This window comes from Plasmodium brasilianum (assembly GCF_023973825.1).
Source record: "Plasmodium brasilianum strain Bolivian I chromosome Unknown PB_00_02, whole genome shotgun sequence".
Taxonomy (NCBI): domain Eukaryota; phylum Apicomplexa; class Aconoidasida; order Haemosporida; family Plasmodiidae; genus Plasmodium; species Plasmodium brasilianum.
In genome coordinates this window covers 269,240-330,426 of record NW_027122950.1, presented here as the reverse complement: position 1 = coordinate 330,426, position 61,187 = coordinate 269,240, and the positions used below count along the sequence as shown (strand labels likewise).

The window sequence follows — 61,187 nt, the reverse complement described above, 5'->3', positions numbered from 1 at the left end:
TACTACTACATATATGTAGTAGCATAATTCATTTATTGTGTAAATATATATTAAGGACAAAGATATATTTTTTATAAAAAACATAATATATTTGTATATTACTGCTTAATTGAGTAAATTCATAAATAATTTAAAAAAATATGATTTATTTTTAAAAGAAAAGACTAAAATATTGTTTAGAAATCATAATTATAGAAAGAACAAAAAACTTGTATTTATATTTAAATGTTTAAGAGGAATATGTTAGAAAAAGAATTTATTTTTCTTAAATAATACCATAATACATATATTTTTGTTTTTAAACATTTTAAAAAAAGAATAGCCTATACTTTATATGGAAATATCTTATGTGATATAAAACGTTAAATACTCAAATCATTGTAACATAAAAAGGTAGGTAAGGATGTTGAATATAAGTTAAGGTAAAAGTATAAATAATGTAAAACTTTGAAAATATAATGATATTAATTTTTGTAATATTTTAACATTTTCTAATGCTGTTTATTATTACCTTTTATAAATAATTTATTTCAAAGATAACTACAATATAACGATATATTTCAGATTATTACAATAATATTTTGTGTGTATAACTTTTTCATAATTATCGCTGTTTGGGTTACACATATAGAATGCAAATATTTTGGTATAATATATTTTTTGTTTATAATTTTTTTAATAAATATTTATTTGTGTTTATGTTTACGTTCATTTATTTTAGTACACCTTTAATTTTTACACCTGACATAACATATCTTTAAAGGAATATATAAAAAATAATATATACCTTCTAACATTAATAGAAAAATTACTAAAACATACATTTTAGTAAATTATTTTGTCTTATACTATTTTTTGTGTGAAAATTATTCATTGTACATATTATACTTAATTGCAAATTCATTTCATTTGGAATATTCATTAATTAATATAATTGCATGCAATATTTCTATAAATATTTTATCTTTAACAACATTTGTTCTTTATCCTTTTTCTATCATATTAGTATTTCTTCTAAATATATATATAATAAATAAAAAATTAAAATATAATGTACTCGAATATAGAAATTTTTCATTGAGAAATGATTGAATAAATCAAAATTAAAAATTGTAATTTTTAAAAATAATAGAACAAATATAATGAATGAATTATTGTTTGCTGTATAGTGTCTATATCTTTATAGATTAGGTAGTATAGATTAAATTCATCATTTTAAAAGAATTATACACCATAAAATATTGTTATTAAGGAGAAACTAATTCCCCTACTATAATTGTAATAATACACAAAGTTTTTTTTTTATTATGTTATTATTATTTTTATAGTGTTATAATAATTAATGTTCTATAAAATATATCTAGATTTTCCTAAATACAATATTTACAAATTTAGAACTATTATTATGATAATAACCTTAATATTATTAATTATTACGTTAATATATTGAAGGATATATTATATATGTACTGCACATTCTATGTAGTAGTAAACTCAATATTTAAATACAATATAAAAACACTTATTTCTTATTTTATTCCGAAAATAATTAATAAAAGCATTACCTAATTAATACACTACATTAAATTAAATATATATTTAATTATATACGAACAAATTCTAGTTAATATATTTTTATGAAGTTTATTTTTATTTTAATATAACATTATAAGTTATACAATATATTTCTAAAGTTATGTTACTATTTATATGTAGTATAATTAATTATAATTATATATATTTTATCATGTTTTTATGAGAGAATTATAAAAAAAAAAATTTCATAAATATAGAACTGTTTGTTATTGGAAGTACATTATATTTTTGTTAATATTTTCCTTAATATAATATTGCATTAAAGATATATATAATGGGACACAAAATTAATATAATAATATTTATTAAAATTGCTGAGATTATCATTCTAACATGGATAAGCAATTTTAGTAATTATGTGGTAAAACAATATCATATAAGTATAATATTTATTATTTATAATTTTTTTGTTTTATATTAATCATTACAATATTTTACTATTAGTTTATTTATTCTTATTAAATCTAATTATTTACTTTGTATTTTTACTGTATATCTGGCAAATATTTGGACGGAAACTGTAAGTATGATAGAATAATAGATACAAAACGTTATAGGTTATTAGAAATATATAAACATGACAAAGATTCAAATAATGTGTGTTTAAAAGAAAGATTACCAAATATTGAAATTGACAAGCAGAAAGACATATCTCATAATGAAAAAGTAACGAAAAGAAAAAATAAACATATAAAAGTTTATTAAATAAGTCGCAGTATTTTACAGAAAATGCAGATAATAATAATGGAATTTTTGATGGAAAACACTTCCATTTTGAAAAAAAATGGATTAAAAAAATAAATTATGATGATTTTCTTGATAAGAAGAGGAGAATTTGTAATAAATTATTAAAAAAAATAAAATTTAGGAGTTATGGATTGGCAGCTTTTATATTTTTTCTTTTTATGTTGATCGGAACAGAATTGCCAATATTATGTGGATTAGGGTATATGAAAGAAAAAATAGAAATTACATTTAGTTCGCAAAATTTGCGTGATACCGTGAAATCTATTGTAGACACTCTTTGTCCAGAAAAATATTCATATCTAATAATGTTCTCACTAATTATCTTTATATTATCTGTCACAATTATAATAGCTCTTCCTAAGATCTTAAGAAATAATGAAAAATACAATAAAATTAAGTTGATGAGAGAATAACATGAACAACAAGGAATTTGTATTTTCATATAAATTAATGATTAATTAGAATTATTATATGTAATATGTTTATTGTTATATACTTTATAGTCATACCTATTATTGATATAATTTTGTAAATATACATGTGTATAAGATTTTATTTTTATACGAACATTAATAAATTACGTTTTTCGGTTTTTTGTATATTTACAAAATTATATCAATAATAGGTATGACTATAAAGTATATAACAATAAACATATTACATATAATAATTCTAATTAATCATTAATTTATATGAAAATACAAATTCCTTGTTGTTCATGTTATTCTCTCATCAACTTAATTTTATTGTATTTTTCATTATTTCTTAAGATCTTAGGAAGAGCTATTATAATTGTGACAGATAATATAAAGATAATTAGTGAGAACATTATTAGATATGAATATTTTTCTGGACAAAGAGTGTCTACAATAGATTTCACGGTATCACGCAAATTTTGCGAACTAAATGTAATTTCTATTTTTTCTTTCATATACCCTAATCCACATAATATTGGCAATTCTGTTCCGATCAACATAAAAAGAAAAAATATAAAAGCTGCCAATCCATAACTCCTAAATTTTATTTTTTTTAATAATTTATTACAAATTCTCCTCTTCTTATCAAGAAAATCATCATAATTTATTTTTTTAATCCATTTTTTTTCAAAATGGAAGTGTTTTCCATCAAAAATTCCATTATTATTATCTGCATTTTCTGTAAAATACTGCGACTTATTTAATAAACTTTTATATGTTTATTTTTTCTTTTCGTTACTTTTTCATTATGAGATATGTCTTTCTGCTTGTCAATTTCAATATTTGGTAATCTTTCTTTTAAACACACATTATTTGAATCTTTGTCATGTTTATATATTTCTAATAACCTATAACGTTTTGTATCTATTATTCTATCATACTTACAGTTTCCGTCCAAATATTTGCCAGATATACAGTAAAAATACAAAGTAAATAATTAGATTTAATAAGAATAAATAAACTAATAGTAAAATATTGTAATGATTAATATAAAACAAAAAAATTATAAATAATAAATATTATACTTATATGATATTGTTTTACCACATAATTACTAAAATTGCTTATCCATGTTAGAATGATAATCTCAGCAATTTTAATAAATATTATTATATTAATTTTGTGTCCCATTATATATATCTTTAATGCAATATTATATTAAGGAAAATATTAACAAAAATATAATGTACTTCCAATAACAAACAGTTCTATATTTATGAAATTTTTTTTTTTATAATTCTCTCATAAAAACATGATAAAATATATATAATTATAATTAATTATACTACATATAAATAGTAACATAACTTTAGAAATATATTGTATAACTTATAATGTTATATTAAAATAAAAATAAACTTCATAAAAATATATTAACTAGAATTTGTTCGTATATAATTAAATATATATTTAATTTAATGTAGTGTATTAATTAGGTAATGCTTTTATTAATTATTTTCGGAATAAAATAAGAAATAAGTGTTTTTATATTGTATTTAAATATTGAGTTTACTACTACATAGAATGTGCAGTACATATATAATATATCCTTCAATATATTAACGTAATAATTAATAATATTAAGGTTATTATCATAATAATAGTTCTAAATTTGTAAATATTGTATTTAGGAAAATCTAGATATATTTTATAGAACATTAATTATTATAACACTATAAAAATAATAATAACATAATAAAAAAAAAACTTTGTGTATTATTACAATTATAGTAGGGGAATTAGTTTCTCCTTAATAACAATATTTTATGGTGTATAATTCTTTTAAAATGATGAATTTAATCTATACTACCTAATCTATAAAGATATAGACACTATACAGCAAACAATAATTCATTCATTATATTTGTTCTATTATTTTTAAAAATTACAATTTTTAATTTTGATTTATTCAATCATTTCTCAATGAAAAATTTCTATATTCGAGTACATTATATTTTAATTTTTTATTTATTATATATATATTTAGAAGAAATACTAATATGATAGAAAAAGGATAAAGAACAAATGTTGTTAAAGATAAAATATTTATAGAAATATTGCATGCAATTATATTAATTAATGAATATTCCAAATGAAATGAATTTGCAATTAAGTATAATATGTACAATGAATAATTTTCACACAAAAAATAGTATAAGACAAAATAATTTACTAAAATGTATGTTTTAGTAATTTTTCTATTAATGTTAGAAGGTATATATTATTTTTTATATATTCCTTTAAAGATATGTTATGTCAGGTGTAAAAATTAAAGGTGTACTAAAATAAATGAACGTAAACATAAACACAAATAAATATTTATTAAAAAAATTATAAACAAAAAATATATTATACCAAAATATTTGCATTCTATATGTGTAACCCAAACAGCGATAATTATGAAAAAGTTATACACACAAAATATTATTGTAATAATCTGAAATATATCGTTATATTGTAGTTATCTTTGAAATAAATTATTTATAAAAGGTAATAATAAACAGCATTAGAAAATGTTAAAATATTACAAAAATTAATATCATTATATTTTCAAAGTTTTACATTATTTATACTTTTACCTTAACTTATATTCAACATCCTTACCTACCTTTTTATGTTACAATGATTTGAGTATTTAACGTTTTATATCACATAAGATATTTCCATATAAAGTATAGGCTATTCTTTTTTTAAAATGTTTAAAAACAAAAATATATGTATTATGGTATTATTTAAGAAAAATAAATTCTTTTTCTAACATATTCCTCTTAAACATTTAAATATAAATACAAGTTTTTTGTTCTTTCTATAATTATGATTTCTAAACAATATTTTAGTCTTTTCTTTTAAAAATAAATCATATTTTTTTAAATTATTTATGAATTTACTCAATTAAGCAGTAATATACAAATATATTATGTTTTTTATAAAAAATATATCTTTGTCCTTAATATATATTTACACAATAAATGAATTATGCTACTACATATATGTAGTAGTATAAATATAATATTATATCATCATTCACCTCTAGATCCAATATTCTTTCTTTTAATCCTATCTTATGAATTTATTATGTATACTAATATATTTTATTTTGTAGCTCGTAATGTGTTCAACACTTATGCAATTAGACTAATTCATTTTTTTCCTTTAGTATTATTGTCTAAAATGTAATAAAAATATTTTTACTTTTACAAAGGAAATTTTAATAGATTTTTTCCTTTTTTTTTTAAACAGTAATTTATTAATATTTCTAATATAAAATTATTATACTTATTTAATAAAAACTTTTACAATAAAATATTGAAATTTTTTTAATAAAGCTAAAATAAAACATATCTAATCAAAAAAAAAAAACAATATAATATGCATATTAATTATCAATAAAAAAATAATGCTTCTTTTAATATCGTTTTATCTAAAAATTTACATTACAAATATAAATGTATTAGTATTTGTCAATATAATTTAAATATATTTTTTTTTATACACCTTTAAAATAATAATAACTCTTCAAATGATATATATTTAGACATAAAAAAAGAGGAAATAAATATAAAATATTACTTGCAAATTATTAGATGAATGCAGAACAAATATATATTTATCCATGACACCTAAATATAATTCACTTTTTTAGTGACGTATTGATATATTTAAAATTTTACTATTATGAAAGGAAAAAAAAATAAAAATAATTCATATTATTTATTAATATATAAGTACTTTTAATTCATTAATATAATCATTTTATATCGTAAAAAATAAAAATTAAAAAATAATATCTTGAAATATGTATAAATATTCAATATAATATATATTTAAGTAATTTTATAAAATTAAGAGCAATTATAAGAAATGAAAAGTGTTCAGCCCTACATTAACAGGTCATATGTATAAATCCTAAGTTAATTGATTATAAACAAAAAAATATTTAATAAAAATAATAATTTAATATATATCTATATTTTCTCTTTAAACCATTAAAAAAAAAAAATAAATGTTTGTTAAAAGGACGTTTAAATAAATAAGTTCTATTACACATTATTAATAAACGTATTTATATAATAATTATTAAACATTTCCTTATATAATATATATGTATCAATACAACAATATGCATTCGCATTTAATAATTATATGAAAAATGTAATACATCTTTTTTTAATATAAACCTAATTAAACATTTATTTAAATGTATCAACAAATAACCATTTTAGATTAGAAAGAGATCAAATAAAAAGAAATCTTATTATAGTTAAAATATAAATCACCACAAAATGTTGATAAAATTGTAAAAATTGTCTTTTTATATAGTAATAATAACGTACAAAAACATATACGAATTTACTGGAATACATTAATTTACCCGAAGCCATTAATTATATTAAAGCTCAAACTATAATTTAAACTACAAATATAAATATACTAAAATATTCTAATTCACAAAAAAACTATGATAGTATTTTTTTAACTTGTTCATAAAAAATTCCCTTATCTGTATGTTCATATATAAGAATTAAGCAATTATTGATATGTTTATTATATATATTTATATATATTGTAATTATTAGTTCACATTGATTATTTTATTACAGAAAAAATTATGTAACTTATTATTAATTTTATCTTTGTCTGAACTTTATTCTTTCATATTTTTTAACTTTTTTATGATAATAAACAGCCCTTGATATACATGTTATACCTAATATTAAAAACGGTAAGCCATATATTAGGATTCTAAATAATCTTAATAATACATGCAATTCACTGATAGCTGTTCCAGGCGTTTCTCCAATGGATCTCCAAAACCCTTGCACTACATCTTTCAGAGACTTATATACTGCATTCAACCACCCATTTTCTTCTCCCCATTGTTTCAAAATGTTCGAAAATCCTATTGTACCCCACAACCCTTTATCTTCATCTAAAAAACTCCATGATAAATCTACTATGAGCAGTACTGATAACAAAAAGAATATTAATAACGGTAAAACAAATGGTAGTACGCATTTTTTACGTATTATTTTTCTGTAAAACTTATTACTAATTATCTTGTTGTTTTTAAGAAAATCCATAAAGTCCATTTCTTTGAATATTTTTTTTTCAAAGTGGGAATAATTTTTTGTTTCAAACATACAATTGTTTTTTTTCATATATGATTTACAGTTTCCTCTAAATTCTAATGGAGTTCCATTTGAATGTTTTCTTTTTCCAGTGTACCCTTCCATGTTATTAGTTATATCTTTTTTTTTCTTCATTCCATTATTTGTCATTTCCTCTTTTAAAACTAAGGCATTTGAATATTTATCCTGTTTATATTTTGCTAGTAATCGATAATTTCTGGTTTCTGATTTTCTATCAAGTTCGAAGTGCTCATTCATAGACTTGCTAAACGGCCTCTAAAATACAAGAGAAATGCAAATATTTACCATTTATTAGAACCTAAAATCTAATAAATAAAAAAAACTATTAATAAATATAGAACACTAAAAATAAAAACAATACAAATATCCTTAAATAATATTATCATACTACATCACTGTTAATATGACAGATCCTTGTTAAAAAGATAAACACAACAATTTTAATAAGTACTATTATCTTAATTTTTCGTTGCAAGATATACATTATTATTATTTATTTTATATATTAAAGAAAAAAAACAATAATATTATAATATATTTGCAAATATAAAGTATGCTGTATTTGTTGAAAAAGCTTTTTTTTAATGCTACGTGAATACTTAATCAAATATATATAACTATAATGAATATTACGTTTACAAAAAGAAATAATCGAGACATTGTTATACAAAATTTTTATGTTAAAGTTATTAAAAATAAAAATAAATGTATATTTATATAAAATAACTTGAATACATTCACAATAATTCAGAATATATTATTTAATTATAGAACTTGACACATCGATTAAATAATTTTTTATTTAATCCTTTTCACTATAAATTAAAAAGAAAAATATATGTTCCGTTAATATTTATAATTATTGAGCTTATATAGAATATATAGTAGGATATAATGTATATATAATACATTTCTCTAGATATTACAATAATAAATATGAGTTTTAAGAATGTTATCCTATTAATAAGTCGAATTTTATAAACATTATATTTTAGAAGAGCGTGTTATTATTATTAAAAATATTAATAATATAATTAAAAAAATTGTTGTAATAAATGAAGAAACAACATTATACGTTATATCTATTACAACATATTATTTAGTTACTACCTAATCTCTAACAGTATTTTATAGAATATAAGGTATACAAAAAAATAAAATTAATTATACTCTATCTAATCTACGAAGAAATAAATATTTTAACGTAAAATAATGACTCATTTTTTTATTGTTTTATAACAATATATGAAAATTATTGTTTTTTATTAAGTTTAAATTAAATAATTTTTTGGAAATAAAGTATTCTTAAATTTTTGAAATAATTTTTTTTTTTTTTTTTAAACATAAATATTTAAAAGTAATACAATAAAATAAAACAAAGATATATGAAAGAGTTTATTAAAATTTTTTTCATCAGGTTGTTGTATTTTTTTATATATCTTTATCTATGTTTTATACCAAAATATCTAAATTCAATTATATATCACCGGAAAATAGTAATACATAAGCTATCTTATATCGTAGGTAATACATTTATAAATATACATATCTATAATAACCAAAAAACTTCTAATATTAACGTTTGGGTAGTATTTGAATTTACATAATAGTACTTTTAAAAAAATTATGGTTATATCATGTGAAATACTCAAATATAAATTTCACAAAAAATCATATATACTATCCTTATATAACTAAGCTTTTTATTCAAAATATATCTTAATATTTTAATTAAAATATATTGCAGCTTATAGTTTTAATAAAAGCATAATTATTTTTTTATTAACTAGAACATATATATAACTTCGATTTTCTTTTACCAAATGTTATATTATTAAAAAGTATATTAAAAATATCTAATAAATTTCCTGGTTATTGATGAAAAATTCTTATGTTCTTGTACATATTCAAGAACCTACGTATTCTGCTGTAAAAAAATGTATAGAAAAAAAAATTGCAGAGTACTACAAATATATCAACAATTATCTATATATAACAATATTGAGAAAAAAATTTATTTACCATAAAATTTATTTACATGTTGTTTAATGATTAATTAAATTTTATTATATCTATATAATTTACTTTTATAAAATACTTACTGTTTATAACACATCAAAAAAAAAAATATTTCTATGAAATGCACAAACACCTGATTAATATTCGTTCAAAAAAAATTCTCTAACTACTATCATAAACAAAAAAATACAATATCTTTTTATTAAGAAATTTTTTTATTATAGTTCAAAGTATTCATAGAATCGAAACATTCATTAAATATATTTTTATATTCAATAAGATTTGAAACACACCACTTATAATAATTTATTTCCAAAGAATATTTGTTATTATTTCTATAAAATATGCATACTGACAAAAAAAAATAAAGAGGGCCTTAATTATATTAAATGAAAAATAACAATGCACATTTAAATTAAAATTATTTTATAATAAATTTCTACATAATTTATTCTTTAAATAGTCATTTATAACCATAATAAAACTAAAAAAAATCTAATATTGTTATAAACATAAATTGTCTAATTAACAAAGAGGATTTGTATTAATTGCAATTTTGTATAACAAATTAAATGAGTTCATATATTTTATAATAAAAATTTACATAAGTATTTACATTCACATAGTTTTCTCAAAAATAGCTCTTACATTTGTTACGAATATTTAGCTATACGTATTTAGTATTACAATAAAAGAAAAAATACATATATATATATATAATAATTGAAAATCATAAATTAACCTATAAGAATATAGTATATTATTAAAACAAAAATATATCTATACGAACTGTAATAAATATTTAATATATCTTTTTATACTTTTCCGAGTAAATACATACGTGTATATTATATGTGATGTATAATATAACTTATATTCATGTAAGACGGAATTTCTGTACGAAAATAATATCATTAAAATAATGCAGAATATTAGTTGTTATACGAAAAATATGATTTCTTTAATCGATGTATTCATTACAACTAGACTTTATATTCATTTCCTCGATTATCAATTACATATTTTAATAATTTTATTAGGATATAAGTAACTGTAGATATAATTATTATAGATGATGATAATCCAAGTATACGTCCATTACGCTACATAAATAACAATAACATATTTTCAGTTATAAACCTAGAATCGTTACAGGCCGAAATAATATATACAAATTAAGTTAATAAAATGGATAATAGAAATACCATTAAAAAAAAAATTTATATAGATAAAACGAATATCAAAGATGTACTAGTGCATGATGAATGATTTAGAACTTTTTTCTGGGTAGATTTTGTACATCTTTTTTTTTTATATATAGGACTAAATTCTCTATATAATATTTTTTCAAAGAAATAATCTACCTCCGCAAAATGGATTGCATATAATTAATTTGAATTACTTAATAAAACGTTTGGGTGATATTCTTGTATTATCATTATTCATAGATTCTTATTTTCTATCAAATTTTGATTCATATTTATAGTCCTCATTTCATGAATCATAATATGCATTTAAAATAATATATATTTTATTTCTGAATTGTTTTACTACTTCGCATCCTCTGACAATACAATATCAGTTTACGAATATATTCCTCTATGTACATTATTAATATTGCCTAAAGATTTATTACACAGCAATAAACTATTATATTTTAGTTATTTACGATATAATGTACTTATTTACTTATTATGATGCTATTATTATTATTATTATTATTATATATATATATATATATATATAATATGAAGCAACTAAGAATATTAAACTAACTTTCTTGAGTGATATTATTATACCACATTATAGTAATTAGTATATCATCAACTATATAAAAGAAATATAGAAGTTTTAACTAAAATAAAAATCTTAATTTTTCGATTAATGTTCCAATTATATAATTTTATATTTCCTTTATGATAGTAATAAATTCAACAAATTTTCATAAGTACTAATAAAAATATTCTGTCATTTAAGTTATAGATTTTTTTTTTTTCATATCAAAAAAGTAATTAAATTCAAAAATTAAGTACAAAAATAATCTTTATAAAAGAGAAGATTATCTTAAAATTGTTTTAATAAATATTTGGAATAATAATATTTGTAGAAAAAGTAACATTTATTGCAATTAGATTTTGTGTAGTAAACATATATCAAAAGCTAAAAACAAATAATAATAAATAAATAAAATACTTCATATAAATCCAAAATAAAACTCTTTGATTATAATCTTTTTTTTTTTTCTGTTAATTTTCATCTTACCTAATAAAAAATCATTATTCAAAGATTTTGTTCTAATACATTTAAACAATATGGCACTTTACCAAAATTTTGGAATGTAATCTTCGAAATGAAAAAATAAATATAATATTAATTAAGATAAAACATATAACCTTACTGAATAAAAAAAAACAACTTGAAATAAAAAAAAATAATGTACGCAAATAATACTAGTAAAATGTTAAAAATTAAAATGTTTACTTTCAATAATCAAATTTTAATTTAATTGTTATTGTTTTCAATTTATCATATATTATTTATTATTGAAACTTTTATAAAATAAGGTATAATAACCACTCAAATATTATTGTTTTAATATACATTTTTATAACTATATTATTAGAATTATTGATTTAAAATATAAATGTACATCATCCGCATAAATTACAGCAAGATTGAAGTTATTATAATAAATAAAATTTTCATATATCTTATATAATATAAATATATAACTATGTATATGTAAAATAATAATATTTTTTATCAACTAAGCATTTAATAATTATGTTATATCAAATTATATCAAAATATAATACTATAATATATAATATAAATGTAATTATAATATATTATAATTTTGTTACTTCTGTATATATTTCCTCTCTTTTTTAATTAATAATTTTTATAAAAAATATTTTAAAAAATAATTACAAGATAGTAGATAATCTCTAAAAACATTTTACAGTATATTTTTTAACAATACACCTAAATATAACTGTTCTAAGAATATTTTCTGAATATATTCTAATACATATTTTATTTTTAGAATTTTTTCTCGTATTATATCCTCATTAAAGCAATATTTTATCAATATATATTATGTATATAAATATATAATTGTTTTTCGAAATGAAATTTTGTATGGTAAATTATAATATTAACACAATTATTTCCGTAACGCGCTCATTAAATACTTATTTATTTGTTTTATTTGAATAATATTAATTAATGCTATTTTAATTATAGCTTTTACGAAAATATTTTTTTTAATTATAACATTTTTATTGTACTTCATTAAGTACTACATTTATATTTATTTTAAAAATAAATCTAAAGAATTGTTATATCGACAAAATAGAAAATAGTTGAGTATAGTTCCAAGTTATTCGTGTACTTATTTTTTTTTGAAAAATATTAAATATATCTAGTAAAATATTATATAATCTTTTACAACTTCAAAAATATCTATTATAAAACAAAATACTAAAATGATCATCTTTTTTATTAGAGCCTTTATTTTTTCCTGTCTAATATGGATATTCAAATATTCTGACGAGGTATCATAGTTATTATACTTAATTTTTTTCCTTTTTCTTTTTTATTTTATGTTTTTACATGAGAGGAATATTTTATTCATATAATATATAAATATACATTTTTTAAATATTTAATATGAACTTATATTTTTAGTTAAATATCTGCGATAAAACTCGGAACAAGGAATTGAACAGAAATAACATATTAAATATTAAATATAGCAGATTGTTAAGCAGTGAAATAAGAGCATCGCTGGAAGATAAACATAAATGTTTAAAAGAAAAAATATATGATTTAAAAGGAAAAAGTACTGCATCATTTGAAAAAAAACCACATGCGTTAAAGCTAAATAACCTTTTTCAAGAAGAAGATAATGAATCAATATACGATGATACGTATCAAGAAGAATTGAATTATTTTATGCCACGTAAAAAACCTCAAAAACTTGGAGCTTCTAACGTTAAGCATAATTTAAAAGAAAAATCTCCTACATTAAAGCATTATAATAATATTCAGAACAAAAAAAACCTACCCAAATTTTTAAAAAAATTCAACCCAGAGAATGATTCAACTTTACGCCATATTTACTCATGTAATAAATATAATTCTCTTAATTATGAGGATAAAATTAAGGATAATAAATATTATAAGCAAAAATATTCAAAAAAATTAAAAATTTTTGTCCTCCTTTCTTATTTAATATCACCGATATCCGGTGGAATAATTTTAGGCTTAATTTTTTTCCTTGCTGGTGTACCTCCTCCCAAACAATTATAATGTATGTTAATGTTTTATAATATAGTCCAATATACAATGGTATTCCTAATAATATTTTTTTAATATTATGTTCTTACTCTTTGGATAATTCGATTTTTTTAAGATATTATACATAAAATTATCTGATAAATTAATCTAAGTATAGTAAAAATTGAGAAAAAAGTGTTCATTATGAAAATTTAATTTTATAAATTTATTATAGTTATCTTAAAGTGAACAATATTTTATATGTTCAATTGTAAAAAAATATATTCCGCCAATAAATTTATATAATATATAGATTATATATATTTTTATATTTCATCTTAAAAGAGTGTCGTCATATAATTTTATATGTCAAGTAATAATATAAGTAAATTATTTGTACTTTAACATTTAGTTTAAAATATTAAAGTTTCAAAATTTAAGTAAAAATATACTTGCTAGCAATATATATTATATATATATATGTTATATAATACGTTCACTTTACTCCAATAAATACAAAAAAAGACATATTTATTTTTAATATAAATCTAATTATATATTTATCTCAGTGTATATACAACTAATAATTTTAGAATAGAATAATATAAAAAATGTAATACAAGCATTTTTCATTTAATATATAAATTATTGAAGGACATCCATGAAATTATATTAATTCTTATATTATTTACTAATTTTATATCCTCCATATATATTCTATATAAGAGTCTATTTTAATGGAAAAATATACGTTTAACCAACAATATTTAATTATTCTGACACTATTTATAATACATAATGAGAATATTTTAAACTTTCAGTTTCACAAAAAGGTTAACAACGTAATTTCTCACATTTTCTTTGAAAATGATACAATATACACATGTACATCTATAAAATTATTTCATTTATAGCTATGATTACAGAGAATATATATCTAATATTATTATAGTTGTTACTGCATATTAATAATTTTATTACAGAAAAATGTACATTATTATTAATTTTGTACATCCATTAACTTAAATCTTTTATATTTTTCATTATTTATTAAGATCATAGGAATAGTTGTTATAATTATGATAACTAATATAATGATAAGAACTCCAAAAAATATTGAATAAACGTAGTCTTGTACTGGAGTAGGATTCCAAGAAAAAGGAGTTAGTAGCCCTAGAAGTTGCTTCTGTAGAAATTTCAAAATCTCCAATCCTTGTAGTATAGGGAATCCTATTCCAAACAAAAAAAAAAAAAAAAACAGTAACTCCAAATTAGTAACTTCTAAATTTTATTTTTTTTAAATCTATAACACAAATTCTTCTATTTTGTTCTTGAACTTCCGTATAATTTTTTTTATTAACCCACCTTTCTTCAAAACGGAAATATTTTTTATCAGACATTCCCTTACTATAATCCCCAACTTGTACATTGAATCTCTCCCTATTTAATAATTTATTAGGTTTTTCTTTTTTTTTTTGCATTTTCCCTTTTTTATTATTAGATACATATGCCTTTTCATATTCTCTATAATTTGGTTTATCTTATTTTAATGCTACAATATTTGAACTCTCACCATGCTTATATTCAACAAGTAATCTATAGGTTCTTATATTTAAATTTCTATCAAGTGTATAGCTTTCATGCAAAAAATTGATAAACCTATTCTAAAAAAATAAAATTTTTGTTATTTAATAAAATAAATAATTCCATTAAAAAAGTAGTATTAGTAAAAATAAAAAAAGCTCCAACAAAACGTATACCCCCCAAAACTCCTTATATAATATTATCATATCATATCATTCCTAAAGTGGCATAACCAAGTTAAAATAAGCCCAAGAGTTTTAATTAAAAACAGAGTTTTAATATTTTATTCCATGATATACATCTTTGCTATTATTAATAAATTCAGTAAAAAAAAAAAAATTAATAATAATATAATATACTACCAATGATAAACGCAGTACAGTTATTAAAAAAAATAAAAAAAAATTTATTATTTTTTCGTAAATGCTTAGTGAAATATATATAACTGTAATGAATCCAACAATATAATAAGAAAGAAAAATATATATTTAAAAAGGTATTAAAAAAGTTATACTTTAATAATTAAAAAAGTATACTTTCATAGAAATAAAATAATTAAAATATGCTCGTAATTATTCTAAATATATCATTTAATTATATCATTTAGTGTACTAATTAAATAATATTTTGGGGAATCCTTTTCGGAAAAAAGTAAGAAAAAATATATTTTTTCCTATTATAAGGAAATATTGAGTTTCTATAAAATATAGGATGTATACAATATATATTTATATATATATATATATTGCTCTAAATTTTAAAACAAATATTATTTTTAATTATTTTTTCCTACTACTAATTCTAATTTTATAAATATTATATTCTGAAAAAAATAATTATTTTTAATAAAACGCTATTTATTTGAACTATATAATAAAAGAAATGATTAGAGAAAATAACAGCATTCTGTGTTATATTAATTATAAAAAATTCTTTAGTCACTCCGTGGGTATACGTAAACAATTATAGTCTATATATTACAATTAAGAAATCATATTTATATGCTACTACTTTATTATATGAATAAATCCATAAAGTCACTTATGTGTTGAATTTTTTTCCTATAATAATTTTTTAAATATGCAATTTTAACTTAACTTTAATTAATACCATTATTCAAAAAACAAAAAAAAATTGTATTCAAATATTTACTTATTTTATATTATATATAATTAATTATATGTATTTATAAGAAATATTATTATGATAAGAAGAAAAAAAAAGGAAAAAAGAAAGATTGGAAAAGGAATATAATGTCGTTAAAAATATATTTTATACCTTTTGATTATTTAAAAATATATAAAATCAAATAAATATATTAATAATATACAGGATATAATATGCACATAACAAATGAGAACAAATAACAATATAACCTACTAATATGTATGATATATTATTTTTTCTATTAAAAAATTTGGAAAGAAAATATTATTATTTATTTGTTTTTTTAAAAATTCATGATGTTAGGAACATCTGTTACTGGGACACCATAATAAATCTACATAAATATTTAATTTAAAAATATTCTATTAAAGGAACTTTTAAAAACAAGTATATAATATGCCAATAATTTTATAAATCTTATGTGTTATAGCGTAGAGAAAGACAATTGTAAAAATATTATGTATACCAAAAATTATTGAAAACATCTTAAATATAACTTTATACTATTGTTCTTAAGAAGTATTGTTATATTCTAAGCATATAATTAAAAAATTAAAAAAGAGAAAAAAGAGCTAAATTTATAGCACTATTTTAAAACTGCAAAAATTAACATTATTATATATTTATTATTTTACTGTATAAACATATATACCATATTTATAAATACTCTTATTTCATTTTTTCTTCATTTTTGCACATTTTAATAGTTTTCGTTATTTTGCGGCAGATAACATTATTATATAAGTTATGTAATATACTATTTTTAATATTTACAATAATATAAATATAAATTATATCATTACTATAAAAAATAAGTATACTACATTATAAAACCATATTAAATATTTAGATATAAAAGGGCTTTTTCATTTTTAGTAACACTAATTTTTATTAATATATTTTTTTTCTGCTTTTTAAATAATATATATGTACTAACCAAAATTATTCTTGTTTTATATTTAATTTAGATTTCATGAGAAATTATATTATTCTTATTTGAAAATATTAAAATTTCTCCTTATTAAGTGTACATATAATAACTTATATATGTTATCATATATATATTTTAATAAAATTTACATATTTTTCATATTATGACATTTATATATTTAATACAAGAAAATAAAACTAGTTTTAAAAAAATAATATTAAATTTCAAAATATGATAAACATAATTATATACACTATATAGTAAAATATTTAAAAGTTATTAATTGTTCACTCGAATATTCAATTTCTATAGAATTTAATATATCGTTTATATGGTTACATCTATAATTTAATTATGCATATCCATATTTTTACTTTTAAATTAATAAAAACTTTTTAAGAGATTGACCTTATTTATTTTTAACATAAATTATATATTTTCCATTTCTGAAAAGTCGTTATTATTCAATTAATACACACATAATTTTAGAGAATTCTGAAAAATATAACCTATGTTATAATAATATATATATATATTATACAAAAGAGAAATATTATTTGCACGAAATTTCAAATTTTCTATTATTATTAACTTGTAAAAGTTATTTAACTATCTGCAATAGTTGACTACACATACAGATTGTCAATGAGGTGCATGAAACTCCTAAATTTTAATGAATTCCATTTCCTATGAATTATTCACTCTAACAGTTATATACACGAGAAAAAGTATATTCTAATATTATTTATTACGAATTTTTCTAATTATTTGCAATAATTTCATTAATGTTTTATTAATTTTTATATATATTTTTTTTTTTTCGTACTATAAATTATTCCAACTAAAAATGATAATGCTCATCCACAATCCCCTTATTCTGTTACAAGAAATTACAGTCGTAACGGCATCTTACTTACAAATATGTACATATTTAATATTATTTTATTTCATTTGAAAAACAACGTTGCCATCAAATAAAAAAAATATAAGATTTTGAAATAACTAGATGAACAAAATGATCATACATATATTAGTGTCAGTATGTACTACATAGAATACTGTTCTGTAGATAACTCTAATTTATAAAATTTCAATTATAATAACGATTGTACGTATAATACAAATTCTTGAACAAGTTAAATGAAATATATTTTAAAAGAACAGTTAAAAAATAAAAGGTTATAATAACATTTACTAATTTCAGTATAGAAATATAATATTATAAGACCATTATTCTAACAGAACTTTAAGAAATTCATATGTAAAGATCCTTGTTAATATGTTATATAATGATGAAAAATATTAAGTTAAAGTACAAATAATTTATACAAAAATATATGTTATGAAATATAAATAAAGCCAATAGGAAGAATCATAAATTTGAACTCCATAGTCAATATACGTATTATTGTTTAAGTTTTACGTATTCAATATACACCCTATTTCTTATTCGCATCAATCCATATTATATATATAAATGGAAAATTAATAGAAAGGATAAATTAATAATTTGATAATCGTTACGTTATCTATAGCTCTGAAGATAAAGGAAATGATCATTATATTAAATAAATATTTGCATTACTAAGAATATCTTAACATTTAAAGTATAAATAGACATACATAATAATACATTATTCTTACAATAAAATAATAAGAAATATAAGAAATTATAGAACTTTATTTTTAAAAGATTCTTTCTAAAACCGTACAATATAATATTATATAAATTCCATGTAGTGCAATAATATATAATCCAATAAGATTAAAATGTATTAATTAAAATTGTACTTTAATGTCATATATTTTACAGTAAGATAATATAGATAAATAAAATTAATAAAAGTATCAGTAAAATACTTTATAATGTCAAGCTTCTTTTTGTATAATATGATGCGACTATATATTTATGTATGTAACTAAAAGAATATACTTAAAATTAAAAGAAATTTATCATGAAATAATTCTTTTAATAATGTTTTTTATATACATTTCTTTTAAGGCTTTATTTAATATCATAATATATATATTATTAAACAATTTCGTATGAAATAATATGAACTATAAATTTTAATACATACAGGCTTTTAATTGTATCATACATATCATCCTGTGAAATTTGAATTTATGCACAATAAATAAGAAACAAATTATAATATGTTGTTCAAAGTCATTTAATAATGTTAAATTGGATTAATCATACGTATATATTCAGCTTCTTCCTGTGCTACGTCATTAATATATATATATATATATAATATCATTAGTGTTTTTGATATGAAAAATGTACAACTTCATCATATATTTTTAATATTAAATATTTTTTTTTAAATAAATGAATAAAACAATCATAGAAGTATAACAAAGTATTCAATAATACATATAAATATTTATTAATTTTTCATAACTTTAAATTAATTATGACGTATAAAATGCATGATTATTCTATATAAATAATAATATATTTGAAAAAACATATTGAAAAAAATATCAAAAGAAAAAAAATTTTCATATATTTTTAAAAAACGGTAAAAAATAAAAAAAGATAAAAATTGTTATATATATTTGTAAATAGTTATTATGCACATCCTTCATTATACTTTCAGATATATGAGTAAGCCATATTTTCTTTTATTTTGCTATATATTTATCCAATTTTATATGTTTTTAATGTATTGTATTTACCATATTCTTAATGTATTCAAATAAAAGCATTTAAATATAATAACTTGAAAAATGTTAAATTATTTTTATGTATATTCCTTTTTATATTATTATTAGTTAAAATATTTTCTTAAATGGATGAATGTAAAGAATTAAAATAAATGGAAAGTATACAACGAAAATTTTGTATAAATATAACTTACAAAATAAAATATAAATTAAGAAAATAATTAATGAATACAATATATTAATTATTATTAAAACTTAATTTTTTATGTGAAATAATAATATACAATAATATATTATTAATATATATGCTTATTTTTTTAATTTACTCATAATTTCTTATATCTTATACATTTATTTCAACTGAAGCATAATAATTTCTCATAATATATGATATTTATAAATCAACAAGCAAATTTGTTAATAATATTTTAAAATTATTCTATTATTTCATTTATTGATTCTTTTATTAAAAAGAATTACGAAATGGTACATTATATTCCTCATTTTTAGCGGTAAACAATATTTATTAATAGTACTGAAACGATTTCTAATGTATTTATAAAATATAGGATAAAAATAAACAATAAAAAAACTTTTTAAGCTATTTTTTAGAATATATCCCTAAGTAGTTACAGAAAAATAATTATTGTTTAATATTTTTTGTTTTATTTAATGTTGCATATAATTTTTTTTGTAGGTAAATATAATATTATTATAATTAATTATAAAATTATAATTTATTTTGCTTTTTTCTTAAACATATAGTGCAATAAAATTTGCCATATCCTGAAATATTTTATATTTTTAATAATTAACTAAATCTATTATAATTAATTAATATACATAAATATACCTTTTATTAATTAATATTTTGTCCATATATAATAATATTTATCCAAATATGGTAATAAGGATATACATAAGATCATAAATATACATATGTATAATAAATTGTATTATTAAAAAATTATTCAGCGGTATAGTACATGTTATAAATAATTAAATTTTAGTTATTTTATATATATATAACATTAATCGACATAAGTACATTTTAATTATTGGCTCTTTCCGTAACTATGTAAAATATTTCGTATAATTATTACACTGTTTATTATTATTTCTAGATTCAACATAGTAAATATAAAAAAGAAACATCATAATAAATATAACCCTATATTGTATTATTTCATAAACAAATAACAAATATAAAAAAATAAAAATAAAAAATACTATCATTGTAAATACTATTTCGGTGCATAGATTATTTTTTTTCGAAAAACACAAAAATTAAAAGAATTATTCACATTAATAAAGGTAGTAATAAGTATATATATGTATGTCTATTTAAAAACGAAAAAAAAAATGCCATATATAGATTTATGATATATTTACACAAATTTTACCTTACTTATGAATGTAACTTATAAGTAGTTATCTGTTGTTATATATACATCTTTTTTGTTATAAAATGAATATGAATTTTACATAAGAAAGTAATCTCAACTGTTATTTAATTTTGAAATGCATTTAAGATATATCTTAACTTGTAATATATTTATCTACGTTAAAAAAGATAAGAATCATATAAAATAAATACAAATATATGCAGTAATGTTATATATCTAATATAAATTTTTATGTAATTAATAATTTTAAAATTCCCTTCAATATATTTTAATTTTTGAATTACCCTATTTATAAATACATAAATTTGTATTTTTCTTTCAGATTGTTTTTTAAAACTACATACAGTATTAATAAAAAGTCATTATGGAAAAATGTTTTTCCTCGGTAATATTCATCGTTTTTTAAATGATTAAAGTTATGCATAAATTATTTATTTGCGATAAAAAAAAAGTGATAACGCAACGTAAAAATTGATGCTTAAATCATTCTTAATAATTCTTTTGAATATAGAGCTTTGGTATGCGAGGTACGAGTTTTTTTAGATACCGAAACGACTCTAAGTTTAGTAATATTATAAGATATATAACAGAAAAAACTAGTTCCTTAAGCAGTGAAGACGATAAAACAAAATTTAGGAATGGATGCAAAGAACTGGCTAATTATCTACTTAAGAATAAGTCTCCACCATATTATTATGAATCGGAAAAAGAAAAGTGGGAAGCAACATTAAAAGATTGGTTAACTAATCACTACAAAAAACTAAATAGATATGGAGGATGTCCGGTGGTTATGAACGAACATGATAGGAAAATTTTAGAATTAAAATATGATGAAGAAGATTTTTGTGAAAAAAGAAATACTTATCTTACTAAAATACAACAGCTAAAACCTAGAATTTCAAAAACGTGTGATAATGAATATTTACAGAAATGTAACGAATATAACGATTGGATTAATGGGAGAAATATTTATTTTCAGGAAAAAGTAAGCCTCATTAAAGGTTGTTACAGAAAAGAACCAATAACTCCCAAAAGGGGAAAAAAACAAGAAACATTATGCAATATACTCAAAGAAGAAACCTTTAGACCATCATCTCTCTGTTTACCCATCGATCAAATTCCAACTTGCAAAAACTTAGAAGAAAAAGAAAAAGAAATTTTACAAGGAGATCAAAAAACAGATGAAGCGCCACTTAAACCTGAAGGTCCACCGGAACAAGTCGTTCAAACTTTACAAGGAGAGAAAACTCAAAGTGCACCAAATCCTCAAGATAAAAGTAAAGAAGCTGAAGCTATTCAAACTAATCAAGGTCCAACAGAATTAACAACAACAAAAGCTAATGATAATGATGCAGTATTACCGGGCGTTATTATATCACCAAATTCAGATTCTAAAATGTCACCAGAAGCGCAATCTCCCGAAAAGCATGCATTAAATGCCGAATTATCAATTGTACCTCCAAGTTATGCTAATTCCCCAGAAACCCCTAAAATTTCAAGTACCAATAATTCTACTTATTTATCTATTCTAGAAATGAAAAAATTAAATATATATTTATAATTATTTCAGGTCCATTAGCGAATTCGTCTAACACATACACATCATCTATTTTAATCAGCTTTATAGTTATTTTTCTATTTTCCCTTTTTATTAAAGTAAAATAACACTTATGTAATAAAAATATTATAATCATTTTATTATCGTAATAACTTGTTTTAAAAATCCATTTTTTTCTACTGTAGTATGCTTTAATAGGGTTGTTTAAAAAAAAAAAAAGATAAAAAGAAGACCTGTGAAATTTCTGAGAATATTAAATCCTTTACTTTCTTGGAAAAAAAGTGAGTTCTTAGCACACGATCATTTAGAAAACTTAAAATACGATAGCGAAAAAACCATTAAAAATATAATAATAAATGAACATAACATGAATAATAAAGTACACGTGTCAAACCGAAAAAAGGATAGGTACAAAACCATCATAGAAGTACATATGGAAATACTCGAAGAATACAGAAATACAAAATGGGAATACAAAAAAGGAGAATTTTTAGAAATATGCCTAGAAATGTTAGCAAAAGAAGAATATACAGTATATACTAATTTGACCAATGACGAACTAATAATTGAAGATGCTAAAACTGTCAGTTGCAAAGAAAAACAAAAAATAATATGGAATAAATGGATAGAAAGACATAGAAATCTTGCTGAAAAATTGAAAAAAATACATTGGTTTAATAATTTAAAAAATGATTGGAAAAGGGAACTAGCTAACTTCAAAAAAAGAGAAGAATTAAAAAATGATCCTGATGAAATTCAAAATATTCCATTTTCACAAAGAGAAAAAGATAAATGGAGACAGTGGATATCGGAGAAGTGTATAATTATTAAGCAATATATTGAACAGGATTTATTTAGCTATTTGACTGATGAACTCCAGATTATACCAGATGATTATTATAAAGAAAAAATTAAAGATTCTTTGCCATTAATTAATATAGGAGAATTATCGAACAAAGAAGACTGCCAAGAATTATATAAATATATAAAAAAAAAATTATTAACAAAACTGTGTATCCTCGTTCTTATGTCAGTATTAGAAGAATGCAAAAAAGAGCAGGACATTGAAAATAATGAATCACATTTGGATAATTACATAATTGAAACTAAGGAAAAAGAAAATTCAGACAGTAAAAAAGAATTTATAGAAAACATAAGTGAATTTAACCGATATTTTTTGGAAAATACGGAAAATTATGATTATACAACAGACGATAGCTTTAGGAAAGAGATAGAAAATTGGATAATAGGAGATAATATAAATGCAAATTCTATGGAAAAGGAGAATAATGGAGACAAATACTACAGAGTTATGTAAAAATACATTTTTAAAATTTATAATATACATTCTGAATATATAAGAATAACATTTTTGCGTAAGCATGTAATCTATAAGAAACTTATTTAATAACTTTTATTATTCACTATGGGAACGATGAAAAGAGTAATTTGAAAAAATACTTAATAAAAGAAAGAGAAGCGAACATGAAATATGAAGATTGAAATGAAGATGCATAAAATATATTTCAATTATATATACTATTTTTTATTTCTTTAAGATTATCAATATGAAATTTATATTAATACTTGATTAAATATAAGTAACAATGTATATATATATATATATAAAAATTAAAATTATATTAATGTATTCCAAAAATATTAAACTTGTAGGAAAATAAAAAAAAGCAAAAACATTAATATTGCAATACTTCTTTTTAATTTATATATCAGAATTACTTATAATTTTATAATTCTATGTTATTTCATTATTTCTATATATATGATTATTTCCATATTTGTAAAGAGGCTTATTTGTATCCTTCAAAAAATTCCTATCAATTAACTGTTTAAGGATTTAATTAATAAAAAAAAATTTAATAAAAAAACAGAAATACCTTAAAATACACGAAATCGTAGTGAAAACATATATATAATTCATATAAATTAATATATTATAGAAAAACCATATGTTATATACATAATGAAATACTTCTAGGTCATTATGATTTAATAGATAATCGCATAATAAACGTTTTCTTTTATAGTAAGTTTGTAACCCTTTATTTGTTATATATCAATATATTTTTTTTTAATTATATATATCTTCTCACAAAGAAAATACCATATTTAAATGTACTGTCCCTTTATAAAGAATTCAATTTTTTTATACAACAAATAGTGTAACTTAAATGAAAAAACTTTATACATATTTATAGATATTTATGATATTAAAGTATTTTTTTTGATTGTATAACTTTTATAATTATAAATTTAAAAAATTATTGAACTAATTAATATTCCTAAAACACGATAATAATGAAATTATTCTGAATACATAGTTTTTTATATTAACTTGTAATTTATATTCGCTTTTAAAAAAAATGTAAACAATTAAATAAAAAATATACTTATATTTTTTTTTACTATAATATCTACATTATTATTTATTAATATTTTTATAAAATAAAGGATATAAAAGTTAAATATAAAAAAAGTGTATAAATTAAACAGTACTAAATGAATTTCAGCGCTTTTCTAAAACCATAAGGATATGAAAGAAAATGTAAATATTTTATAGTAAATTTAAAAAATATGATATATTTTTACATTTTAAAAAGAATTTGTTAATTTTAACTTTTATCTTTATATTTTTTTTTGATTTTTTGTAATTACTCAATAATATTTTTCTTTTTTCTACTTAGCTAATAAGATTAATGGTTATTATTTTTTAAATCATCTCTATATATATTAATATTTATAAAAATAACTAATACTAGATTTATCTGTGAAAATATAAAATCCATTTTATATATATAACAATTTTTAACTGCTATCATATACCAAAAAAATAGGCAGATTACAAATTATTATTTACTGTTTTATATTATGTAAATCCCATAATAATATCAATTTATTTATGAATTTTACAATATCATTAATACATAAATAATATTAATAAATAAAATGGCGAAAAATATATTAATCTGAATTAATTATAATTATTACCATAGGTTAATACAATGCTAAATGAAATAGATATATGCGTCATTGTAATGTAATATCCCTATAATACATAAAACAAATATATTATTACATATTAATAACATATTATTAGGAAAATAATTATTTTTAGATAATTATATTAGCATTGACTTCGTTCCAATAATTTTGAATAAATTCAATAGAATCTAGATATACTTATTTTGTATTACCAGAAATAAATATATGGTTCTTTTAATGTATATTAGTTTAATACATGTAGGGTTCTTTCCATTATATACTTTTATACATTATCATATAATGTAAATATTACATGCATATTTTATTAATACAATGTATACATTACCAGAATAATAAATATTTATGTTTTCTTTTATATTTTATTTTTTATATATGATATGGTACTTAATAAATTTGTTAATATAATTTTAGTCCTATAAATCTATAGTGATTATACTAAAAATATATTGAATATTAAAAATAATAATAGAATATTGGCACACATAAACCTAAAAATGTAGTTATTAATTAATATTAATCTCATAACAGCACAACTCTAATTCATTGGAATCCATTGGAAATTTTGACAACAGAACTATTTTATTAAACGAAACGCATATATGAAAATTGAAAAAAGATATATTATTGTTATAAATATAAAAATAAAATAACAGAGGATATCTTACGTAAAATAAATTTAAAACATGTTTATTTAAACCATTATAATAATAACTTTTCTATATTAATTACTACTTTGTTCATAAAGTAAAAGAGAAATCATCCTACGTATGTACTAATAATAAAAACAATTTTTGTTTTTACGTAATTTTATATTTTTTTTTAAATATATTTAATTATTTCATAAATATATTAGTACAAATAAAATATAATAATATACAAGTTATATATTTTACTAAATATATGATCTTAAGATATTTTACAATAATATGATATATAAAAAAAAAAAAAAATAATTTATTATTATTCTCTGAGATCTTTGAAATATACATTTATATATAGTACAACATATAAGACACATAACAGAGATAAATAAAATAGCAGTGAAATAAGTGAAATTGAAAAATTTTATGATATTTCTTTTATCAATTATTTTACTATATTTGGAAAGTAGAACAAAAGCCATAAATTTATTTTTTAATTGGGCTTGTTATTTTTTTTTCTGTAAATATAATTTTTAGTTGATATATTAATCTATATTTTTAATTAGTCACATGTATAAATAAAATTCACTAGTATATTTTACTAAAAGCTTTAGGCATTAAATTTTTTTTTTTTTTATTTAATTTATAATTTTAATTAATATACCTTGTAATAATATCTAATTTTTGTTTATATAATTGTTATATTTGAAATATAATCATATATATCATACTAAATCAAAAGTTATAAAGATTAAACTGAAACTTTAGCTTCTTGTGTAATAGGATGAAAAAAAATAAGAGATTTTTTTAAATAATATGATAATGTCTATCTCTAGAATAATATATTCATACTTAAAATATTATTTTTAAGCAAGATATTTTTAATTTAACGAAATAGTACTTATTTTAATGTATTATAAACCTATTTAACTTGAATTTATTTTCCATTTATGAAAAATTATAATTTCACTAAAAATCACGAAATTCAGATTCTTAAAGAGCTTATATATTATTATCACATATTTTTAATATTAACTGAAATAATTTGAAAGGTGTCATTCTAACACTAAAATAAAAGTAAAAGGGAAAATTCTATATCTATAAAATAAATAATATTTATCTATTTATAGTATTTTAAAAGGTAAAAAAAAAATTTTTAATTAGATACTCGAATATAATTGGCAATTTATATGAGAATACTTTAATGTTAATTTATTTTTTTCTATATCATATAAGTACATTTATATAATTTTCACACTAACAAAAATTAAAAAGAAGAATATTCATTACTATAATTGTATTCTAGATACAATAAAGAAATTATGTTTTTCAAATTATCATGTTTACAATTAAAAGCTTTTATATTGTACTATACAAACTATACAACCTTATTTTAATTTAACCAAAAATTAAAGTTGCGATTTTATTAAGAATTGTTTTTTTAAATTCTATATATGACAAAACGGAATGTGTCACGTATATACTTAATGTGTAAAATTTTTTCACTTAGATAAATATCAATATAATATTAATTTAACTTTCGCGGTTTCATTCACTTATAATTATATACAATGGCCGAACATTTTAGGGGGAAGTGTAAGATTTATTTTTTTGTTATAGTTTTTATATTTATCATAATACTTCATTAATTTGTTGTCACATAAATGAAATATATATTTTTATTCATTATAATAAAATTTTACGAATATATATTATTATTAGTAGTAGTATTTTTTTTTTATTTTTTTTATTTTTAGAATAATTCCGTGGAATTATATGTTCAGCATAAAATTGAATATGAGGGGGGATGTTAAAATATTAAGAGTGGTAGTATAAGTCCTGGACAATATTGTTCTAATACTAAATATAATTCTTTAAATATTCCTAATACTAATTTTATTACATTATGTCAACAGATTGGTAGATATTTAATTGAAATTAAAGATAAATATTATTCTGATAATCTCAAATGTCGTAAATACTTGAATTACCTGATAAATTCAGAAAAAAAAAAAAATAAAAAGAATAATAGTTACATTTGGTTTAACCCCTCTTGAGATGTTTCGTCTAAATTAGATAACATATTCATACAAGAAATAAAAAAAATTGATACTGAATCTTTAACAAAGCTTGAATAAATATACGGTTATTATGATGATTTTAGCAAATTTAATGGTAAAAAACAGGATTCTGGTGATATAATTTGTGGTAATATTAAGAAATGTTATAACCTTTACAAGAATAATTGCGAAAAACATCAAAGAAGTAGTTAAAATGCTTTTTGCGAGGAGTTAATTGTAAAGAAGTATTTTATAATAAAATTCATATGGTAACTCCTTGTACTGGTTTACCACATATTTATCACCTATGCAAGTAAAATATATATTTGCTATCAGTTTATCCAGAGCGGTCGTATTAATAGCATCATTCTCTTTATTTTTTTTTATATAAAGTGAAAAAAAAATTATAGTTAATAACGTGAATATTCTAACACAATGAGTATGCCCATTTTCACAAAAATTTACAAGCACAAAACATTAATATATTTAGGTATATATACATGTTTCGTTTCATATAGTTTACTTTATTGAAATCATGCTTATATAATAGCTTAGTTATGAAAAAAATAGTTGAACTTAAAGAAAAAAGGGAATCTTTACAAAATATATATAATGTATTAGATAAAAAATTTAAAGGAAGTTCTCATAGTATAGGGTATCAACCACAATGAGATCCTTGATACAAAAATTACAGTTTATATTATTTACCATACAAAATATAATACTCTGTGGTGCAAAAGTTACATATATGAGGATATTTTTTAATAAATAAATAAAAAAAATTAGAAATGTATACATGCGCATAAAAATTAAGAAAAAATTACACAGCAATTATTCAAACAAAGAGTTAACATAAATACAATACTACTGTTTGAATCAGTAGCAAAAAATTTATATATATATGAATTTTTCTTTAGAATAAAAACCACATAATTTTAAGGTATAAATATATAACACAAGATTGTGAAATAAATAATGATTTTATTACACATTAATATATAGAAGCGTTTATTAAAGTAGTATTAAAGTGAAAAGAGAAGAAACAGAAGCTTTAAAAAAAACACCAGTAATACTAATGTGCAAATAAAAAAACAAAATTCAAAAAACAAAAACATTATTCAAAAATTTAAAAGAATATATATATATTATTTATATCTTTAAGGTTTCATTATCATTTATCTAGTTGCCGATAAACAGAATTAAAAATTTAAAATGATATGCAAAAATTTTAGTATGGTTGTTTTTGTATGGTATATATTCTACGTAACATTGTAAAAAAATTATTTATATATGTAGTTAAGAGATATTTATTCTACTCAATCTCTAATTTATATAGCAAACCTCTCAATGTTTAGTTTATAATTCATATATATGTTCTTCCGAAGGATTATACTTAATTTTCCTTTTCTCCTCTAATATATTTTATACATATAACATCCGAAGTAATAAACAAATCTATGTATGATAAATAAAAAACATATATAAATTTATTATACAATTATAAAAATTACACTAAAGTAAATTTTAAAAGTAACAAATCGCATATATATTAATATAATTCGTTTTTATTTACTTTATAGTAAGTAAAAAATACGACAATTACTTCCTTAAATGTAATATCATGTATCATTATAGTACCTTAAGAATAAATAAAATTGAACAGAAATCTACTTTTATTCATGTTTCTAATAGAATTCCACTATTATGATCCCCGAGGAACACATTATTATACATATTATATTTTAAAAATTCAGTCTCTTTTTTTATTACATGTAAAAATTTCAGATTCTGTTCTAATAATCATATTAGCAATTTCAGAACGAGTATTAATTTTAATGATTTTGGATAGCCATGTATTATCTTAAGTTTTTCCATAAATCTGCATTTTTATTATTAATTTAAATATGGAATTTATCAGATTATGCGTAATGTTAAATTCAAAATAATTAAAGAAACAATATTTATCGTTGAAATTATTTCACGTTATAGAAACATTAAAGTTTTCATATTAAAAAAAAACATAGTAATATTTTTACAATAAGGAGACACTCAATTTTATTTTTCATAAAATTTTTTTTATAGTAATTATAAATTTAATGAGGAAAAGAGATCTCAGCATATTGTTGAAGTGTGTTACAAATACAGAAACACTATTTTGTTTATTATACTTTTTTAAACGTTGTTTTTATTTTTACTATGTAATATATATTTAAACATTTTGTGCTTCAAAATGTTCATGATAAAAAAAAAATAAAAATATTAATATAACATTTCTTTTCTAATCAATATATATAATATCATTTGGAAATATTTTTAACACAACATATATAAACTATTTAGTTAATCAACAAATTCAACATATTGTTAATAATTTATTTTTTATAGAAGAGTAATTTCAGTAAAAAAAAGGTGCTTTATTTTATATATTTAAATTATAATATACAAACTAAAAACTTTTATAACAGATTATAAAAGTATTTTAAAAATTCATATTTCATTCCTATTACCTTTTTTTATATGTATATAAATAAAAAAATATATATCTCAATTTTGTAAATGTCTAACGTTTATTTATTTATTTTTTTTAAACATAACTAATTGTATATTTGATAATATATAAAAATTAATAAATCAAAATAGTTATAGTAGCAAAATTAAAATATTAGCAATACATCCTAATCTCAGAAACCTATATAAAAACCAAATTATTTTATTATACATTTACAATTTCATATTTTTACCATGAAAAAATTATAAGGTATATTAAAATGTATCTTAAGTAAATATATTTTTGGTAATGTATTTTTAAAAAAAATTAATTTTGTAAAATACATATAAAGTCCAATTTTATGTTTATAAAAAACACATGTATATACTGAATAAAATAAACTTTGCTTCATTGTAAACTGAAAAGACATTTTTCTAATTAGGCAATCAAATAATCATTTTAATCTACAAAATGATAAAAAAATATAAAGCAGTATTTTCTTTGTATCTTAAATATAAATTAACATGGGAAATTACTGAAATTATATAAGTTGTCGTATTATATATTAATTAATACCTACAAATATGTATTTTAAATAAAATCCAGATGAAATTCACAAATATATATACCAGGGAATAATTTTTAGTTATGAGGGAACACTAGTTCATAATACAAATTGAAAAATATTAAAACATTTAAATTTATAATAAGACTAAAAACAATATACATTACAGCTGTATATAAAACTTACTACTTATACGTTGTTCAACATGTAAAAATTATGCTATTGTGGGTATATTTATTAAGTCTATTACTGAGGAAAATATATATTTCTTTTCATGGCGAAAATTTTTTTATAAAAAGAATCATAATTACTCTTATTCATTTTACCTTTTACGGTACTTAATTTTTTCATATTTTTTAACCTTTTTGTGGTAATAAACGATTCTTGATATAGTTATGATACAATATATAATGAAGGGCATGACGTAAATTAGATTGAATAGAAGTGGTACGGTATAAAAAGATTGACCCTTACTACTATTTGGAATCGTATACACTAATAACCAATCTAAGGATGATCCCTTAAAATAATTGTTTATAACTGTGTACCAACCCTTTGAAAAGCTACTCAATATATCAAATAAACCCCATACAAGGCCATAACTACCACAGTAATCTAATACAAATGACAACGATAACAATATGAAAAATATTAAAGTTGGAGCAAGTTTAGATGCCAGTTTTTTACGTATAATTTTTTTGTAAATCTTATTACTAATTGTTCTATTATTTTTAAGAAAATCTTCGTAATCAAGTTCTTTGAATATTTTTTTTTCTAAACGAGAATATTTTTTCGTTTCAAATATATAACATTTATTTTTATTAGCATGTTTATTCCTTCCAACATTATTTTGTGAACTTTCATTTGTTTGCATCGATGTTCTTGTGGCCCCCTTTTTATTATTAGATATATATATTTTTTCGTTTAATCCATTATTTGGTATCTCATTTTTTAATTTTACAAAGCATAAATTCTTATGGCGTTTACATTTTGCCAGTAATCGAAAAGCTCCATTTAATTTACTGTCTAGTTTGTAGTTCTCATTCAAGTATTTGCTAAAGATATTCTATAAAAGTAAAGTAAATATTTAACATACATAGGATTAAATAATCTCATGCTACAAAAAAGCATTGATATAAAGTAAACTCAAAAAATATGAATAAAAAATAAAAATTTCTAATAACAATTTTATACCACATCTTTGTAAAAATAGCATATCAAAGATAAAAGTACAAAAGTAGAAATTTCAATCAAAAAAAATAGATTCATTTTTTGGATCATTATATATATTTAATATTTCAATATATTAATAAAAAAATTAACAATAATGTAATATTCATTTCCTGAAAAATGATATTATAATTATTTATTTAGTTCGTTATTATTATTATTATTATTATTTTTTCGTAAAAAGTGAATAGCATATATGTATTCTGTTATTTTTTACAAAAGAAGCGATGAAAATTAACTTTAAAAGTATATTATAAAGTATTTATTTTAATCCTAACTTTAAAAAGGTAATTTGAATTAGAATAATATCATTCGAATTCAATAACAAATATTCAAAATATATAAATTATCTATTTAATACATTAATTTAAGTAATTATTTAATAATTATTTCATATATAAGTTAAAGAATATAATATTTGATTTCTTAATATATTGAATATATACACAATATAGAGAATATAGAGAATACTTTGCGCTATATTTTTAGAAAAATATTACTCTTTTAATTGATATATAAATATTATAAATTTTTACATTAAAATTATATTTTTGGAATAATTTTTATATAAAAAATATTAAATTCTAATGTCGCTGTTTTTACCATTGTATCTGTATAATTACATTAAGAATAAATAAACATTACTATATTGTTTACCAATTTATTTTGTAATAAATATTTAAATAATTCTCATATAATATTATTAAATAAACTATTATTCAATTGCAATAATAATATAATAAATGTATCTTTTCCTCTATAAAATTCCTTAATACGCAAATTAGTTATCCCACACATAAATAACCACTACAAATTAAACTTGAACTATAAGTTCTTGAATATATACTACTAATAACCTGAATCTAAACAAACAAGTGGTACATACGTGTGAATGTCATATATGGAAAAGAATATTATTTCATAAAATATTATATATTTTAACATTAATTAAGATAAAATAAAAATAATTAAAAAACATTAAAATATATATTTACAAGATTTCCAATTTTATTTATATGCATAAATTAAAAATATTGATATTAAGATATCTCCGTCCAGATATACCTGTTAAAAAATTTGAATAACTTATGATTTTTCATTTTATAAGTTACATGTTTTTAAAAATATTTACCATGTTATTAATAAATCAAATATTTATCTAAAGGGGGGTTTCAGTATAAGCATAACGTAAAGCAGTTTTAACAAAATTTGCGTTTAATAATGTTAAAATTCCATAAATAAATTTCATGCAAAACCATATAATTTATCTTTATTAACAAAATAAATATTAACATTTAAATTATAATATGTTAGATGTCCAAACATTGATAAAAACACCATAATCATTTTATGATCTATCTATACATATAACATGCATATTCTTTAAAATTTATATTATTTTAAAGAACATTAAATTTTGTAAAAATTCCAAGACATTAATAGAATATAATTATAATTATTCACGTATTAATATTTCTACTGTTGTTTAGGTTAACGTACGAGTAAAAAAAATAACAATAGGAAAAATTTATAAATAAGCATCTATATATAATAATGTTATGCAGGTAATGTATTTATTCATAAAATTTATTTACATTTAATTAAGAAGTTAATTAATTTTCATTATAAATATATTATTAATTTTTAATGAAGTAGTTATTAATTTATATAGAATAAAATGAGTAATTGCTGTATTATGTATGTTAATATCAAACTAATTTTATTTTAAAAAATGAATTCTGTTAGTAGAGTCAAAAACATACAAGTATATTATAAAATTAATATCATTTTTTTTTTATATTTAGTAAAATTCTGTGACATTATATCTTAAACATTAAAAGGAAATTGTAGATGCTATTTCAGATGTTCAAAATGACACGGGTAAAGTGCTAAAAATCCAGGAAAGAAATGTGGCAGTAGTTGAAATAACGAATTTATAATATCAAGTCTAGATACTGTTGGATATTTAATTGTACTAAATGAACAATATAATTCTTATAGCATCAAATATTATAAAGATTTGAATTACCTGATAATCGCTTAATAAAAATATATTAAGAATGCCACTTAATTTTCAGATATAAAATAAATTTCCGTCCCAATTAAATAATATATTCGTGCAAGAGTTTAAAAATATTGATACAGAAATTTTAAAAAACTCTAAGTACTATACAGTTATGATAATGCTTCTAACAATTTTAATGGGCAATATTTTGATTCTAATGATAACTATTGTATACATATTAAAAATTCCTTTGACTTTTTTATTCAATATTACTATCAATTCCAAAAAAAAGTTAAAAACTTTTTTTGTAAAGAATTAAACGATTTTAAAGAAATATATAATAATATAATGTGTAATGTAACTTCTTGTCCTGGTGTGCCACAAATTTACCACCTACTAAAATAGATTATGTATTTGTTGCTAGCTTTACAATATCTGCATTATTACTAACAATTTTCACCTTAATTTTTTTATATAAGATTAATAAATATTATAATTAATAATGTGAATAACGTATCACAATTCTTATAATTCATTATCACACAAAGTATTAAAAACAATAAAATAATACTTTTAATTACATATATATATCTTTTTTTTCATATAATTTACTCCAATGAAATCATATCTACGTAATCGTTTACTAAAGGAAAAACTAATTAAACTTAAATAAGTTGAAAAAGAAGCAATATAATCACCACAAAACACACATTATGAAGCAAATATAAATTATGAACGAAGTCTTCATAATATAGACTATCAACCACAATTCTACACTTGATACAAAAGTAGAGTTTATATTATTTTCATTAGAAAGTCGAACATTTATTCGTGTATATGTTACGTATAAGAGGAAATTCATTAATACATAAGACAAAATAAAAATAAATAAATGAATACATTTGTCTAAAAATTACAAAAATAATGATGTAAATATATTTTAAAAAAAAGCATGACATAAATTCAACCCTATGGTAAAAGTCATAAGCAGAAAAATTAACATTTGTATGAAATTTTTTTAAGAATGGAAAACAAATATTTTTAAAACATAAATATACAACGCAAGATTAATAATAATATGCTGATTCTCATGTACAATTATACGAAGTAATGTTTATTACATAAGTATTAAAAAGGGGGAGAAAACGAAACAAAACAAATGAATCAAATATAACAACGATAGTTTTATTACATAATAAAAAAACAATAACCTAAGATAAAAACATTAATCAAAAAGAAAAATAATAGATATTATTCAATTATAACTAACATTATTTTAAGCTTCTATCATTATTTATTTTCTTACAATTAAGTTGAATTAAAAATTCAACCCAGAATACAACAATATTAATATTGCAATCTTGATTTTGTAAATGTTCTATGTGAGAATGTATTAAGAATCATTATACAATATGATAGGATAGGTTAATTTTAGTACTTCTCAAATATAAATGAAAAGATTCATATCCATTAATTAATAATTGATAAATATATTCCTTTCAAGCACAATTCTTAATTCTTTTTCTTTTTTAATACCATTTTATATATTTAACATCCAAGTAAATTAAACAGATTGATACATGATAAATAAGAAATATATATAAATTTACCTTATAATTATCTATTTTTCTATAAATCATATTATAGTAACAAAATACATTATTCATGTTCCTATATATTATTTTTATTTACTTCATACAAAAAGAAAAATAAGATAAATATTCCAATAAATGTCATAGAAAGTAACACGAAATTATGAAAAGGATCAGGTAAATTGAAATATAATTCTATATTACTTAAGGTTACTCATACAATTATACTTTATAGTTTCCATAGAACTTATTATATACATATTACTAAACGTATGATATGTAATAAATGGAACACTCTTTTTCCATTAAGTGTATTTTTTATGCATTGTTCTAATTTGTACAGTAAAATTTTCAGAATACTCACTCGTTTTTATTATTTCGCATAACAATGTATTACCTTTCATTGTATTTTATATCCGAATTTTATTTACTAACATACATATGACATTTTTCTAATTGTAATAAATACCACATCCAAAAAAATAAAAAAGAAAATATATATTAAAGAAACTATATTACTTCATGGAAATTTTGGAATATTCTTATAAAAAGTATAAACCAAAATAATTTTTTAATAAGGAAGTAGTCGATTTTATTATACTTGATCATTTCTTTATAGTAATCATAAATTTAGTAGAGAAAAAGTTTTCAGCATATGGTCATACATTAAATAAATATAAAAACACTAGTTAAATTGTTATATTTTTTTAAACATTGTCTTTAATTTTAATGTAAATATTTATAATAATATATATATATATTCTAACAGTGTAATATTGCTCATAACAAAGAAAATTATAAAAATAATAAAATACCTTTTCTTTATACATTTATTTATGCAGTACAAACTTATGTTATTTTTAAAAAAATTAATATATAAAAATTATTTTTTAATTCTCATCAGAATTCAACATATTTTAATTTATTATTTATAAAAAAATTATATCAATGAAAAAAACCTTGATTTCATTTATATTCTAAATGTATATTATTAAAAGAAAAAAAGATTGTTGCAGATTAAAAGATGCTTTTAAAATTTAAATTGATCTTTAAACTTTTTTTCTTTTTTTTAGGTATATAAATAAAAAATAAAATTTCAATTTCTTAGAATCTTAAAGCATATTCTCTTCATTTTAAAAAAGAATTATATATTTAATTATGTATATAAAATTATCATATTAAGAAAAAAAGTAACAAGGATAAAATTAAAATACTAACCATACTCCACTAGACTATGGATTCTACATAAAAGGTTATTATATTATTATATATTTATAACCTAATAATTATAATATTAAAAAAAAATAATGTGTTTTTTAAAAATATATTTTAAAATAAATATATATAATACTATATATATGATAAATTCTATTTCCTAAAATTAACAATGAATTTGATTTTATTATAAATATATATATTTATACAACAAAGTACATTCAATTCAATTCATAATTCCCTAAAAAAGTCATATTTAGTTTTAAATTTAAACGAATAATTACTTTTTTTATTTACACAGGATTTAATAATTGAAGTCTTGAAAAAAACGTAAAATAATAATTAGTGTTATTTTTTATAGTAGCAAATGTAATTTAGCACAATACATCAATAGATTTATACGGATCGGACTTCTATATATTAACTTTAAAAAACATATTTATATTTTTTTAAAAATAATGTAAAGTATAGAAATACATATATCATAATATGCTATTACAATTAAAAAAAACGTTAAAATATAAAGTACAATCATTAAAAAATTCAAATTAATGAAACAATTAAAGGAATATATTTTTACTTTTGCTTGTCAACAAAGATACTGAAGTGCATTTGGATTTATATAATCTAAGTAACTTATTGTTATGTGTGCTATTTGTGTACATTATGTATGGTATTACAGATCTTATTTATTATATTTAACTACCTTACGTAAAGAAGGATACGCCGTATTATTAATATCATATTTTTTTTCTAAAGCCTTTATATATTTTACAACTCTTCTTTGTATAAACAACATTACTACTGCAACTACAAATGTTAGTATATAGAATAACACAACAAATAGACCTATTTTATTAAATAAACGTATAACTTTATTAACATCATCCAAGAACCCCAATTTTCCTAAGACTATTAACGTGATACCAACTAGTACATGAAAGCTCCCTAAAATAAAAATCCCAAGTAATTTTAATTTTATATCTTCCTTTAAAGATATAAAATCTTTAATCCATGAATTCCTAACTATATTTTTATAATATATTTTGTCATATATTCTTTTTTTACAATATAAATTTCCTCGAATGTACATAGATGATTCATTTCTTCTAGGTAGCTTATATTTTTCTCCACATTTTAATGAACTTTTATCTGCCAATATATTTTTTTGTTCATTTATTTTTTCATTATTATATATATCTTTTTTTATGTACTTTCCATTATTTGGTATCACATCATTTATCCATATAGTATATGGACATTTCATCTGTTTACGTTTTGCTAGTAAACGATAAGTTATTTGACCTAATTTTCTATCATTGCCATACTTCTCATCTAAATATTTATTAAAGCTACTCTGACAAAACAAGGAATACATGCATAATTTAAAAGAACAAATAATTTCATACTAACAAAATTATTAATATAAATAAAATGAGTATAATATTTATAATACATATATCCATATTATTATCATACCATGTAATTGTTAAAATGATTTATCCATGTCAAAAGGATAAAAGAAAACATTTTGATAAAAAATGGTAACTTATATTTTTCTTCCATGATTCAAAATTCTAATAAGGTAATATATTCAGTGGGGAAATATTTAATAATAAAATAGTATTCTTCTAATTACAAAGAACATTATATATATTTTTTTAATATTATTTCATAAACATTTAATTATAGTACATAATTATAATGCATTTTACAATAAATAAAAAGGAATATAACTCTAAAAATATATTGTAAAATTATTATCTTATTGTTAATTATAAACAAAATTACCTTTTGTAAACATAATATAGTACACGTTAATTAATAAATGTCCAATATATATAAATTAGCTATTTAATATACAAGTATATCTAAATAATTTTATTTTTTTTTTCTTTAAAAAAAAAAAAAAAAAAGATATATAAATATTTGTAGATATTAAATTTATACAGAATATAGAATTTACAGAATATAGATAATTCGTTCTCCTATTTATTAAGAGAATCATAAATAATCTTAATAATATTTTCCTTCTATTAATGATAATTTTATAAATATTATATTATGGAAAAATTACTTATTATTAATAAAACATTAATTAATGTAAAAATATAATAATACTAAACGTTTTAACAAAAAAAAAAATACTATATGTGCTAATTTTTGTGTTATATATTTCATCCATTTATTTACTATGTAAATCTATAATACTACTCATATTTTATAATATATTGAAAAACCAAAATTTCTAATATACTACTTAATAAAAAAAATATATATTTTAAAGGAAAATAATGAATGCTTTTTTATTTTTGTAATGTATTTTTTGAAGTTCATAACTTTTTAATATAATTAATTTATTCAATTATTTCTAAATGAAAATTTTTGAATGAGCCTAAATTCTTTTTTTTCTAGTTCATTATGTATTTAGAAGATATATTTGTATAATAAATAAAAAAAAAAAAAGAAAGTAATATATTATTAATCTATTTATATAAAATTTTCCATTTATATAAAATAAAATGGGAATTCTCTATTTTTCTTTTTTTATAATGCAGCATATATTGACCTAATGGTGTAGTTTAATTGTTATATAAAAAATAAATAAGCATTCTTTTTTTTATCTTATTAGTTTAATAAATTTTTGCTTATAAATACTTATAATTCATTGGAATTAAATAATTAATTAAATTATACTTTTACTAAATAAAATTGAATTCTTTATTAAAAAAATTACATTAATAATTTAATAATTAAAATAAATACACAATAAAGTAAATTATTCCTAAAAATAAAAATAGAAAGATGTAATATGTATATAAATAATTTTAAATAATTTAATAACATATACTTATAGAAAAAGGATGAATGATTAATCTGTATATAATTTATATATATTACATGCACTAATTATTAAATATGTGTATTAATGATTTAACGAATTTACAATTATAATAAGAATTATGTATAATTCTAAAAATACTTATTATTACCGCTATATTTGATATAGAAATAATAAAACATAAGAAAATATTATAATAATACAATGATTATATATATACAATAATAATTAAAGCAAACATTTTCTTATGAACTATGATACATTTAGATTATCTTTAATTCAAAAAGATAAAAGTTAAAAGGAAAAATTCAAATGAATAATACGTAAGAAAATATAAATAATAACCATGAAAAAACAATTATAGTTCTAATGCAACGCCTAATAGCAGCATTTTTGTGCTAAATTTATCCCTCATAATTTCATTTCCTATACATTGTGAATTAGAGTTCGAATAGTATACATAATTTATTTCATGAAAGCATAATAGTGAAATAAGTAAATGGGTATAAAAGCTAACCAGTTAAAATATTTGGTTTCCTCAATTATTATATGTTTTTTTAATACTTATAGGTTTATTTTATATGGTATTTATTCGTATTTTTGGGATCATAAAATATAAAATAATTATTAATAAATTTTAATCTAATTAATAGAAATAATTCATATTAATAATATTATTGACTAAATTGAAATCATTCTATTCATAATGATTAATTAATCTTATAACCTAACAATGAAACATTGGAAAAATAAATAAAAAAACATCTTATATAAACGTAATAAATAAATTAATGATAAATTGCAGAAAAAAAAAAAAAAATAATATAGAAAATGTGTAAATAAATTAAAATAATAGTTTCTAGTTAATGTTTTTAAAATACTAAAAAGTAAATGTATATTTTATAAGTTAAACAGAATTATAATTCTAACATTTGATAATAAGATCAATTAAAATATTTATATATATCACTAACAAAAAAAATTTTATTTTCCGGTAGTTTTTGATACTTAATTATATGTATATTATATCAACTAATGGTTTATATTAAAGTTTTTTTGTAAACGTTATTTTTTTTAGTTTATATGTATTTATTCTATAAATATATAATTAAAATTTTTTTTTTTTTTAATATTGAATAATGGATATGTTTTTATATAATAACTGCTATTGGAACTTCACTAACATTTTATATATTATTATGTCGGAGAACAATAGTAATATAAAATAATTTACGTATACTTAATATTGTTTTCTTGTATAATACTTATTATTTCATAATGCTTTTTTTTGACACAAATAAATGCATTAACTTTATTAATGATGATTTTTTTTTAATTAATTTTTTCATGTATATTTATAATATATTCCTCAAACAAATAATATAAATTGTACTGATGAAACATATCGAGTACATCCTTAACATTCAACATAAATTAATTATATCTTTAATAAAAGTCTTATATCGTATAGAGTTCAGAATATTAATTAACTTCATCGTATATATATAGATGCAATGTTCTTCAGATACAATATTATTTTACCCAAAAAATAATATAAAATAAGACTATATAAATATTGTTAGAAATTTAAAATTTTGTTACACGGATGATAATATAATATTTAATCTTAATTTTCTATTTATCTTTTTTTATTAGAATGCCCTAATTTACGTATTATTATTTTATGAGTTGCATTATGTTTACATTTTTTGAAGTTAGTAAAGATACAATTTGATTTGCTAATTTACATGTTCTAAATTTATACATTATATCCATGAATTCAAATTTATTTTTATATTAAATATATCTATAATATATTTCTTATATTTGAAGCTTTAACAAATCATTAAATGAACTTACTAAACCTAATTATGAGTAAAATTGAAATAAATAATAATTTTCTACTACTATATGGGTTCAGCTAATTGTGCATTATAGCCTTACGTTATTACTAAACATCAAAATGAAATATATTTTATTATATAAAAAAAATAATAATATTATATGCTAAAATTATAGTAATTTAAAGAAAGTACTTTAATAAAAAAATTAAATTAATAATATTATAAAAAAATATAAAAAAAAAATACAAATAAATATAAAATATTAAGAAAATGAATATATATTAATTATACCACTTTTTTTCTTGTTTTTTTTAATTGTTCATATTTAACAGAAATATATATTTACCTAAACATTGTATCTTTTTAATATCTTTAATCTGGAACATTTGATAATCTGTATAACACTAATAGAGCGAAGTTCATTGTTCTATGTTTACTACACTAAATCTCCTTCTGTTGGTATTTCTATAAGTACGTTTTATGTATCTCTTTGAGGATCTTTGGGTATTTAAGTCAGCCAAATAAATTCTATATCTTTTTTTCCTGTTTTTAATTTTACCTACATATGATCCAAAGATAGTAAACTAATGTACAAAAAAAAAAAAAAAATTAAAACACATATAATGTGATTATTTTTCACTAATAACATTTTAATACAATTATATTATAATTAGTATCATATAACTTATTCGTATTACATAATGAAATTTTTTATTTACTTTGAAATAAAGGAACAAAACCATAATTATTCCCATTACTAAAGCAACTACAATGGAAACACGGACAAAAGTGTTCTGTAATACATACGTTTCTGCATCTTTTTCGGGGTAGGTTTCTGCATTTGGATTTTCGATATCATAAAACCTTAATTCTTTAGGCTTTAAAATTAATGCATGTTCAGTATATCCTAATTTTTGCGATTTATAATTCTCCATTTGACTTTGGTTTTTTTTTTTAATAACTATTTTTAATGCTTTGGGAGGCCACGTCTCCCCCTTCTTTAATCGATAACCCAAAGAATTTTCTAATTTTATAAAAATACCTTCTTTAACCAATTCTTCCATATATGTGCAAGGTCCTGATGTATCTTTCTCTAGGATCTCCGAAGTACAACGTAGTGTTCCATCTTTGCTTATGTTCCACCTAAGATCAACTCCTTCTTTTTTTTTAAGAGTAGACAGATTATTCGTTTCTTCTGAACTAATACCCGCTATTTTTCTAACTTCTTCATGTAGTGCCGCATGTTCTGAATGTATACTCGATACAGACGTTCGATCTTCTGAATAGGATCGTTCGCCGTTCTCCTGTCCACTGTTTACAACATCAATCATATTTCTACGTGTCAAGGCAGATGCTCGGACAAAACCACATGATAATTCTTTGTCATTATTCTTAACATGGCAATTAGTGAAATGAATTGTATCCAAAAAATCTTGTTCCAAATCGCTAGATTCTAATTTTTCTTCAGAGATTTTAGTTCCTTCAAAACTTTTTAGTCCATTACAATTTCCGTCATACGAGGATCCTAATATAGATATGAGTTCACTTGGATTAAATTCATTATCACAATTTAAAAAGTAGTTTGGACACTTCGATATTTTTTGCACACAACAGTCCTTTTTTTTACTATTGTATAATTCAAGAATATAATTAAGGTATTTTTTATATTTATCAATTTTCACATTGTCGCAAGTTTCTTTAGCTTTAATATGTTCATAATTTGTAAAATAATCAAACATATATTTCTCCTTGATTTTAGTTTCCAATTCCTGTAAGTTATTTTGTGAAAATTTATAATCACAATTTAATATTTCATAATCTGTGGTAAGAAGGGGTTGAACTCTAAGAAATTCTTTAATAACTACTTCCACATCATTTGGTTTCGCATCATCTTGAAAAATTTTTCTTATTTCTTCATATAACCAGTATTTATAATGTAAACAACGGTTTTCATAACTCCATGACTTATCCTTTTTAGGTAAATTCTCTAAATTTCTTGCAACTTTTTTACAAAGATTAATACAATTATCCTTGTATTCACTTGTTACTGAATCAGGTATATTACAAGCGTTGTTATATTTTACCTCCTTAATCTCAGAATTAAATTTATTATATAACGTATATGAAGGTAACTGTTTTAAAATGTCATTCTGTAAATTGAATATATACAATTCATTATATAATAATTAAACAATTATTATGAAGAATCTGTATATTCATGTTCTTTATGCAAAATGATATGTATATGAAGTGAAAAAATTATTATTTATATTAAAAATGAAATTATACATAAACTTCTTCTTCCATTTTTATTATTTCCTTTGAGCTTTATTATGTATTTACTAGATTACACAATTAAAACCATATATATATATATATATATATATATATATATATATATATATATAAGTTATGATTGTTAAATAATGAAATATATTTGAAAATTATTTATTAAGTACACTTTTTTTTATTAGTATTTACAACTATTTATATATTTCTTGATTAAAAATAACAACCATTTTGTTATATGGAATAAATTATAAGTATATTGCATTTATTACATAAATATTTATAATTATAACATGAATAAATTTAACACTGACACTTAATAATAGTAAATAGTAAAAAGAAAGAAATTTAGTATGGTAAAAGTATATTATATATATATATCCATAATGATTACATATTATCATATTTTCTTTAATAGAAAATAGCATTTTTATTATTTATTGTTAGAAATTGTAATTCCTAATGATATATTCGTTTTAAAAAATTTTTTACTTTAAATATTTATATGAGTTAATAAGGCCACTTCATAAAATTACAATATATTCTTTATTTTATAGTAATTGTTCCTTTAATGTCATAAATATATTTTTATTAATACTATATGTTTTATCCTGTTGTGCTAAATAAATAGCAAATATCTGCATTATTATTATAAACCTGGTATATTTTCAAAAAATAATAATAAGTAAATGAAAGAAAATTACAAAAATACGAAAATGACATAATAAAAAAAATATTTTTCAAATACAATAAAAATGATTGCATATATTTATTTTAATCATAAATCCATGAATTTTTAAGTAACCTGTATAATATTAATAAAACCTCTGTTCCTATGTGCCACTTTATGTTATATCTGAAATGATTACTTTATGTAGGTTATTACAGCTCACATAGAGAAAAGATTTTTATTCATCAATATATTTATATAAAACAATCTCCAATTAATTTTTAAACAAACATTTAACAAAAACTTTAAAATATTCATTTCCTTAAAAATAAGATAAAAATATTTTTATTTTTCTAATGTGATAAATATGTTACTTTTAATTTAACTGGAATGGAATTAATTAATATATACATATATATATATACTAATTTTGGAAAATATAATTACAATATATATTTAATTATTCATAGGAACTAGAATAATGTTGAAAGTTAATATTTTTTTTGTTTCAAAATTTATAGATATACTTTAATATTTCTATTATGTGTTTTCTTTTCTAATTGTAAATGAAATAAAGCATAAATTATTATATCAGTAATTTAAGAAAATATTAACGAATATTTTTTTATGTTTCTTGATATATGTAATTGCTACAGTAAGTTTTTTTAAATATTGTACTATAAAATATTGTACTTTATGCATAACACTATTATCATGCTACAAATAAAATATTACGGATTAGAAATTTATTAAAACTCATATATATATATATATATATATATATATATATATATTTCGGGCATTTTACACTTTATTCTTTATTATTTATAACAGAAAAGAAATATGTTGTTTTAATATTATATTTTTTCTTCTTATTGTAATTATGAATATAAATTTTTATTTTACTATATAAATATAAAGTTTTATTTTGTTCATATTTTTATAATTTGTTTCAAATAAATTTTAGATACTTATAAATTTACATTTTCTTAATAAAGCTGCAATGAAAGAAATATACGAATATTTAATAATTAATTTTTTCATGAAAAAAAAAAAATTATATTATATATTATTTTTAAAGTATTTTACACCTCAATTTTTAATTGTGTTATTTATTTTTTATATTAAACGTTTTATTCAAATATAGACCTTAATAATTATGTTAATTTAGTGGCTCAGTTTTGTCACTTATGAAATCTTAAAGATCTAATGATATTACAATGAACAAAATATAACTTTAATAATTTTTTTTAATTATTTTGAGAGTTATATATTTTCCTTAAGCTATTTTCTAATTTTTGTTTCTTATTTTGTAAGATTATTTATTTTATCTTACAGGAATATTCATTCTTTGTATTTCATAAATTATGCCTTTTAATAATTTACAATCATATTCATTATATAGTAATTTATATATATATTTTTATTTTTATAATACTCATTTATTTTTGTTAATTACATTAAATATGTTATATTATATAATATGTTATGTTCACCAAATTAATTAAATAATATTTAAGTTAAAAAATTTTCTTATTAACTGGAAGTTCTTCATAAAAATTTAAGAATATTTTGTTTTTTTGAATAATTATAGAAATATTGATGATTTATTTTTAAAACTATGTATATAATTAGTAATAATAACATGTATTTCGTACATTGAAGAATAATTCATTATAATAATAAGATAATAATACGTCTCAAAAAATTCTCAAATTTAATATATTTTCGAAACTTGAGATACTCTTAAAAATATATACTTTTATTGTTGATCGTTTTTTTTGAAAAATAACATATTAAGGGAAAAAACAATACATTTGAAATATTTATACTTTATGATTATATTTAGCTTATGTATATATATTGAGATATAATTGACATGGAAATTGCTATAATATACATTTACATAACATTTAAAATAATAATTTTTTTTAGAGATATTGAATTATGATATTATTTATATGAAATTATATCGATTGTAATTCAAACATAATTTGAAAAAATGCAAAAGATATATATATTTTTTATACGTAATGTAACATTTTAAATGACAAAGAAATTATGTGTTAACTAAATTTTAATGTATACTGCACTTTTATGGATTATTAAACGTATATAAAATTTTTATCATATGAAACTACTTTTCTTAACTTAGAGTAGATGTAATATTGATTAATATCTTTCCTTATACTTTTATATATTACGTGTACTCTGTTTCATAACCTCCCAAATAGCTCATATGTTACCTATCATAGGTATAAAGACATAAATGCATATACAGTAGAGGTGGTTTAATGAATAATCCGTTTTTATTAGCAAAGTAAATAAATAGTAAATAATAAAAATAATTTATTACTTTAATGTGAAAAAGTGTTTCATTTAAAAATTATATTACCAAATAGAGTGTAATTTATTAAAGGAGCTCATTTACCACATCATTCAGTTACTTTCCCACTTTTAAATGAATTATTGGTTTGTATAAACTTCTTTTGTATATATATTTGATATGTTGAGAAAAATCAAATACAATATTTGCTGTTAATTTTTTTTCCTTGATAATTAAGTAAAAGTGTACATAAAATTATTATCACATTCTGTTATTCAGTTGAATAGATAAAGGGAAAACTAACATTACAATTTAAGGATATAAAAGCTTTTAGTATATATACTATATTGATATATTATTCTATTCACACATAACAATATATTTTTTCTATCTTATTTTGATAGATGTTTAACAATTTTGAGTTCCTCAATATATGTTTAATATATAAATTTACATAATTTAAGAAGAATAATAAAACTTCCATTTTATAATTAATAACTGTCTGAGTATACAATAATTTGATTAGATATATTATATATATATGTAAAACATAAAATTTATCACCAGTGTATAGGATGTATTAACTTTTCATTCTTTATAATATACGTAATATAACATATTTTTCTTTTCAATACATTACAAGAAATATTTAGCCGATCATAAACATCCATAAATATTTCATTAAATATTTATCCAAATAATAGTTATATTTTTTAATATATTTACATATTATTATAACCGACTTAGCAAATAATATACTATAAAATAAACGAAATTAAAAGTAACAAAAGAAAATTATTTCAAGATAGTTATTAATCAGCAAATTTATTGAACATATATTATTAGGAACTAAAAAAACATAGTATATAAAAATTAATAAAAAATTAAAACATATTACAAATAGTTGAATTCATAATAACACTTAAATAATTCTTGTACTTCGTTTTAGTAAATATTTTTGTTTGGTAGATATTAAAATAAGTTCCCAAACTTCATTATAATAATATCATAAAATTATATAATTATATAATTTAAATACTTATTAAAAAATATATTTTTTAATATTACATAGAAAAATAAAATAAGCGATATATATTATTAATAAAATAAGTCTTTTTTTATTGTCAAATGAATAATTGTGTCAAAGCCCATTAATTAAATTATTCATTTTATATAATGTAATTATTAGTGAAATACGAAATTAATAGCCTATACCACATTTAAATGTGATATATAAACTTTCCATTACTTAATCCCAAATAAAAAATATTTAGAAAAAAAATTCAAGAAATAATTATTAATATTTTCTTAATATTTTTCCATTATTTTAATCATTTAATAATATGGAAAAAAATATAATACATAGATTATTCATATATATTGTTTAAGTAGAATAAATATTCAAATAATTTGTGAAATATTGAGGTACCACTACAATTAAGTACAAATATTATATAAAAATTCGTTTAATAACATCACATATTTGTGATGATTTAGAACACCCAAGTTAGTATTCAACTATAATTAATATATAATTTAAAAGTATACTAATTCATTGTATATTTATAATTTCATATATATATTATGAAAAAAAAGATGAATGTATATATAAATTACTTTTACAATATTTATGTTTTATGACACATTTTACATAAAATATATCTTGCAAAATATATATTATTTTTCCTAAATTAAAAGAAAGGAATGTATAATTACCAATGAAACGAAGTATATGCACGTTGTTTCATTCAATACAATAAAGGGCAAATATTTTTTTAATTACAAACTAATACTATTACTTAATAAAATAAACATGTTATAATTTTAGGTTACAATATGTTATGATATATAATATATATCGTTTTATTACAAATATAGGTTATAAGGTTTTTATATAATAATGTGAACTATGTTATTGTATAATCATTTTAAAACACAAATATGTATATTTCATAGATATATATATAAATATACAAACATATATTTATTTCATGACATTTAGTTAATTAAGAATATAACTTGAAATACAAATTTAGAAACATCAGAATGTTCAATACACAAAAAAAAAAAAAGAATATAACATTTTATTGTTCTTTGGAATATAATAATTATACATATGTATATTTATAATATTTTACACATAATATATATTCTTATTAAGTTTATCATTAAAAATATTATAGCTAATAATTCATATTAAAGGATTCCTTGCAGAAGTATATATGCCTTTTATTATTCATATTAGTCATTCATTAACCTAAATTTTATATATTTTTCATTATTTATTAAGATCTTACAAATTGCCTTTACAACTATAATCGATAAAGTAATGATAATTGTACTTAACGTTATTCCTAAAAGACAATATTTTTGTGATTCTGACAATCCACTTATAAGATTTTTAAAATATTTAAATAACGGAAACTCAACAATAAAATCCAATACTGTATCTAAAGATTTCATCCCTGATAATACTGGTATTCCTATTCCAAAGAAGGAAATAATAATAAATATAGCAACGACATAACCATAATTTCTAAATTTTAATTTTTTTAAAGATATATCACAAATTCTTCTTTTTTTTTCGACATAATCATCATAATCTTTTTTTTTTATCCATTTTTTTTGAAAATGAAAATGTTTTCCATCAAACATTCCATTATTGTAATCTATAACTTCGGTATAATATTGTGCCTTATTTAATAAACTTCTATTAGACTGTTTGTTCTTTCTCTTTCCCCATTTTTTATTATTATATATATTTTTTTCTTGGTGCTCCCATTTATTTTGTATATTTTCATTTAAACCTACATCGTTGTAATTTTTATACTGTTTATATTTTGCCAGTAATCTATAATTTATTTTATCTATTTTGCTACTATTATTATAGTTCTCACCTAAATATTTGATAAACGTGCTCTAAAAAAAAGAACTTAAATATATATTATTTAATATATGATATAAAGTAATTCTGAAAAGCAGTAATAATAAAAATAACACGTAAAAATTATGAAAAGTGAAGATATATCTATATAACAGTATCATACAGCTTCATTGTTAAAATGACTTATACAAGATAAAAAAAAAATAAACCCAGAAATTTTAAAAAATAGGAAAAACATAATTTTTTGTTCCATCATATAGAAATTTAATTTTGTAATAAGTTCAGTAAAGAAAAATTAACAATAATGTAGTATTTTTTTGATGTTAAAGGTACGATAATTATTCATTTAATTTCTTTTCTATTTTTTTGTAAATACATAGTAAAGTTTATATAACTATAATATTTTTTGCTATATAAACAAAGAGAAGTAGCTTTAAAACTATATTATATAATTATTATTTTAATTTTATTTTTATAAATGTAACATTAATTAGAATAATATAATTTGTATTCATTTATACATATTAGAAAGGTATAAATTACTATTTAATATAGCAAAGTAATAAAATAATTTTTTTATTATATATTTTTAAAGTAAAAAAAAATTATATGATTTCTTAATATTTAAATATATTTAGTATTTGCACAATATAGAATATAGAGAATATAAATAATTCCTTCTTCTATAGAAAAAGTGAATTATTATCTATTTTAATAATTTTTTTCTATTAATTATACTAATTTTATACGCATAATATTTTGGAAAAATGTTTATGCATAAAACATATTAATAATTTTAATAATAGTAATAATAAATAAAGAATACTGCATTCCTTACAAATTTTAGTATATAAAATTTATACCACTTTCATTAGTTAATACATAAACGTATTTAAAATTTTATTGTTCATATTATAATTTAAAAATAAAATATGTATAATGTAGAAACTTAAAAAAAAATATATTTCAAAGATAAATAGTCACTGTTCCTTTATTTTTATAATATAATTTTTCAATTTAAAAATTTTTAATTATACGTAATTTATACTAAATAACTAGTTAAGCTTCTTTATTTTTAAGGAAATAATTTTTTTTTATTTAAATATACATATATATATATATATTCTTTTAGTAATATAAAAAGAAGAAAAAAAAAAAAAAAGAATTTTAACATATGCAACAATAATTAATAAAAATTAACAATTTATTTCCGTTCTTTATTATCATAAGTTATAAAAACAATTTATAGTATGCTTATTTTTAAATATTTTTTATAATACATATTTGAGTAATTTTGCAAAAATGAAATAAAAACACACATAGACACAACAATAGGTTAAAAAATGTTTTTAACTTTTCATTTAATTGTGATGATTTAGAAGTCTGAAATTATTAAAGTTACATAAAACCAGTATTTAATAAAGATATTGTTTTATGATATATTTATATTTTATCTTTTAAAACATATAGAACTAATCATTTATTAAAAATATATTTACAATAAATATTATAATTTTGTGTTTGTTAAAAAACGTATTCTATAGAATAAATTTTATGCTTATTTATAAGTAAGAAATAAATATATATATACACATTAATGCAACAATATATTTTCACTTCATTCTATTAAATAAAGAACTATACACTTTTATCCTTATTTCAAAACTAACAATGATCTTATTAAAGTTATTTAAAAAAATAATATATTTGTACTAGAGCAACAAGGAAAATTGAAACGAACAAGTTTTATTTCAAGCACAAATTATGATACATCAATAAAATTCCATGATTATTCCATAATATATTAATTTTATCTTACATACATATACCATACATCAGTATCTATTTTAATACATAAATATAAATAACACGCTGTAATACTTAATATAACAGAAGAAAGACTCTAAAAACATCTTGTGAAACACCAATACATTCAAAATAACAAATATACTAATAAAGCATCTATTTACTTTTGAGTACCAAAAGTTCTAGCTAGCATATGTACATTCATGTAATTTAGGCAATTATGCATATCTTTATTGAGCATATAACTAATTATAATACATATTTTTATTCATATTACTAGGTACTCTACATAAATAATAACATTTTTTTTATCCATTCTAACATTTAGTTTTCAAAATTCTTTTATATTTTCTAAACTTCATATAAGTAAAAGCAGACCATATCAACAATATGACAATTAATATACCAAAAAATACAAGAAATGTTATATCGTATTCATCTTTTTAAATTATATTAACGTAGTCATAACTAACAGTAGTATAAAAATTTTTACTTTGACCAAAAAACTACAAAGTGAACCTCCTAATGATGCTAATAATGTGCACGAGTGTACTAAAGTACGTAAAAACATTTTATGCCCAAACTTTTTACATATTAATTTTTGGTATGTCTTATTATTAATTGAAGATTTTTTTTATAATAAAATCTACGTAATCATGTTGCTTGAATGTTTTTTTTTCAAAATGAGATAATTGTTTTTTTCCATATATTAATTTTTTTTGTACCTTATATTGTTTATTGAATTCTTCATATAACGAACTTCTCCTTAGTTGTGTGCTTGTTTGTTTGTTCCAATTTCAATTTTTAAATACAAATGATTCATCATTCTCTTTATAATTAGGTATCTGTTGTGAATATATAATATGTGAAACGTTTTTTTGTGCAAGTTCTGCTAGTAATCGAAAATTTCTTAAATCTAATTTTATATTATGCGTATGGTTTCCCATAAATATATTAAACGTGTTCTAATAGAAAAAAATATATATTTGTTATTTAAAATAATAATTAATCTCAATCTTAAAATCATAGTTGATAAAAATAAGAACCTGATAAATAAAAAATATAATTTTCTTTAAACAAAATAATCATACCTCTTCATTGTAAAAACTACATATTCTAGATTAAAGTATAAGCATACCAATTTTAATAAAAAACTTTGACCTAATCTTTTTTCCATTATATATAATTTTAAAATTGTACTACATTCAGTAAGAAAACAACAAACAATACTAAAATATTATTTTAATTATAAAGGATAATGTATTTATTTTATTAATTTTGTATTTATTTATAAAAATATAATTATATGTACATAATATAAATGTATTTTACAACTGATACCAAGAATAGAAACCTTATAAATTTATTATATAATTTTTATCTTAATGATATTCATAAAAAATTATTTTTAAAAGAAAAATATAATTAGTATTCATTCATAAATATACAAAAAATATAAAATTTAATATAGTACAGTAATTAAATACTTTTTATATAATTCTTTTTTAAAATATATATATATATATATATAATTTTTTTAATATTTCAAACTATTAAATATATGTAAATTGTAAAATATATGAAATATGGAATATAGATTATATATTATAGTATATATTAAGAGATTAATATATTAATATAATAATAGTTTTTTATTAATAATGCCAATTTTGCAAACGCTACATTTTGGAACAAATGTTTATTATAGTTGAAAATCTGTTATTATCATAACAATATAATAGTAGTAATATTAATTATAAAAAAAAGCATTTTGCCTAAGTTATGTATTATATTAATTATGAAAAATCATTTCCTTATTATATATTACATATTAAAAAAAATTATACTAATAGGATACCCACTAATATATTAAAAATATATATTTTTTAAGGATAATTAAAATAAACAGAAAAAAAGAAGTTATAAATTGTTGTATCATAATTTTGAAAATAATATATTTTAAATAATTTTAATATATATCATTATTTCTATATGAAATTTGTTTATACTCTTAGAACTAATTTCTTTTTCGTGTTCTTTGATTAAAATTATATATTTAAAAAAAAATTAAATTAAATAAAATAAAATATAATGAGGGAAAAATAGATATAATAAAGTAAAATTTTCTCAAAAATATATTATATATTTTCGTCGGTTCGAAGGTATATAAAGTTACATATATTTAAATATTAGGATCATTTGTGGAATATAATATGTAGATAATAAATATGAATAAGTATATTTTAATAAAATATATTTTCTAGTAATATTTTTCTTATAATTTTGGGCAGAATATATTATACTATTATTTATTCTTTTGCAAGTCAATACTATCAGGAACAAATTCTGAAAATAAAAATTAAAAAATAAACATAAATAATATATTTTTAAAAATAATTTTAGCAAAAAAATATATAATTCCTCAATATTTATATACTTAATGCATTATAATCTTGGGTATGACAATTATGAATATACCATAGGCAAAGAAATATATTGCAGTCATACGATATAAAAATATACATTATTTTTCACTTTAAGAAATATTATTCTTTAGATTAAACAAGTGAATGAATTAAAAATAAATAAAAAATATATAAATTTAAAATACTATACTTGAAATACAAAACAAAAGAAAACAATATAAATTGACACTAATATATTTTCTGTTTTAATATATATATATTTTATTGTCGTTAAAGCATACACGGAGACTCCTTTCTAGCTTCTTTGGAGTTCTTTTTCGAATTTGGTAATCACACATTTTTAAGTACAGTTAATATTTACATATAAATTATGAGAAAAAGCATTTTAAATATTCATAAATATACACATATAACTTATAAATATATCACAATATTGAACACTTTGTATAATAAAATCCTCCAAGACATTTACGTATAAATAGGTTTTATTAATTTTAACAATATTCATTATTTCTAAATATATTTTTCAGACAAATTTTTAAAAAATAAATAAATATTAGTAAAAATTATATGTATTTTTCCCAATTTGAGTAGTCATATACAATAAGTTTAATTTCCTATTAAAATATTTTATTTTTTCATTATTACGTATATATAATATAAGTATATTTTTATTTTTCTCCAATATCTCAACAATCTTTACCTACTTTTGCAACATATCATTTTTATATTTAATAATTAATATTATTAATACATAACAATAACTCTTATTAGTAAAGACAAGTTATTAAATTTCCATTTCCACAATATAATTTTTATGTTTATATTAGCTATATAATACTATGTCTACAAAAAGTAAATTATTCTCTTATATATTTAATTTTTATCAAAAATAATATATTCTCTATATGGTTTTATATATAATTTACCAAAGAAATCAATATTTTTCTTTTTTACAAGGATATGTTTTATTTTTTACTCCATTTTATAATTTAACATATAAATTATATGTTTTACTATTTCTAAAAAGTTTTAATAATAGAGATATATATATAGTTTTCGGGCCTATTCTGAAAAATATAATTGATTATACAATGGATATATAAGTACATATGTTACACTAAATGCAACAAATTTTGCACATAAAATGAAAGTATTCAAAATGAATATCACCCTCATAAATATAATATAATGAAGCACAAAAGGGCACTACTCTTAAATGATATTAATGAACTACATGAAGGTACTGAATCCAAAAGTTATACAGTTATTATAAAAATCTCATTTGTGTGTATACTGGAACAAGAAAAACTAACTTATATAGCTAGGTTGTATGAATTTATATCTTTATTTTAAACTGTTACATTAACACTTATTGCAATATTTTTAATGTTTCCTTTTGTTTAGTACTAAAAATTAATTTACTTAAAAATGTGAATTTTCCACACAATCCTTGTAATATGATACTACAATAAATTACTGTTTTAATAATGTTGCATATATAAATATTCAATTTATTTAATAATAATTTAAATCACTTGTACTTTTCCTTGAACTTTAATGAGAAAAAATAAAAATATGTACATGAATGATATACATTAATACAGATAAATAGTTTTACAAATTATAAGATATATTAGACTTACATCAGGTATTAAATAACATATGGTGTACAAAATTGTAATTCATAAATGCTCAATAATATATCTCATAGTATATATAATATAGAATCCTGAACAATTTAATTAAAATATATATTAAAATAAATTGAAAACAAAAAATGGTCAGAGCTATTTTTTTTAATTACGCTTTAAATGTAATAAAATATGAGTATGACTTTAATAGTGATATAAAATGTTTATACATAAAGAACTATATAAAAAATTTAACAACGTAAGAAAATATATATATTTATGTAATTCAAAGATAAATGTTTTACGTAAAATTATGATTAATATAGAAACAGAAATATAAAAAGGTATTAATTTTTATTTGGATAAACAATATCCAAATTATTGTTTAACATTAACTTTCTTAGGACACATTATATTTCTTATATGAAATCAATTCATATAATATATATATATATATATAAATTTATCAAAAATTACAAATAAATAATTCATTAATTGTAACATGATCAATAGTACTAATAGATAAAAAGAATTATAATGAAAATTAAATAAAAATTCATAATGTTAATAATATGTTATATATTAATTTAGGATTAATATATGTATATATATATTAATTTTTATACTATGATTATTCAATTATCAGAAATGCGGTATATATGGGTGTCCGTTTCGAATTATAAGTATTAGAACAATAGAATTCTATAAACAATAAATTATACATATAATTATCTTATTTAATCAAATAGTATTAAATGATACTAATTAAAACGTAAAAATAATATCACATATTTTACATTAGAATATTATTATTAAATATAATTTATTTATTTATTTATTTATTTATGAAAATACTTATGAAAAAAGGCTTCACTTACAATATGATAAGACTATATCTGTATATCTTAGAGAATATTAGTAAAACCAAGACATACTTATCATTAAAATAAAAAATTTTATTTTATTTTTTATATATGTTATTATTAATGACTCTTTACACTATAATAATATGTTAATAATTATAACCATTAGTTTGAATAATATGAACTATAAATTTAAATACATAAGTACCTTTTTATAATAATGTATGCCTCAGCTTTTACATTATATTTTTGTAAATATTAAAAAAGAAAAAATTATAATTTGTTATTTAGACAAATACATTAACGTAAATTAATTTAACTTTATGTATTTTTCTGGTTTCTTGATGTAATACATTTTATGCATAGAGCATTTCACTTGGCTTTTGTTATGTTATTATTTTACATAAAAATCCAACTATTATTGTATTAAATATTATCTTTTTAAATAAAAAGGTAAATAGTATATTCATAATATGATGAAGGAAAACTCATTAGTTCAAATAAATTGTTATTCTGTTTGCGTTATTTTAAAATAAAAAAAAAGTTAACGTAAAAATTACAGTATTATATAAAAATTGTGATAACATTTTAATAATACCATAACAAAGATTAAAAATATATTTTAATGTACTTATAAAATAATAAAAAAAAAAAACTTTTTATAAATATTTTAAAATTAAACATACAAATTTTCCACTAAAATAATTTCAAATATTTCAGAAAATTATATTTTATTACCATATATTAATCCACAATTATACGTTCATTACATATATCCTGTTCATATATTGATATAACATATTCAAATACAAAAATATAAATAAAATATAATTTAATACTCATAAAATATTTTAACATATAATCCATTGTATACTGTTATTAAGTAACATATTCAAAAAAAAAAAAAAAAAAAATGGAATTGCATATAAGAGGTTAAAGTAAAAATAGTAAAGAAAGGAACAAATATATTTTATATAAATAAATTCAAGCTTAAAAAAAAATTTAATATATAATCCTTTAATATAAATCATTTATTAAAAATAAACATTATAATGTAATTTCATATGTAAATTAATTAGTCGCAAAAAATTATTATTAGTATATAATTTTTTAATTCTATGATCGTTCTCTATCTAATATATTACTGTTTCAAAAGAAACATTAAAATAAGTAATTATGTATGTAAAATATAAAATAATAACTTATGTTGCTGGTTATAAGTTTAAATTGTTCTGCATTCTCACATAGCTATTCGCGCCTATACAACACTATAAATAATTCATGATATTTTTAATTTTGCATAATAAATAAATATTTAATAGTATTAAAAAGATATTTCCTCATAGATAATTATAGAATCAACAAAAAAAATATATAATATATTTTTAATCTACCGATTAGAATATATTTATCAAACATTACAGAAAAATTATTAAAAAGCAGCAATATTTTATGTTTTATCTAATTTAATATATTATTCCTTTATATGTTCAATTCTTATCTTATTATTCTTTATTTCTTTGATAAAGTTGATTTTGCATTTTTTCCCATTATATTGTGTAAATAATTAATAATTATTTCTTAATATGTTTCCATATTTTAAAGAAGTATCTAAACATTTTTTCATTAATACAACTAAATATACTTTTAATTAATTAAAATCTTGTACAAATAAAACTATTCATGTAATCAAGTAGTAATAGGCGCATAAAAATTAAAATATATGTATAACAAATTATATTATATTAAAACTATTGAATGAAATAATATATAGTATAAATAAAGAAATTTTAGGCAATATATATAAATATAATGTTTAGTTCTACAAGTATATTTTAACGATAAGAATATTTAAAAAGTATAAAAGAAATTTGGTATAATTTATATATTATTAATTCTCATTCATATATACAATACAGTAAATATAAAAAAATATTAACAAAATAATTATATAATGGCCTGTACTAATAACAAATAAAAAAATAAAATAAAAATAAAAATAAAAATATACTATCAGTAATAATAATGACTTGACTTATAGATTATATATTCTAGGAGAAACATAAGAATAAAAGGAATTATTTACATTAATAAATGTGATAAAATACGTATATATATGTTTTTGTATTAAGAAAAAAGAAAAAACTGCAATATATAAATTAATGATATAATAATAAAATAATTTTTATATTACATGTTGATCTAACTTATATGTATTGTTTTATTGTTGATATTTTGGCTTTTTTTTTTTATAAAGAGTATATTATTTTGACATAATAATTTATAAATATCTGCTAATTATTATTAAAATATGATTCTGATATACCTCCAGTTGTGATATATTTACTTAATATAAAAGAAGTTAGGGAGTATACAAAATAAATATTAAAGTAGTCGAATGATTTATAGTTCATATATAAATTCTTATGCAAATGATAATTTTATAATTTCCTCTTATTAAGATATATTTAATTAAAATTTCCCAATAAGTAAATATAAATAACTAAATTTGTGTTATTCCTTCAGATTATTTTATAAAAAGAACTAGAGTATTAATTTATAATCATCATGGATAATTGTTTTTCCTCGGTACCATTTAATGATTGTTAATACGATTAAATTAATGCATAATTTATTTATGATAAAAAAGCGATAGTAAAATTAAGTTAAAAATCGAACCTCAAATAAATAATAATGATTCTTTTGAATACAGTACTATAATTCCTGGGGTACGCAGTTTTTAATGCTCTCTCTCCTCAGGGAATTTAGAAATATTGAAAGTGAAGTAAAACAAAAAACCAGTTCCTTAATTAACGAGGATGATAAAGATACATTTAGGAATGGATGCATACACTTGGCCAGTTATCTAATTAAAAACAATAATCCACCACAATATTATAGAGATCATCAAAAATCCTGGAAAGGGACACTAAACTACAGGTTAAATAGATACTATAAAGGTCTAGGTAATCATGGAGGATGCCCTTTAATTTTAGAGGAAAAAGATAAAAAAATTTTGGAATTAAAATATGAAGAAGACGATTTCTGTGAAAAGAAAAAGAAAGATCTACATGAAATAAAACAATTAGGTAGAGACTCAAAAAATTATAGTAGATATTTGAGGAAATGTAACGAATATAATTCGTGGATTGAAAAGATGCAGAATCATTTTAATACAAAAAAAAGCTTTTTTCA

At 18.8% G+C, this 61,187-nt stretch overlaps 11 protein-coding genes across 11 annotated transcripts in view; 4 read left to right on the top strand and 7 right to left on the bottom strand.

The window, feature by feature from the left end:
• Positions 1-1,870: 1,870 nt before the first annotated feature.
• On the top strand, positions 1,871-2,756 carry MKS88_000115 (uncharacterized protein; the record flags this gene model as incomplete). Its single annotated transcript, XM_067219450.1, has 2 exons — positions 1,871-1,976; positions 2,323-2,756. 2 exons carry the CDS (start codon positions 1,871-1,873, stop codon positions 2,754-2,756), a joined length of 540 nt encoding a protein of 179 aa, XP_067070273.1.
• Positions 2,757-3,064: 308 nt separating this feature from the next.
• On the bottom strand, positions 3,065-3,950 carry MKS88_000114 (uncharacterized protein; the record flags this gene model as incomplete). The annotated part of the gene is made up of 2 exons (XM_067219449.1): positions 3,065-3,498; positions 3,845-3,950. 2 exons carry the CDS (start codon positions 3,948-3,950, stop codon positions 3,065-3,067), a joined length of 540 nt encoding a protein of 179 aa, XP_067070272.1.
• A 3,497-nt stretch (positions 3,951-7,447) lies between these two features.
• MKS88_000113 (uncharacterized protein) lies at positions 7,448-8,206 on the bottom strand (the record flags this gene model as incomplete). The annotated part of the gene is made up of 1 exon (XM_067219448.1): positions 7,448-8,206. The coding sequence occupies one exon, from the start codon at positions 8,204-8,206 to the stop codon at positions 7,448-7,450; it is 759 nt and encodes a 252-aa protein (XP_067070271.1).
• A 5,270-nt stretch (positions 8,207-13,476) lies between these two features.
• MKS88_000112 (uncharacterized protein) lies at positions 13,477-14,302 on the top strand (the record flags this gene model as incomplete). Its single annotated transcript, XM_067219447.1, has 2 exons — positions 13,477-13,545; positions 13,679-14,302. The coding sequence occupies 2 exons, from the start codon at positions 13,477-13,479 to the stop codon at positions 14,300-14,302; spliced, it is 693 nt and encodes a 230-aa protein (XP_067070270.1).
• Positions 14,303-15,312: 1,010 nt separating this feature from the next.
• MKS88_000111 (uncharacterized protein) lies at positions 15,313-15,750 on the bottom strand (the record flags this gene model as incomplete). The annotated part of the gene is made up of 2 exons (XM_067219446.1): positions 15,313-15,499; positions 15,635-15,750. The coding sequence occupies 2 exons, from the start codon at positions 15,748-15,750 to the stop codon at positions 15,313-15,315; spliced, it is 303 nt and encodes a 100-aa protein (XP_067070269.1).
• Positions 15,751-22,394: 6,644 nt separating this feature from the next.
• On the top strand, positions 22,395-24,906 carry MKS88_000110 (uncharacterized protein; the record flags this gene model as incomplete). The annotated part of the gene is made up of 3 exons (XM_067219445.1): positions 22,395-22,415; positions 22,542-23,529; positions 23,882-24,906. The coding sequence occupies 3 exons, from the start codon at positions 22,395-22,397 to the stop codon at positions 24,904-24,906; spliced, it is 2,034 nt and encodes a 677-aa protein (XP_067070268.1).
• A 7,782-nt stretch (positions 24,907-32,688) lies between these two features.
• Positions 32,689-33,647, bottom strand: MKS88_000109 (uncharacterized protein; the record flags this gene model as incomplete). The annotated part of the gene is made up of 2 exons (XM_067219444.1): positions 32,689-33,432; positions 33,561-33,647. The coding sequence occupies 2 exons, from the start codon at positions 33,645-33,647 to the stop codon at positions 32,689-32,691; spliced, it is 831 nt and encodes a 276-aa protein (XP_067070267.1).
• A 5,446-nt stretch (positions 33,648-39,093) lies between these two features.
• MKS88_000108 (uncharacterized protein) lies at positions 39,094-39,974 on the bottom strand (the record flags this gene model as incomplete). The annotated part of the gene is made up of 2 exons (XM_067219442.1): positions 39,094-39,765; positions 39,888-39,974. The coding sequence occupies 2 exons, from the start codon at positions 39,972-39,974 to the stop codon at positions 39,094-39,096; spliced, it is 759 nt and encodes a 252-aa protein (XP_067070266.1).
• A 3,539-nt stretch (positions 39,975-43,513) lies between these two features.
• On the bottom strand, positions 43,514-45,401 carry MKS88_000107 (PIR protein; the record flags this gene model as incomplete). Its single annotated transcript, XM_067219441.1, has 3 exons — positions 43,514-43,678; positions 43,853-45,244; positions 45,384-45,401. 3 exons carry the CDS (start codon positions 45,399-45,401, stop codon positions 43,514-43,516), a joined length of 1,575 nt encoding a protein of 524 aa, XP_067070265.1.
• Positions 45,402-50,620: 5,219 nt separating this feature from the next.
• Positions 50,621-51,516, bottom strand: MKS88_000106 (fam-m protein; the record flags this gene model as incomplete). The annotated part of the gene is made up of 2 exons (XM_067219440.1): positions 50,621-51,298; positions 51,427-51,516. The coding sequence occupies 2 exons, from the start codon at positions 51,514-51,516 to the stop codon at positions 50,621-50,623; spliced, it is 768 nt and encodes a 255-aa protein (XP_067070264.1).
• Positions 51,517-60,735: 9,219 nt separating this feature from the next.
• The window catches only part of MKS88_000105 (uncharacterized protein), a gene marked incomplete at both ends in the record, with an annotated part of 2,445 nt that continues 1,993 nt past the window's right edge, over positions 60,736-61,187 (top strand). The window contains one exon of the mRNA XM_067219439.1: positions 60,736-61,187. This exon is cut by the window's right edge and continues 505 nt beyond it. Coding sequence (XP_067070263.1) covers positions 60,736-61,187 — 452 coding nt within the window.